At 34.6% G+C, this 72,089-nt stretch overlaps 4 protein-coding genes and 1 long non-coding RNA gene across 6 annotated transcripts; 2 read left to right on the top strand and 3 right to left on the bottom strand.

The window, feature by feature from the left end:
* Positions 1–5,831: 5,831 nt before the first annotated feature.
* LOC115973085 lies at positions 5,832–11,026 on the bottom strand. The gene is made up of 4 exons (XM_031093326.1): positions 10,322–11,026; positions 10,137–10,201; positions 7,883–7,975; positions 5,832–6,621 (listed from the first exon to the last, which is right to left on the bottom strand). The coding sequence occupies exons 3-4, from the start codon at positions 7,948–7,950 to the stop codon at positions 6,084–6,086; spliced, it is 606 nt and encodes a 201-aa protein (XP_030949186.1). The 5' UTR covers positions 7,951–7,975; positions 10,137–10,201; positions 10,322–11,026; the 3' UTR covers positions 5,832–6,083.
* A 243-nt stretch (positions 11,027–11,269) lies between these two features.
* LOC115973086 lies at positions 11,270–12,597 on the top strand. Its single transcript, XR_004087604.1, has 2 exons — positions 11,270–11,960; positions 12,148–12,597. It is a non-coding gene; the product is annotated as an uncharacterized LOC115973086 (long non-coding RNA).
* A 9,710-nt stretch (positions 12,598–22,307) lies between these two features.
* Positions 22,308–23,560, top strand: LOC115973088 (transcription factor bHLH131-like). The gene has a single exon (XM_031093328.1). It carries the CDS (start codon positions 22,509–22,511, stop codon positions 22,926–22,928), a length of 420 nt encoding a protein of 139 aa, XP_030949188.1. The 5' UTR covers positions 22,308–22,508; the 3' UTR covers positions 22,929–23,560.
* Positions 23,561–49,839: 26,279 nt separating this feature from the next.
* On the bottom strand, positions 49,840–54,407 carry LOC115973076 (IMPACT family member in pol 5'region-like). Of its 2 annotated transcripts, none has more exons than XM_031093316.1 (6): positions 54,055–54,407; positions 53,796–53,837; positions 52,439–52,554; positions 52,178–52,283; positions 51,925–51,978; positions 49,840–50,448 (listed from the first exon to the last, which is right to left on the bottom strand). In XM_031093316.1, the coding sequence occupies exons 1-6, from the start codon at positions 54,319–54,321 to the stop codon at positions 50,191–50,193; spliced, it is 843 nt and encodes a 280-aa protein (XP_030949176.1). In that variant the 5' UTR covers positions 54,322–54,407; the 3' UTR covers positions 49,840–50,190. The 2 variants fall into 2 exon arrangements, with proteins under 2 accessions (XP_030949176.1, XP_030949177.1); XM_031093317.1 differs by having other exon boundaries at positions 50,186–50,470; positions 54,055–54,400.
* Positions 54,408–54,718: 311 nt separating this feature from the next.
* LOC115973084 (ubiquitin carboxyl-terminal hydrolase 17-like) lies at positions 54,719–64,511 on the bottom strand. The gene is made up of 12 exons (XM_031093325.1): positions 63,960–64,511; positions 61,055–61,191; positions 60,177–60,964; positions 59,777–59,865; positions 58,096–58,181; positions 57,800–57,962; positions 57,566–57,680; positions 57,278–57,435; positions 56,330–56,414; positions 56,038–56,250; positions 55,503–55,564; positions 54,719–55,402 (listed from the first exon to the last, which is right to left on the bottom strand). The coding sequence occupies exons 1-12, from the start codon at positions 64,229–64,231 to the stop codon at positions 54,820–54,822; spliced, it is 2,751 nt and encodes a 916-aa protein (XP_030949185.1). The 5' UTR covers positions 64,232–64,511; the 3' UTR covers positions 54,719–54,819.
* Positions 64,512–72,089: the final 7,578 nt, after the last annotated feature.

The following is a 72,089-nucleotide window of genomic DNA, read 5'->3' as shown; positions in this document are numbered from 1 at the left end:
AATAAACAGCCATCTCTCTCTCTCTCTCTCTCTCTCTCTCTCTCTCTCTCTCTCTCTATATATATATATATATATATATAGCCAAAACTGAGAAAAAATCCAATAAAATTCCAAACTTTATTTTAATTAGAGTCTAATTTTGTGCTAAGTGTGACATACAATATACTTTATGTTAATCTGTGATATGGAATAATTGCATAAATCACTAAATTAATTAAACTTTCGAACAAAAAAATAAAGGTGGAGTTTCACTTATAATCTAAGATCAGCCTTCTATCTTAAATTAATACATGACACTGGTCGATTTTTTTTTTCTTTTATTTTTTAATTATCATCCTTGTAAGGCCATATTACTGGCCACAATAATAAATGACACAGGTTAGACGAGATATCTGCTAATGATAATAATAATAAATAAAAAACAAAAAAAACAAAAAGGAAAAATTATGGGTAGAGTTAGATGGCTCAAGCACCATCTATATATATATATATATATATACCAAATGGTATGGTATAAAAATTGAACCATAATGTAGCTCCTTGACCTTCCTTGGAGAATTGAAGCCATTCGTCTAACTAGTTTATAAGTGAAACTCTAACTAATCAAGTGACAGATGTTAACTATTAAAGATTTTCCTGTGACAACTCATTAATTTAACTAACTTGTAACCCCATGCATATGCATGGATATACTTAAAAAATACACATTAAGATGCATAGTATAATTCTTACATATATAATTTAAATATTATTGATAGTCATTCTTATATATATTTTTTTAACTCTTTAAAAAGTATTGTAAGAATGTTATTAGGTAAAAAATGTAAATTGTCAAATTTTTAAATATTTTTATGTTCATTAATTCTGATATGGTCCCACGTTTTATTCCAAAATTATGAAATAAAATCCTCTCTAAAAATAAATAATTTAGGACACATGATGTAAAATTGGACTTTAATGATAAAATCTAATAGGATTTTCTCTAAAGTTTACCTATTAATTTATATATAGATGACTTATAAATTTGAATTGTTTTTAGTTATACAAAAAAAGCTCATAAATATTAAATCATTTAAACTCTCTCTTCCTCTAATTTTATATAATGTTAAATATATGATTATGCTTTTTATAATTTATTTATATTGGACTCCTCGTTTTTTACACGAAACTAACTCATTTGGCACAAAAATTAAAAAATTTTTGATTAGATGGGACATATATATATATATATAGATGACTTATAAACTTGAATTGTTTTTAGTTCTATAAAAAAAAGCTCATAAATATAAAATCATTCAAAAATTATGTTTTTTATGGTTTACTTATATTGGACTCCTTGTTTTTTACACTAAATTAACTCATTTGACATAAAAATTAAAAAACTTAGATTAAATGTGACACATGTCACAAAATCAAACTCTAATTGAAATCCAATTTCTACATTAAATTAACTCAGTTGGCTCAAAAATTTAGAAACTTAGATTAGATGGGACATGTGGCACAAAATTAGACTCTAATTGAATTCCAATTTGAGATCTAATTAGATTTTCTCTTAACTTTACCTATTATTATATATATAGATTTCTCGGGATCCTTAAATATTTAATGTATTTTCACTATAAAAACCGAATGGGTACATGCTACCCTTCAAATTAAACATGCGTGCTACAATTTGCTCATACTTGAAAGGTCTAAACTTGACCATCCAAGGTTCTCTTAACAAAACCTTCTCTACATCGGTCTTTGATTCAAAGTGTACATTGCGCATGCAAGCATACTAATGAAATTATGACAATTCGAATGGAATTGTCATACTTTTTGGAAGAGGATAATGCAAATGAAAAGTGTACGACTGTGAAAAAAATGATTGTAAACAAATATGTAATGAGATTAATTATGGGTTACTTATGGATTGTAAATTAACTAGCATATCGTATAACTTATAATTAATTCATATATTGCATTGTTAGAATAAAGAATCAATTCTCTTATATGTTGATCCATAAAATTACACAAAATGATGTTGCCTATACATAGGCAGCATAAGTAATATGTGTGCAATAAATATAAAATATGGTGTAAGTATATTACAATGGGCCTAGCTAGAGTCCAGTGGACATGTATACTAACATGCACGACCATGCTAGTATATACTAGTAATTTATAAATTTCATACTTAGAACACAAACTTCTAAGTATAAAACTTAAGTACAATTCTTTATTACAGTACATTAAACTTTCCTATTAAATTCAAAACATAAATAAAGAATTTAATTGTCTTTGAAAAAGTGAAAAGTGTTGATATTTCACTATTAATACAATCAATTGTTTGAATTTAATTGAATAATCCAATATACAACACCTTGTTAGGTCCCAAATAATATTATCACAAATATTAGCAATTCAAAATAACAATCACACACAAAAACACAAACTTTATGTGGAAATCCCTTTCTCTTTGAAGGGAAAAACCACGGGACAAACTCCAAATAATTTCACCATTATCAAATCAATTACAATAATTCTTGTGTATGCCTCACGGCTAAAGAAAAAAAAAATCTCTCTTATTTTTCTTTGCTCTCACACACAAAAATTATCTTTCTCAAAGGTAGCAATCATTTTTCTCTATTCTTTTTCTTTTTCACCGTGTGGCACTTTTCTCTTTTCTCTATATCTCAATATATATATGAAACACACGTCCCAAGCTTTATATAAAAGCTCCTCCCATTGCCTGCCACTCTCCTAATTACATTAGGAATAGAAGTTTTATTCATGTAGACCACTTCGCCTATTTCCACTTGCAATAGAAGTCTATGTGGGCTGGACTATGGTGCATGTGCACCCAACACACCTAAGCAATTATATATATGTTTTGCCCCACTTAATAAGATTTTATTTTTTATAAATTCAATGGTTACAATTGGAGAAAAATTTGAATCCTAAAAGTTTTCATTGAAAACACTAAGTGATGTTAGACTATCAGCTGGTGAATTGCGTGCTCTTGGCATATATAAGATCTTATTTGAAACCTCTTCAAAATATAAATTACCATCATCTACTAAGTGTCACATAAAAAATTGGTCAAATATTCCCCTATAAGTTTCCATTGAAAACACCAAGTGATATCAGACTGTTAGTTAAACTACTCACTTTTGGCATATATAAGATCTTATTTGAAATCTCATCAAAATATAAATTATCATCATCTACTAAGCGTCACATGAAAAATTGGTCAAATATCCAAGTCAGTGTATTCATTTGATAATTTATAAAGAAAATGTGTCTTTTTTAAAAAAAAAATTATTATTATTATTAGTTAAAAAAGAGAGTCTCATGATAGACTCATATAAGCAGTAGGTTTGTTTTCCTATTACATCTTCTTTTTCTTCTTCTCTATATGTTTTTTGGAACAATTGCATCCTTTTAGGTTGACTGGTATTTTTGAACAAACAATTAGTCTAGTTTGGGAGGTGAACTAATCAAGGTTTCCTCATACTTCCTCCCTCCAACCATAATATTCCATCAAACATTCAAACTCATATATCGTTTATTTAGTCCTCAAAATCCTGCTTTAACGTTTTCCCACTAAAAATACCCATCACTGATGGCCATCAGCCATCTAGTTTTTTCAATCAACAACATCTTCTCAAAGTTTCTACTGTTAGACACGACACCGTTTTCAAACAACCACAGCAACACGGCATCGTTTCTCAGCAGACTTTAGACTTTTAACAATACGGTGTCGTCTTACTAAAGGTAGTTAAACTTCAAATTCAAAATTCTGTTAGTGCTATTAACTTTGTTACCACTGTTACTAGCCGTTGAAGTTCGTTCCAGGCCATCCCAATTTGTTATTTATTGAACTAACATTAGGTTAGATTCAAGGCTGTAAATACCATTGTATAATATATGAAAATATAGAAATCTCATTTTCCTATCTCTCACTCTCTTTCACTATATTTCTTCTTCCCTAAGTTTGAGAAATTTTCATCAAACCATGGCGTTTTCTAATTATTGTTTCCTCCTTTCTTTGGTCCTAGCATTATCACTAGCAACCACAAGCCTTGCAGCGCGCCACATTTTGGACACACCAGCATTGCCAATTCTGCCAAAACCCACATTGCCACAATTGCCAAGCACCCAGATACCATCTTTGCCAATTCCAAAATTCCCAGCCATCCCCACAATTCCCGAGGTGACACCCTCCCATTGATGAGAATTGAAACTATCTCATCTTCTCTCATAACCGAGTGTGTTTGTTGCTTATTATCAAAAAAGTGTGTTTGTTGAAAAATGGCCAACCACACTAAACTTTGAGCCTCTACCAAAAATGGGAATGTGATTTAAAACTCATGACTGTGAAGATGGGATCATTTTTTTTTTTTTTTTGTTTAAGTTTAGAGAGAGAAGAAGATGGAGACTAGCGCGTAGAAAGAACTGATGACATGCAAATTTTTTTTTTCTCACAATTAAAAGTGTAAAAAGGTGCAACTCATAAGTTGTAACAGATACAACTTGAACCCATCTCATTAGTTATTTTAAGTAATGCAATAATTAATTAATTATCATTGTAAAATAATTTTACTGATTATTTTTATAAGATTTATATACAATTTTTGAAATATGACAATCTTGCTAAAATTGAGTTTTCTTTGGCAACAATTAAAACACAAGTAAATCTAAAATATCAAAGATAACAGGCAAACGCCATTCCACTAGAGCCATCCAAGGTTCAAAAACCCCCCGAAGATGAAATATAATTAAAGTTGAATCCCCAAACATTACACATAAAATTAAACAAAATATTTCAACATGCATTGCACATCATGCGGATTAGTAGTTTGGATTTCAGGGGTATTTTAGTCATTTTCAGGTTTAGGGGGTATTTTGGTCATTTTCAGGTTTCAAGGTATTTTGGTCATTTTTTAGGTTTCGGGGATATTTTGGTCATTTTTTGGATTTCGGGGGTATTTTGGTCATTTTATGGGTTTCAGGGGTATTTTGGTAATTTTCTAGTTTTCGAGGGTATTTTGGTCATTTTTTGGGTTTCGAGGGTATTTTGGACATTTTTGGGTTTCAGGGGTATTTTGGTCATTTTTTGGGTTTTAGGGGTATTTTGGTCATTTTAAGGTTTTGGTAGTATTTTTGTCATTTTTTAGGTTTCAGGGGTATTTTTGTCATTTTTTGGTTTTGGGAATATTTTGGTAATTTTAAAGTTTTGGGGGTATTTTGGTCATTTTTTAAGTTTCAGAGGTATTTTGGTCATTTTTTGGGTTTTGGAGGGCATTTTGGTCATTTTTTAGGTTTCTGGGGTTATTTTGGTAATTTTTAGGTTTTGGGATATTTTGGTCATTTTTTAAGATTTTAGAGTACATCGGTCATTTTTCACTTTAGTAGCATTTTGATAATTTTGATAATTGGGTAATTGGATGGATTGAGGTCTACCCATAATAATTGGATTGAGTTAGATTTGAATTAGAAGCAATTAGTTAAATGGGTTTTAATAGGTAAATGAGTTTTATATATCCAACCCAATTATGCCAAACTCAAACCAACCCAAAGTCACCCATTTGACAACCCTAAATACATACATACACACATATATATATATTCATTAAGTGCTTTAATTTTAGGTTGAATTTTTGAGAGTTGCATTTCTAGAGAAGTTATGTAACTATTGAATATGAATATTAATTGCGTAAGGTAATCATAGATATATTGAATATGAATATTAATCGCGTAAGGTAATCATAGATAAATTAATCGAATTAGGTATGGATAAGATAAGTTATGTAATCATTCCCTACACCATCCCTTATATAACACACCTCTGAATACTAACTAAAATTTCATTAACTATAAACTTGCAAGTGTATGTAATCATTCACAAAAATTTTCATTTGAAAATTCCCATTCAATCAAAATTCAATGACATATAAAAAAAAAAAATTTAATTCCTAATCAAAATTTAATTACATATAAGAAAAACATCCTGATTAAAATTTAAAATAGCATATAAGAAAGACCTAGGGAGGCACAAAGGCCACACAATTTACATAAATTACTCCTGCTATGGTTGCCACCTAGTCATCAACATCAAATAACCAGGTGACAAAACCACGCATGGTCTTCTGCAAGCCACCATATTTCTTCTTCTGTTCACTTTTCTTCACATACTCGGAAACTAGTTTCTCAGTCGCTGCCAAAACTGCATCCATTTTCCTCTCCACTTCTGGATTAGGTGGCTCCTTGGAGATGAGCGTAGAAAGCTTCGAAACTTCCACGGTAAGCTTTGCTATTTCTTCTCCAAGAGAAGAGTGCTCATTAATCACACTGTTCGACAACCGTTCCACAAGCACATGCAGATCAGCCACCTTTGTTTCCAATCGTCGACTACTCAGGTAAGCATCAATCCCGACCACACCTCCCAAAACAAGCCCGATTGGCCTGAATCCGCTGGATAACTCGTGTTTCGCAGCATCAATAATGGCAGCCTTGCTTTGCAAAATAAGCCTTTCAGCCTTCAGCATCACTGCAAGGCTTCCACCTTCGAGTTTGTCCAAATATTTAATTAGACGATGAGATACATCATCGTCTAATTTCTTACAATAACAAGTAAACCTGCACAATAACAACACTATTTAGTTCACCAGGAATACTATATATATCTTTCAGCAAATATACAAATACTATATAACAATTATTAAATGAAAAAACAAAAAACAAAAAAGACAAACATACATTGTACAGATGCACAATATGCAAAATATGAAGTGCTTCAAGGACAACTAGATCAGTTTGATGGGGGCGGGGAGAAGAAAGGAATAGTTGGGATCGTGGTTGGAATGGTAGGAATTGATGGGATTGTTGTGGCAAATGGTGGGCAATGGAGTGGCTGGCAGAGGAGGAACAATCACCTTGGGAACTGTTGGCAGAGTTGGATTTGGTAAGGAGGGGATTTGGGTACTTGGCAATGGTGGCAATGTGGTCCTTAACAAAGTTGGCAATGGAGTGCTAAGCATTGGTGGCAAAGTGGCAGAGATGGAATTGTAGGCAGCATCAATGCTGGGGGTGGACAAAGACTGTTACAATTAAAGCCAACATGAAAACATGCTTGCAACTAGCCATTGTTTGATAGGATTAGAGAGACCTAGCTAGTCTTCTCAGAATATATATGGGGAACTTCAATTTCTGTTATGAGTTGAAAGCTTGAAATTCTAATTGGCATTCATAGAGTGGAATGTTGAAGGGTTCCAATTGTTTGATGAGATGTTGTTGGGGACGCATATGTGAGAAGCTTGGGTTAGTTCACCTTCTCAACAAGACTTGAAGCCTGTTCAAATTCCAACCAACCAACATAGCTTAACTAAAACAATCTGCTGTAGAAACCAATTTTGAGATGTAATATGACTTTAGCATTCCACATGCCAGCATAAGGCAATGATATAACTAAGAATTTGGTACATTTTAGAATCTAAGGATAGTACAAATTAGTATTACTTATTGACTATGACATTAACCCAACAAACTCATCATCATCTCCACTCTCCTTCAGTCCTTCATTTCCATTCCTCCCAATATTATTCCCCATAACCTTCTTTGTTTTCCCACCCTACAGTTTTCACATTCATCCTCCTCCCAGCTTTATTAAAAAAAAAAAAAAAAGTCTAGCAGAACAGATTAATGAGCATTATTCACCAAAAATAACACCCAAACAACAAGATTTGAACCTATTCACAAAACTAAAGCAACCTACACTGTAATTAGTAAAGGCATCCCTAAGTTATTATAGACAAAAACAAGGAACTTAACCCAGTTAACCATACCAAACCCATCACATATTTCATCAAGGACTAGTAATATTCAAAACCCACAACCTTACCTTTCTTTGAGTGACTGCTGCTTTGGAGGTTCTGAAGCTTGACCACAGTAGAATCGGGTTGATGCCATTGACAGCTTCTTGTACAACAGGAGCCTAGAGGACGCCATAGGAGAGAGTTTTCAGAGAACGAAATGACAGTAGAGAAAAAAAAAATTTGGGAGCAAAAAACAGAGTAGAGAAACTTAGGGTTTAGGCAGAGAGAAACTAAGGGTTTAGGCTGATAGAAATTTAGGGCTGGGCATGGGCACGGGCCTGGGCAATTATGATTTGGGCCTGGGCACTTATGATTTGAGAAATTAAGAACCCTATTGAGATTTAATTTTGTTTTTGTTAACAAAAAGTATATATATAAAAATAAAGCTACAAAGATTTAAAAAAAAAAAAACAAAAGAATCCAAATAGAATGCATTTGAAAAGCAGAATCCAAATAATCATTCAATACAAGACTAGTTAGTATGGCATGCACGAATTTGTGGGCTCAAACAGGTCCACAGACCAAAATATAAATTATTAAGCACTAATTTTATTTAATATAATGTTAGACATATTAATTTCAGAGAAAAAATGGATTAGAAAGGGAATTCATGACTAACAAATGAGGTTTAGAAATTAGAATACAAACCAAGAATAAGATTTAAATCAAACAAGTAAATAAAAGATTGCAACTAAAAGAAATACCCCTCCAGCGTCCCTAATTTTTCAAAAAAATAAAGACCATATCCAACACAAGTTCGACACTCTAGTGAAGTTCATGCTTCCTAGATACGAATTACAATGTTCTCTTAAAAGAATTTTATATATATCAACGTTGAGAATTTTATACAAATTGCAATGTACTCTTGCGGGTGTATATATACATTGTACGGTATAACTTACATTATTATAAAATAATTTTTGATAAGTACTTTAAAGAATTAATATTTAGGTAATGTATATATGTGATTTGAGTTTGCCTTGACACGTGTACCAACTCAAAGTTCCTAGCTCTACCTTGGCAACACGGATTTGAGTAATAATAATAATAATAATAATAATATTATTATTATTATTATTATTATATCAATGTAGTATCAGCTTTCAAAGCAAAGACAAATATAGAAATTATGTGCGTTTTAATCATTGATTAAATAAGTATTTTGATAGTGGAAGTCATTTTTGACGAGTTGTGATTTGTTTAAATTATGAATTTTTTTATTAAAAAAAGGTAATTTTTTATTATTAAATATTATTAACATAAATTATTTTAAAAAAATTAAATGGGTATATTAAAATCACCCAATTATGAATTTTGAGAATAAGTTCGACTTCCCTTACAACTTGGGTTATAATTTGTAATGCATAGTGATGGGCTTTTGAAGTTCTATATTACAGATGTGGCCTAGTCGTGTGCTGGGGTTGGTATTTCAATGCCACAGGAATTTAAGTTACAAGATCCATTTCCTTATCTTGTATATGGACGAATAATGTATATTTTTCTCCGTGTTTTCTTTTGAATTATATAACACCATAAAACCATAATATGCTCCTATTGTGTTACAAAGTTAATATAACTAAGGTAGCTTCAGAAATGCCAATTAATGAATAATTGAATGGACATTGAAACGCCAATTACAAAACGCAATTTATAGGACACGTTCTTAGATGATTGTTCAGTGCATTTTGGTGATGCTAAGGCATTGACTCAATTCGAATAAGCGCTTTGATATTTTTGGAAGTGCCGAGCGCACCAAAAACATAAATGAAAATCACGAAAACTATTTAATTCCTTCAAAAAAACTCTTTTTTTTCATTTCCATTTTTTTTGTATCCATTTTCTGAATTTGAGAATAAAAAACACTGATACACTAATAGGCACATGATTCTTACATATGAAAACCTACTTTTCTCAAGTTATTTAGAGATGTGAATTTAAAGCCAACGGTTGGTCCAGTGATTTTCAAGCTTATGGTATTTATGAGGTCCTAAGTTCATATGTCTCTTGATCAAAACCTTAATTCCACCTCAACGGGATTCATTCATACAATCACGTAATGTGTATGAAATAAAGGGATTACATACCCTCTGGACTTGGTCATACGCTGTAACCACGTTAGGGAAGTGAAAACAAAAAAATCTGAATGTGTGAATCAACAACGTTCATTTGCGAAATTAAAAAATAATAATAAAACCGTAATTCGTGTGAATATATAATTTCGAAAAAATTAAATAAATTTCAAAATGAAAATATGCATAATAGACTTTTAATAGTACTGACCTCAAAGCCCACACATCCTTCAAGCACGTGCAGCCTTTCTTTTAATGGAGTTTTATTGTGAAGGCCTGTAAAACAATAGACCAGAAAATATCCAGTAAGTCTCGAAATAACAAAAAGCAATACATGGCTATATCAAAATTTTCTAAAATTTGTATTGAAAAAAAAAAACAGTGGGACGCACAAACCTTTTGTGTAGGTAGGTCATCTTCAATTTAAAATTCAGCTTTTCTTGTTCATCTCCATTTGAATTTCCCACCGCTTCTAAGTAATCTCCAAGAAGTTTCTCGTTTTGAGAGGATAGAGATGCAGAGATGTGGTTGGTTTCAAATTTATATTAAAGGATCCATTGGATCCGATTTGTGTTACAAACGGGATATCCAAAACGTTCCAAGATTCAAGAAAAAATTTGAATTTGAACAAAATAAACACAAATCGCAAAGACATAGATAGCCAAAGCTTTAAAATTAAGAATACAGTAAAAATGTATAAAAAATAATACAGATCTAATAAAATATCCATTAATTAAAATATGATTTATATAGATCCAGCATATGAATCCATAAATCAAAAGAACAAGATCTAAGATTAGCAAAGAGAATTTGAACAAGGTGTAAATAGAGCCGAGGTTGAAGAAAAGCAGAGAAGTTCAGGTAATAATAGGCAATTCTAACCAAGCTTTAAAAAAAATAAAAAATAAAACACACACACACACACACATATAGCAAAAATCAAAAGTACAATGAAATTGAAAGAAAAAGTAGACAGCAAAATCTAAGAATACGCATCACTCAGTGCTGGATCTGCCCTTGATATCACTGGACAGCCACCAGCCGTACTGGTTTACATCCAGTTCCCAAATGTAACCAAAACACAAACCCTAAAAAGTCTAGAAAGTACAGCCAACAGATGCCTTATATAGCAGTCTTTTCAGTTTGACTATTCCACGCCACGTGCGAGAATACCACGCGTGTGAGGTCCTTATAAGTAAAATTTTAAGAGCTTATAAATTCGTCAGGGAAAAAGGTAATTTACGGCAGCCAATGAATAAACGACACGTCATCATTTTTACTGGAAAAAAAAAATTTTAATACACTTTAGCGCACACAATGAAAACACAATTAAATCAAGAATTCTCAAACACGATGCCTCTGAGTCTGACCAAAATAAGCCTCTGCTCATGGCCATGGCCATCAAGGGATAGATCTACGACGAGCTCAGAAGGTTTTTTTTTTTTGGAATTTCTGGCTACTTCGAATTTTTCTTTTTTTGGGGTTTTATTTTGTCTTTTGTTTTGGAGTAAATACACAAAATTGTTCAGATTTAGCATCTGAGTTCTTTTGTAACTAATGGTATTAGCCGATATGTGATGAATTTTTTATTGAGTTTTGGGATTCTGGGCATGTCAGAGAAAAACTATAAAAATTTTGGTAGTGTTTTGGGTACGTTAAATTTGTTGAATTTTCTTGGGTCACCTGGTGCTTTTCCATTTGTGTATATAAGAATTTTTGATCTATCATGTCTCTGCTGAAATGCTGTTAGTTTTGCCGGTGTTTCCATACTTTCTTAGTCCAGATGCAAGTGGGACTCTTCTTTTGTCCCACAAATCCCACTTATGATGAGATAGCAATGAGAAGAGGTAAGGGCAGCATTATTGACCGACTGCTTGTTCTGCGCTAGTTGGCTCAAAATGGATGACCAGGGTAATTGGTCCTCTTGACCCCTCCTGGCATCCTCCAAAAGGATGATATGGATGTTATTTGGCATGTCATTTTAGAAAATGAGGTTATACATCTTGAGGATGGAAATCAACAGCTGCTTTAATATGTAAGGTGTCTTACTTCAATTCCTGTTCTCTTGTATGAAGCAAAGGCTATTGATTCTTCTTTGGTGTAAAGACATTTGATGGCATGATTGTTGGTGAATATTCATGGGATACGGATCTATACTTTTCACATTATCCATTATGTTAAAGTCTAGTGACTTAATTTCCAATGTTTGCTATTGTGCACAGATCAATTCAGTTAGGATTGAAGACTTTACTAATGTGCGTGTTGCTGGCAAGGACGGGAATGTGAAGCTATCATCTTCTTGTCTTGTATGTATTTGTTAGCCATCGTGTTCTTATTTGTTTCTATTTTCTATCAAGATCAAGGCAAACACTTAGACCAAAGCAAGCAATTAGAGCAGAAGAAGCAAGGCTCAACACGTATAGCAGAGGTTCAAGAAGCAATATCTGAAGCTCTTGTAGCTTAGTAGCTGTGTTTGTTTCATTAACAATATACGACTTGTAGTTTAGTATTATTTTCTTTCATTAGTGTTCACACGTGAGTAGGTTAGTTTGTTGACATGTGAGAGAAGTTGTTAGTTAGTTATTCTGATTTGTTAGCTTAGCTCAGTGCTCTGTTTCTCGTTCCTAGCTGGACTTGATGATGTATATAAAGACACAAGCTAAATTAATTAATTCAATTCAGTTTTTCCCAATTCTTTCTTTTCTCATATGGTATCAGAGCTCCTAGAAAGCTTGAAATTCTAGGGTTTTACAGATTTGGGAATTTCTCTTTCATCGTCCACCATTGTTGCTCCTCTCCAAGCTTTCTCAAGCTTTTTTTTAAAATCTTCTCAAGCTTTTCTTTTGTCTTAATGGCTTACACAACAGCTAATACTTCTACCACTGAATCTTCATCTTCTTCGCAAGACTCATATAATCTCAATGATCCCCTGTTCTTACATCCAGGAGAAAATCCAGGGGCTGTTTTCACTTCTCAGCCTCTGGTTGGAGAAGAAAATTATTTTGCTTGGGCAAGATCAGTGAGAAAGTCTTTGATTGGTAAAAATAAGCTTGGTTTTATAGATGGTTCTATAACCATTTCTTCTCCACTCGTGAATTCACCAACGGCTGTTCAAGCATGGATTCGTGCTGATAATATAGTTGGTACTTGGATAATCAACTCAGTATCACCAAAACTTCAGGGTAGTATCATTTACAGAGATACTGCTTTTGAGATTTGGACTGAGCTTCGAGACACATTCAGTCAAGGAAATGGAACCAAGGTTTTTAACATCCAGAAGCAAATTGCTGAGATTCATCAGGGAGAACAATCACTCACTGATTATTTCACTCAGCTTAAGGTCTTGTGGGATCAGCTCCAGAATCTTAGTCCGTTTCCTCAATGCACCTGTGGCAAGTGCGTGTGCAATGTTAATCAGAGGTTGAAGGATCTTCAAATCAAAGAAGCCACAATGAAATTTCTCATGGGAGTCAATGATGTGTTTTCTCAAGTCAGAACACAAATTTTGCTCATGGATCCACTGCCTTCTGTTAATAAGGCTCATTCTTTGTTCATCCAAGAGGAAATGCAAAGATCAGTTACCAATTCTGTTAGAGTTGAGTCTACGGTTTTGGCTGCCAAGAGCTCAAGCACAAATCCAAAAGGAAAAGAAAGGCCATTATGCACTCATTGTGGAAAGTTGGGGCATACTGTGGAAAAATGTTATAAACTCCATGGTTTTCCACCTGGTTACAAATTTAAGAACAGGAATATGATGGCTCATCAAGTTTCAACTGTTGCAAATCAGTTCCAAGGCCATTACTTGGCTTCAAATACTGATCATAATCCTACTACAAATCAATTTAAAGGGCATTGCTTGGCTCCAAATACTGAGTATAATCATGTTGTCACTGCTCAAGCACCTGCATTTACTCCTGATCAGTATCACCGGCTTCTGTCCTTGATTAGAGTTCACCAAACTTCAACAGTTCAAGAGCCTCACAAGATTAATGTCGTTTCTTTGCCATCCAATGCAGTTGCAGGTACTGTTTCTTGTTCACCACATTCAGTCTTTTCTGCTAAGGTTGTGAATAGAAAGGCTTTTGGTGTTGAAACTTGGGTTATAGATACTGGTGCTACATATCACATAGTTTGTTCAATGCATTTATTGACTTCCTTTACTGCAATTTCACATTCTGTGGTTGAATTACCTAATGGGGAGGCTACACTTGTGACTCATGTTGGTACAATTAAGCTTTCCTCTCATATTACCCTAACAAATGTCCTTTGTGTGCCTTCTTTTTCCTTTAACTTGATATCTGTTAGTGCCTTGACTCATTCTCAACCCCTTTGTCTTGTATTTCTGTCCAATTATTGTTTTATACAGGCCCTTACCTGTTGGAACACGATTGGAATGGGCAAAATGCATGATGGACTCTATCTGTTACAAGGATCTAGCCTTTCTCAAGCTTCCAAGTCTCTTGATGATTTTCTTCTCAAGAATAAGTCTAGTTCTTTCATTGCTTTTTCTTCTTCTGTTTCTCATCCCAGCTTGTATTCTCTATGGCACTCTAGGTTAGGACATCCATCTGATATGAAAGTTCATGCTTTAGGTTATCTTTTTCCTTTCTTGCAAAATTGTTGTACCAAAGACTGCATTGTATGCCCTTTGGCAAAGCAAAAGAGACTACCCTTTCCTTTTGAAAATAAAAGAGCTATTCATTCATTTGATCTTGTTCACATGGATGTTTGGGGGCCATTTTCCATTCCTACTACTGCTGGGCATAAATATTTTCTTACAATTGTAGATGATGCATCAAGAGCTACTTGGGTTTTCCTCATGAAAGCTAAAACCGAAGTTAGGCCTTTGATTGTTTCATTTTACAACATGGTACATACTCAATTTCAAACCCCAATTAAGTCCATTAGAACTGATAATGCTTTAGAGTTTAACATGTTTGATTTTTACACCTCTAAAGGCATTATTCATCAACAAAGCTGTGTCTACACTCCACAACAGAATTCAGTTGTGGAGAGGAAACATCAGTACATTCTGGCAACAGCTAGGGCCTTGCAAATTCAGTCCAACATTCCTCTTGTTTTCTGGGGTGATTGCATCCTCACAGCTGTCTATTTGATCAATAGACTTCCTACCCCTTTTTTGCAAAATAAGTCTCCTTATGAGGTGCTTTTCAATCAAATTCCTTCTTATTCTCACCTCAAGACCTTTGGCTGCCTTTGCTTTACTACTAATGTCAATCCACATAAGCATAAGTTCACCCCTAGAGCTAGGAAGTCAGTTTTCTTAGGATACCCGTTCAATATCAAAGGTTACAAGCTGCTTGATCTTCAATCTCACTCTATTTTCATCTCTAGGGATGTCATCTTTCATGAAAAGGTGTTTCCTTTTACTTCACACACTTCTCTTCCTTCATCTGCTTTAATTCCTTTGCCTAGCATTCCTTCCATCCCTCATGCCTTTCTTGATCCTATATCATCTGTCAATGTTGATTCCTTTGTTCAGATTCATCATGATCTTGACACAGATGATCAAGCATTTCCTTATGTTTTTGATCATGTTGCTACTGATGTTCTTGATCATGCTGTTTCTGTTACTCCAGTTGTGCATACTGATGCTCCTAGAAGGTCTAGCAGGGTGCCTAAACCTCCATCTTACCTTAAGGCTTATCATTGTAACCAAGTTTCATCAACCATCATCTCCAATCAGTCCCAGTCAGGCACTTCCCATCCTCTTTCTTCTTATCTCTCTTATGCCACTTTATCTCCTACCTACAAGTCTTTTTGTTGCTCAATTTGTACCAACACAGAACCTAAGTATTTTTCACAAGCTGTAACTGATCCTAAGTGGCAAGATGCCATGGATGCTAAGATTGCTGCCTTGGAAGCCAATAATACTTGGACTGTCACTCCTTTGCCTCATGATAAACATCCTATAGGATGCAAATGGGTTTATAGGATTAAGTATAGGGCTGATGGGGCTATTGAAAGATACAAAGATAGGTTAGTTGCAAAGGGTTTTACTCAAAAGGAGGGCTTAGACTACCTTGAAACCTTCAGCCCTGTTGCCAAAATGGTTTCTGTGAAATGTGTACTTGCAGTGGCTGCTGTGAAAGGCTGGTTCCTTAGCCAACTTGATGTAAATAATGCTTTTCTTCATGGTGACTTGCATGAAGAAGTATACATGGCTCTTCCACCTGGTTTTCACAGCAAGGGGGAGCATGGAGAACAACTTGTGTGTAGATTAAATAAGTCACTCTATGGACTTAAACAGGCCTCAAGACAATGGTTTTCTAAGTTCTCAAGCACATTGATTCAACTTGGGTTTACTCAATCTAAGGCTGACTACTCACTCTTCACTAGGCAACAAGGAGATTCATTCATTGCCTTGTTAGTATATGTTGATGACATTCTCATGGCAAGCAATGATAAGGAGCAAGTTGATCAATTTAAGGTGATGTTGAATCAGAAATTCCAGCTGAAGGATTTGGGTGCATTGAGATATTTTCTTGGTTTGGAAGTAGCTAGGACAGAAAAAGGCATCTCCTTATGTCAAAGGAAGTATGCTCTTGAGATTTTGGAGGATGCAGGGCTTCTTGGGTGCAAACCTGTAAAGTTCCTATGGATCAAAGTTTAAAGCTCAGCAAACATGAAGGTTTATTACTTGATGATCCAGGGCAATATAGAAGATTGGTGGGAAGGTTGCTGTACCTAAGCATCACTAGACCTGACCTCACTTTTGCAGTCCACAAACTAAGCCAATTTATGGCTAAACCAAGAAAACCACACCTTGAGGCAGCACTTAAGGTTTTGCAGTACTTGAAGAATGAACCTGGTAAAGGCATTTTCTTCTCAGCAAATTCAAAGTTGCATGTGAAAGGTTTTACAGATTCTGACTGGGCTTCATGTCTAGATACCAGAAGATCTCTCTCTCTCTCTCTCTCTCTCTCTCTCTCTCTCTCTCTCTCTCTCTCTCTCTCAGCCTTTGCCGCTCGAGGCCATCGTTCTTCAAGTTTCCCCCTCTCCTCTCTTCTTTGTCACAGCTATTCTCTTGAACTTTCTAGAGATGGTTTCGATGCTCAATATCGAGGCTATTATGCTTCTCCTTCTTATGCTTTTTACCAAATGCTCAATACCTAGGCTATTATGCTTCTTCTTTTTGCTTTCTAACCAACTTAAAATAAAAGTATTTTAGCCAAATTTGTTGCCTCCAATCTCGATTAGTCGACTGCTATTGAGCTTGTAATTAAGCTTGTCAATCGGTCGAAGAGGTGTTAAGTTGGAGTCAAAGGAGCAAAAATTCCTTTTCCAACTAGCCTTGAGTTTTTTGTTTTGGACTTGATAAAACACATCATAAATTCAACAAAGACTCAATGTTTATTTGCCAACGGCCAATTTTTGGACCCTAACAAAATGTATGCATGACATCCATTGTTGAGTGGATTCATGACACAATTCCTCATAAAGCCTACCTTTATATTATTTTTAGGAATTTCCTTTTATATTTTTTTTTTTATGAACTGTGCTAACTCCCTTTATATTATTTTTAGGAATTTTCTTTTATATTAGTTATATAGTTATTTACCATCTTCAATTCAATTAATTTTAGACTTATATATAATTTTATTTTTTGAAAAACTTAATCTTACACAACATACATTCATTATATAACTTAAATAACTTAAAAGTAAAAAATTACTTCATTTAATAAAAATAAAAAATAAAAAAAGATAAAAGAATGCTTTAAAAAATATTTTCTTATTGAACCAAAATATAGCCAACAGACCAACTTAGACCGACATGAACCAAATTAAAAAATTGGACCAAATAAGATCAAAACCGTGCAACGCATGAGGCAACTAGCTATTATTAGTTTTTATTTGAGTTTAGAGGCCTATAGCAATTTCTCAGTGTGTCCAATCTTGCTGTAATTGTTTTCTTTTGCACAAAAGCATATTATAACACAAGGTTTGAATTACAAATTATTCATACAACATTCACGATGGATTCTGCGTTTTGGACTAGAGTTTACCAAACTTTTAACGAGATCCAGAATTTCAAACCTAGAAACTATTTCGTCTTCTATCATAGCCAACGTTAAACTTTGAGCCTCTACCAAAAACAAATTTTGATTGCCCTAGGACTTGGAGCACAAGACAGAGCTAGGAATTTGATTTAAAGCTACTGTTAAGATGCTATCATTTTTCTTTAGACTAAGTTTAGGAGAGAATGTGGAGAACGGAGCATAGAGAGAACTAACGACATGCAATTTATATTAGGATTATTGTTATCACAAATAGATTTAACTCATAACTCTTGTAGAGTTGTAACAGATACAACTTGAAAGCATCTCATTAGTTATTTTTAAGTATTGCAATAATTATTAAAGTAAAATAATTTTTATGGATTATTTTTATAAGATTTAAATAAAAATTTAAGTAAAGATTTCACAAATAGTGTTTCTTTGGCAACAATTAAAACAAAAGTAAACATAAAATATCCAAGATAAAAGGCAAAACTTAAACACAGTTCCATCATGCAGCAAAATATTAAGTTAGGTGCAATATATTAATTTGTCTAATTAAATTCAATGCTAAAATATTTTATTCATCCCTAAAACTTTGCATGAAGTTACTTTCACGTCACTATACTTTTAAAAAAATTAATTTTTTGTCTATAAACTATTGAAATAACATCGGTTCAAATCTTCTCATCTCCAACTATTAAATTGTTAAAAAAAAAAATCAAACTATTATATTTCATAATATTGAGTCTCCTTTATTTCTAATAGCATAGCATTTAATTTAACTAAAGTTGAGTCCCCAAATATTACACAATAAGTACTATACATGAACAACATAATTTAAACAAAATATTTCAACATGTACTGCATGTCATGCGAATTAGTAGTTAATAATTGGGTGAGAAGTAAGGAATATGACTCTTCTGATTCCACATCAATCTTTCTTCAATTCAGGCAATTCGCTCCATATACCTCCACCAGCACTAAGCCATAAGAAAATTGGGATCATTAAGAATTTCATATATTAAAAAAAAAAATATATATATATATATATATATATATGAGACACTGACTCCACTTTCTAGCCCATAGGTTTGCATCTTCACAAAAAAAATCCATAAGTTTTCTTGAACCAGCAAACCTTAATTAAAAGGTATTTGATTTTATCTTTAGGGAAAAAATTCTACCACCCAACAAGTACATTTAAGTTAGGTTTAAAAGGATCAAGTATGGAGATTCTTGTGAGCAATCTTAAAGTTCCTGTGATGTCTTTCAATATACAAGTGTAATGGATTTGTTTAAATTGTATGACTTACCTAAGGTCCTCAGCCAACTCCCCCAATGTCATAGACTTTACTGCCTCTCCTTTCATGTGATATACGCGACGAACAGCTGCCCTGCTAAAAAAAATGTTTTCATTAGAATGAAAATAATATTGAAACAACAATATTTATTCAAATCAATTCTGAATAAATACCAAAATGCCAAAAAGGAACACAGTGTCAATGCAAAATATCCAAAATAGAAGTCATACAATATCAACTACTCAATAGGCATAAAAAGATATAAATTCCATAAACGTGTATCCGTCTTGTGACATAAATAAGCTTAGCAAAGTATGCAACATTTTAGGATAATGTACTTTGGGTATTGATTAGAATTTCATTGGGCATTCAAAACCTTGATGTAGGGTGGGTCCAAAGGACCCTGCCTTGGTAAGATTCCACATCAACACACACGCAAGTGCGCACAAATTAAAACCATCACATAAATAAAAGAGACTAAAATACAAATTAACTCCCCTTAGTTTACAAGATTTGGATTCTTTCCATTTAAAGTGAAATGGAGAGTTTCCATTTAAAGCCCATGATTCAAAGTTAAATAAATCAAGGATCTAGAATTTGCCAGCTCATTAACTCTAGTTTAGTTTAACTTCAATTAAATTTTACCACAAATGAATTTTAAATGAGTTCATAAAATCTTGACCCTAAATTTATTCATATTTGAATAATCACCATTAAATGGATATTCTCCATTTCACTTTGAAATTGACAAGATCCAAATCCTAGTTTACATGTGGTGTCATTAGTCCTATATTTTTTATTTGATCTTTGTCTTGTTATAACCATGAATTTCATACTAATCCAATTGATATGAGAACCAATTTCATTTTAAAAAATGTGTTTTTAACTTTCATTCAAACTACCCTAGACCATCAATGCAGCAGATTTGACAACTTTCCTCATAAAATCACAAACTAGGTTAAATCGACCAAATTTTCATGTGGGAGTTTTTATATACCTACTAGACATGTCATGTAACATTTCTAAACAAGCCATTTCACAATTGTTATCACAATAATTTCCAGCAAAGTCTATTTCGTAACAGAAATGTAACAGAATCATCTACAATCCCTAATTTTGTTTAATTCCACTTAAACGCATGAAATCAAATTTTTAATTCTATACATGCAAGCTCCACCTTAGAAATTTAACATATCCATACTAATTTCACACAAAAAAAGACTGTACCCCTGTTCATATCTCAATTGAACAAAAGCTCAACTCAATTTTTAAATTACCAACACAACTCAAACAAATTTTCAAATCATAGTTACCATACTTATATAGATATATCCTAGTTGCATATACCACCACATAGTATGCATTTGGCAGTTGCTTAGTTTCTAAAAGCTTTTTGCCATCTGTCTCGGCTTCTTTGCAAATAATCTAACTTTTAGCTTTTAAAAGATAAACTAACTTTTAGCTTTTGTCACACATTTAACATAAAAAAAAAATACCAAAAACTATATATCTCTTGATAAAGAGCATAGAAATAAGCTACCGGGAAAAAAAATCCCAAACAGATATTTAGTCAATCAAACTTTACAGTTAAGCACTTAGCTTTTCAATTAACATATACACACACACATTTAATTACTCAGGCCAATTAAAACTTAACCTTTATTTCCACTTATTCTTACAATAGGATAACTTAGTTTAACTTAAGGTCCTAAATGTAAAATGGGGCAGGGCACCACATTATGGGTCAGGTTAGACCCACAGATTGGTCAGTTTTTTTATAAAGAAAAATTCAAAAAATACTGCCATCTACATGGTGTTTGCTAGCTTTACCGAACCTGTATTACAATTACATGTACAGCAGTAGTTGGTCAGTTTTACTTATTTCAAATTAAGTATAACTGACCAACTAGCTAAATTGATGCAGAATATTATGCAGAAGGGACCATCAGTAGATAAATTAGAACTGGGTTCAAATGTAGCAAGTACATACTCGGATGCTGTGTCTCGTCGTCCAGGAAACCTGAATAATCAAGATGCAACATGTATTAGCATTATCGAACCAACAAAATTTTAATAAATATATATCCAAAAACTCAATAGCACTTACCATTTATCCAACAATGTAATTACTGGACGCGAAAGACTATAACCAATTACTACATAAATCACTACAACAAGGAGGAATTAGGGTTAGGGTATAGGGAACGAAGAAAACAAGAGCAAAATCCAATTACATGAAATAAAAAAATTTTAAAAAGAAAAAAAAAAAAAAAGCACAAACGATTAACATAAATTCATACCTAGCCTTAGATTGGTGATGGGTGCAGCCGCCATTATAATGCAATTTAAAAAGATCGATCGTGACTCTGAAAAGAGAGGAGTGCACATATTTATATAGGGGATTTTTTTTTTTTTGCATGTATTTATATAGGGGATTAATTGTTTTTAAAACATTTAATACTATTATATAGAGGATTAAATGTTTTTATGCAGAATATTATGCACTCCTCTAATAGTACTATCTCAAGAAAACACTTCTAAAAAAGGCAAATCTCCTTCCTCAAAGTTCATTTGTAAAGGAAAATTTCTTTACATCTCTCTTCATGGTTTTACTGCGACAAGTGACATTTCCTTTTTGGGTTTATGTGTGCTCCATTTTTTTTTTTTTGGGTGATCTTATATTAGTTTGCTTCATTTCTTGATTATATACGTGTAGTTAGAACAAGACATGCAACAATTTCAGCATTACTATAAGTCAGGAACATGTACAATACAAAATAGGTTCCCTCAAGGAGTTACATCAACCAATACCGTCAGCCATAAATATTCATTCTCTAAACCAAAATCAAAAGCTGAGGCCAAACAAGTTGCTGCAAAGAAACACAGTGAGGCAGAGAGGAGACATAGGATGCGAATCTATGGTCAATACACCACTCTGCGTGATATCCTCCCAAATTTAGTCAAAATAGGTATAAAGATTCATACAAATAGTAACTTCATCAACTCTGTTTCTTCGATCTTCGTTATTAGCATCAAAACTTGTAAAAATTAAAGTGGTAAATTGTGATTAGAGTAAGTAGTTTTTAGGACACAATTACTGAAGTGGTAAATTGTGATTAGAGTAATATTATTTTCATATAGCTTCGTCATTGATTCATTAACACAATATTTATTAGCACTAATCTCATGTTATCACAAGAGTTGTAATTTTTTTTGTAATCCTTTTTTTCTTATTGTTGGGTAATTTTACAAACAATAGATGGACAAGGCGACCGTGCTTGCAGAGACGGTCTGGCAAGTAAGGGAGTTGAGGAAGACTGTTCCGGATTTGGAAGGTGTTTGTGGTGGTAGCAGTAAGGATTGTGTGTTCCCTGGAGGGGCTGACAAGTTGAGTTTGGAAAACGGTGACGGTGACAATGACCAGGGGCTGGTCAAGGTCACATTTAGCTGTGAGGATAGGCCAGGGTTGATATCAGCCGTGGCAAGGACACTGAGGTCTATGAAAGGGAGGGTGGTAAAGTTTGAGATGGTAACACTAGGTGGAAGGACTAAAAGTGTGTTGTGGGTTCAAGGGCTGAGTGGGGGCAATGAAGGGATTGGAATGCTAAGAAGAGCTTTGAAGGTGGTCATTGACAGGCTCAACTTGCCAGGGATTAGCAAGAGGTCACGGCTCGCTTGATGATTATAAGTTTTTTGGGTCTGAGGTAAATTGTGTGGAATCAGGGAGGGGGGATTGTATCAATTATAAGACTGAAAAAAAAATATATAAAAAAAATAAAATAAATAAGGTTAAGATTGTAGGTATAGGGGATTCAGACATGGTAGCTAGCTATAGGATTTCATTAGGAGGCATTATAATGTATATCTGGTTTGACATGGTTTAACTTACCATATACTTACCTTCGGTTATAGGAAAATACCTTTAGATTATACATGAACCATGAAGCCCACAGCTATAAAGATTCATTGTTTAAAAGGCTATGATAATAGATTACTAATGAAAAATATGCTAGTTTCTTATTTTCAATGATTGAATTTTTATCTCTTGTTTCAATCCTCCTTCCTTCTTTATTTCAAAGTAAAGTATTGTCATACAAAACACACCCATATTTTGTTCTGGTAAAAATTAAAATTAAATGTTCCATGCTTTGTTAATTTTAAGTTTGACAGAAATCACCTTGATAAAGAATTGAAAATTTATATTACTATTAGAGGAGTGCACGTATTTATATAGGGGGTTAAATGTTTTTATTACTATAATAATTAAATTGAGCAGAAAAAAAAAAAGTATAAATAAAATAAATAAATAAAAAAACCAAAGATTAGTATCAAAAGGCAAACAACATTAATGACTAAACAACAATAGTAAAAACAATAGAGAGAGGGCCAGACAGAGACAAACCTGCAAAGCAAGATAGAGAGAAAGGGACACAGCAAGTCGGCAAGAGAAAATATTGTAGATTAAGAAATAGACCTGTAAGTTGAGACAAAGCAAAAACATTTAAAAATCAGCCAAAAGAAAACTAAGAAATCAACAAAGCAAAAGCTAAACATTGACCCACCATGGCAAGAGAGATAAGCAGATAGAACGAGAGAGAGAGGAGAGAGAAGAGCCAGAAAAAACATTGAGAAATTTTACCTAACACCGGAAGAGAGAGCTACCACCGGAAAGATAGAACCACCGCTGAGAAAAGGTAGAGACAAGGTTCTAGGGTTTGTGTTTAGGAAGTGCTGGATATTTATAAAATATATGGTGGGTCGGGTCGGATTTGACGGGTTTAAATTTTTATGACCCGAACCCAACCCGACCCGCTATCATAATATTAACTATACAATAAAATAATATAAAAATTGACATTTTCTCTTTTCTCTCGAACCGGTCTCTCTTCCTATCTCTCTCAGAGCCACGCCACCCACCTGCCAGCAACCCAACGCACCACCCGCCACCGATACAGACCCAATTCTCAAACAAATGCCACCCATTGTCACCCCAAACCCCCCGATCAACCAAACAGACCAATAGCACCACCACGACGCCACAATCAACAAACACCACCAACCACAAACCCAAAACAACAAACCCATCCACCACTCCACCACTCACCACAAACCCATCGGAACAAATCAGAACAACCACATTACCACACCCAAATCGGAAGAAAAACACATACCCATACCTCAGACCTCAAACTCCGATCATCGTTGCTGTAGGAACACCACCTTCAGACCTCAAACTCCGATCGAAGATGCTTTAGCTGCTAGCAGAAGCATTACTCCGAAGCACGGGTCCGAAGAGCAACGCCTGACCCATCGACTGTAGCATCGGATCCTAACAAAAACACCTCATCGTCGTTGTAGATGCTGCTGCTTCGCCGAAGATGCCCATGATTCGACCCAAATGACCGATCTATACACCACCCGCCCGACCCAAATGACAGCCACAGCCACAAAGTGCAGAGAGAGGAAAGATTCAGAGAGGGAGAAAGAGAAGAGAGATTTGTCCTGGAGAAGAGAGACAGAGAGAAAAAAAAAAAATAAAAAAAAGGAATAAAATATATCATTCGAATATTGCAGACTAAGTGGCTGTTTGGATTTACGATTTCCATCATAACTCTGTTTCTATTACATAACTCAAAAATGATGGAACCCGTGACTAAGAAGTGTGTTTGGTTTTTGTTTCCATTATTGAATTCTCTGATTTTTTAGTGATAAGTTATGGGAACTGAAAACACATTTTAAATGTTTTCAATTTTCAATGGCATTTTTGTAATTAAACACACATGCATGGAACCCACTGTCAGTGCAAAGTCACACTAGACGCTGCTTTTGACAAACCCACCAACGGCTCCTTCTCAATCTTCACACCAAAAATCAACCCACACAAAAATATCCCACATCCAACCTCAGAGCTCCTCTCACACACACCCTCAGCCCAGCCATGCCTACCGAGCAACCCCACCTCAGTCAACCCACACCAGCCCAAGCTTAGACCAGCGAACGTGATGCCCAAAAAACCCAGATTTTTTTATAATCTTTCAAGTCCCAGAAAACCCAAATTTAGCACCAAATAGAAACATACAAAACCCACTAAAATTAAACTTAGAAATCTAAACGTATGAAGTTCAAGACCAACTCAAAATTTAACATCAAAATCTGTAATCAATATAAAAACATGATTTTTACTGGGTTTAGGGATACAGATCTGGAGAGAGAAAAAAAAAAACCACAAATCTCGTCTTTTCCCCCACCGTGCCAGCAGCTTCGAGCACACCATCGGAGCAAACGGAGACCAAGCTGAAGAAGAAAAAGTCGTAGAAGATGAAGATAAAGAAGAAGCAACAACTAAGCTAGACAGTGATGATTGTGCCGGCGGCTTCACTGGGTTTGTTGAGGGTTCTAGGAGAATATGTGGGCTGAAGGGGAAAAATAAAGTGAAATACCCCTTTAAGTCCTAATATGTTATGTTGGTAGGCTAACTGTGGCCTGACATTGTGCTTAGGCGTGGGTTCCATAAAAAAGTAGAAAAATTAAGTGATGAAAAGTTGAGTGAAGTGTGCCAAACAGGTGGGTATAGGAAATTGGGGTATTTTAAGTAATGAGTAATAAGTGACGAGTGATGAGTGACGAAAATTGAGTGAGTGAAAAAAAAAAAAAAAAAACCGAACTGCCCCTAAACATTTAGATTAAATTGAAGGTAAAAAAAATTTATAAATTACACACTTTAATTTTAATTTTTACTTTCATTTAATAAAGTCTTTTAAATCGTAAATTTGTTCAATTAAGGCCCTTCATCCAATTCTATTCCATTAAAAATTGTTTTTAAATATTTTAAATTAGTATTTAAGTTTAACTTTTACTCTCGTTCAATTGAGTCTTTTAAGTTTTAGATCTGATCAATTCGAGTCTTTCATCTAATTCTATTAAAAATTGTTTTTAAATATGTTAAATAAGTATTTAACTAATGAAAAAATAATTTTTGAAAAGATATTTTTTTATCAAAAAATAAATTCTCACATAAAAAAATGTATAAAATATTTTTATTAATTTAATAATTTTTTTTATATGAGAGGAATGTTTTTATAAAGGAAATTTTTTTATAGAAGTGTGAATATTGATGCTGCTAATAAATGTTCAGTTGTTTATTAGAAGATATTAATTTATACTCGAATCTCAATAACAATAATTATGGAATAAGCAAAAGCAACGTCCCTAGTGCTTGGAACACTAACCATTCTTTAACACTACCGTTTGATGATTAAACTTTTATAATGCTCCCCATAGTCTTCTCATTTTCTACAATTATAACGCACTAGTATGTAGTCTCATGCATATATATCGGTACAATTAAAAATAATCACAATTATATAGTTCAAAAAAATTATACATTTTTTTTAAGAAGAGGTTCAAATTGCCCATGGTATTAGCTTAAACTATTTTTAAAGTTTAAACTATTTATTTATAAAATATATAATGATTTCTTATATTATATATATGATTTATAATTTAATTGGATTTAAACTTTTTAATTTTTACACCCAACAATTCACTTGCAACAAAAATTAAAAAAAATATATAAATGGACACTGTGGAAAATTAGACTCCAATTGAAAAAGAATCTAATTCAATTTAAACTTTTCAATTTTTACACTCAATAATTCACTCGGCAGAAAAACTAAAAATTAAAAATTAAATAAGAAACATGGCTCACAATTGATCTCTAATTGAAATTAAATTTAGATTCTAATTTGATTTCGTTTGAACTTTTGGCTTTATTTTACAACTTACCTGCTTCTCAGTATATTTACATACAATCTAATAAAATAATATAAATTAACTAATAAAATAAATATAAAACTAATTCTCTCTCTCTCTCTCCTCTCTCGTGTCACTTTTCACTCTTCCTCTCTGTCTCTCTTTTTCAACACCCCCAAACCCAAACCCAGAACAAGACAACCAGCAACAACAATCACAGCAAAAATGCATCCACCACCACAACCAACAACAGCAACCAAAACAACCACCAACCACAACAACAACAATCACCACCAAAAACCCAAAACAACAAAACCAACACAGACCCACTGGATCCGCCACACACACACACACAAAAAAAAAAAAAAAAAAACACCAAAACCACAATCAAAACCATATAGCCACTGGCATCAGTCCCAAACCCGAAAGAAAAACCGCCACAAACCCATCGAGATTCACCACAAACCCAACCCAGCAACCATATAACATTGAAACTCACCATCACCGAGAGTCCGAGACACATCGAAACCCTATAATCAAACCACCAAACAACTCACCACTAAAAACCACATCACCAAGACCCATCACAGTGACCCACCATAGACCCACCCACCAATTCAACTCCACCACCGAAACCCACCACTGATCAGCTCCATCATCGAAACCCGCCACCAAAACCAACTCTGGAACCACCGAATCTCCACCCTTGAAACCCAGCCACCACCAAATCTCCACCCCTAAAACCCAGCCACCATCGAATTTATCCAACCAGAAATGTTTCAAACAAGAAAAGATAGATTAGAGAGAAACAAAGAGAATAGAGAGAAGACGGGGAATCGAAGAAGAGAGAGTAGAGGGGAAGAAGAATGAAGTCAGAGAAGATGAGAGTGAAATAGAGAGACGGTGAAGAGTAAAGACAGGGAAGAGGGAGAGTCAAATGAGAGAGAAAAGTAGGAGAGAATTAAATATTAGTTTTTAAGTTTAGTGAACAGTGAGGTCGCATGTATGTAACCTCACTGTTCACAGGATGTAAAATATTTTGGGTTTACGAACCCGGATGGAACATGGTTTTAAGGATTTAGGGGTAAAATAGCAACGGGAGGGTTTTTACATCCCAATGTTAGTGCTCTAATATATATATATATATATATATATATAGAGAGAGAGAGAGATGAATGTTGATATTTTTAACGGCAAATCAGCTGAGTTTTCAATTAGATTAACCAAATACTTATTATCCTCCATTTACATTCTACATTTTGAAAATTGTTCCTTGATGAAACCAAATTGTTTTGGATTGACAAGAAAATATAAATTTCAATGTGCTGATTTTTATCCTTTTCATAGGTTATCTCAACAACCTTTTTTTTTTCATAACCTGATGGAGAACAAAACAATCATTTTATCTGTTGCATTTAGCATCAAGAGACGAAAATGTTTAAGTTTTTTTGTTGCAAAAATTGGAACCATGTAATTGACAAAAACATGGCAAATACACAGCCACCATGTTACTTTTGCAAAGCCAGGTGCTAGCTTCAATGGGGCAAGCCAAATGCTGTATTAAACAGGGCATCGTTGTATCATCATGTGCACATGAGCTCTAATTAATGTTGATTGATTAGCGTTTATTTATCATGTAATTGGATTTTGCTTCTTCTTCTTTCCTTTTTTTTATATTTTGCTAACCCTAATTCCTCTTCTCATTATTCTTTGTAGCGATTTATCTAGCAATTGGTCTTAATATTGTGCTTACAAAGACTACATGGCTTAAAAAACTCTATATACTAATTTCGTATTCGTGTGATAGGGATGATACGTATAAAGCACCAACAATCATGACTTATTCATGTCAATTCTAGGACTTACTAGTCATGATTGAATGAAACTTTGTAGTGTCTTATCTGTTCCCACTATCTATGGGCTTTATGTATAAAAAATCCACAAACATCGGGGTTGAGCATGGGCTTTACTTGGATTTATAATAAATTGCAGGAACGGGCCCAAGGCAATCCCGGGCCCTCCGGCCCATTTATTTTTCTTTTTTTACTTATTATATTCTTTCTTTTTGTAGTTCAGCCCTCCAATTCCAAATCCTTAGCCCTTTTTTCTCCTATCAGCCTAGCTAGTCTAGCTCAACTAGCAACTAAATAACCTTTTTCTTTAGAGATAATTACAATATGCTGCTAATTCCGCAGTTCGAACCATTTCCCCCCTAGACCCCAAGCACTTTGTAGCAACTATCTAACTTAAAAACTTAACAAAAACAACAAAAGCATTCACAATAATGATTGTATTTTAGCAAAAAAAAAAAAAAGCTATTTTACCAGCAACGAACCAAAACCCGTGTGTTATTAGAGAAGTTATAACTAAATTTTTTGCAACTACAGTAAACTAGTATAAATACCAATTAACTATAGCAAGTTGTTAAAAATAAAATACAATATTTTATTAAATTTATCACTCTTCCTTCAATTAAAAAACTCAAATTTAGAACAATTGAAGTGATAAAATAGATAGAACAATTGATGTTGGGTGTATTGTAAAGTTAGGTGATAAAATAGGTAAAGGTGCTTTTTGAAGTGCTAAAAATTAAAATTTTTATTACCACTACTATAAATCATGATTTTTAGACCCGGACTGTTCAAAGGACCAGTCAAAGGAGAGGTTCAAGGTTTTTAAAGTCAGACCAAGGTTCGACTAAGGTCGAACGACAATCGGTAAAACCGCGATGATGTCATAATTGATTTAATAATTAAATAATATGAAATAGATATGAAAAATTATCAATATAGACTAAAATAGTATTTACAATTGATTAATTTTATATAGATTAAAGATAAAAATAAAATTTTCTTAATTAATTATAAAAATTATATAAATATTATCCTACTATTAGTTTAAGTATTTCGACAAATCCATACTAACAAAAATATTTCAAAAACTTTAATTTACTAATATAATTGAAAAAACTTATATTTTTAATTTAAATATATGAAAACTTCATATTCAAATGATATAGGAATACTCCAACTATGAAGTGTGAAACCACCACAAAAATGCAATTAAGAAAAGAAAAGAAAAAGGACACTAAGAGCATCCACAATGGTGGTGCGAAAAAGCTAAAAAGTTATTTTTAGCACCACCATATACAAAAAGGGTGCTACATTGATGGTGGTATAGGTAAAATTTTTACCTACACAGCTACAGTGCACAGCTATATATGGCTGTGCACTGTAGCTGAAAGCTAAAAAACAATTAATTTTTTATTCCCACCTCCTATTAAAATATATTTTTTTTTTCTCTCCCCGACAGTTCAGATTCCTTAACTCTCACCTCTGCCGAGAGTCATCATCCTCTCACCGCTGCCAGCCCACCCCCGAAGCTCAACTCTCACCGGCCCACTCTCCTACCCCACGCTACTGACCCACGCCCCATTGCCGATCTGTTGTGCCTAATTTGGGGTTACTAGGTTTGTTTTTGTATTATGGCCTGTGGGGAGGTTGGTATCGGCAGTGTGGCCTGTTGGTTGCTAGTTTTTTTTTTTTTTTTTTGGTTGAGCTTGCGACTATCATGATAGTGATTATGGGTGTGGGTTAGTGGGTTGTGTGCATTCTGATTAGGTTGTGGTGGGCTATTTTGTTGATCGGCTTGTTCTTTGGGTTTTTTTTTACTGGTTTTTTTTTTTTTTTTTTTTTTTTTGGATGCTGGTTTTTTTTTCCCCTAGTTTTTTGGTTGTGAGTTGGTGGCTGGGTTGGGTTTGACACAACAGTGAGTGATGGTGATGGTAGAGGTGCCGTGAGGGGCTGTGGGTTGAAAAGAGGGAAGAGAGGGAGAAGATAGAGAGATAAAGATGAAGAGTGAGAAAAAAATAATAAATCGGTGTTTTTATTGTTGTTTAGTTGTAGAAGATATATTATTTTATTGTAGTGGATATATTATTTTATTGTATTATTTATATTATTTTATTGTGTTGTTTATATTATTCTATTGTCTTGAAAGCTAAAATAAAACCATTGATGTTGAGTGTTTTGTAAAGTGATAAAGTAAAATAGATAAAATAGTTTTTAATGGTGCTAAATAGTGAAAATTATAGTTCTACCAATGTGGATGCTCTAATGCAATATTGACATGAAAAGAGGGCAGAGATCTTTATGTAATTCTAAAAAATCCCTATTCCAAAAAATAAAATCACTCCCAATGCGTCAGACTTGAGACTTTATTCTCACCTCATTAAAACATTTCAGAAATTGGAACTTGGACGTAACCTGCTCTCATTCTTCTTCTTCTCTCTTTCTCCTTCTCTATCTGTCCTTCCCACCCCAATCTCTCCAAAACAAATCTGAACCTCCCAAAACAATAAAGATTCAGGGACTATAAGCCATTGGAGCTACATTAGAGATTCATGGGGGCTTGGGCTTTAGCCAGAAACCAACAAGATATTGCTCTGGCCAAAAAGGGCTGTCTACCGGCCATTTTTTCAGAGAAGATTTTTGGGGCAGTCTTTAAGGTCTGACCGGTGAATCCATGCCCGGTTTAGAAACCGAGTGATTTAATCGCGAGACAAAAAGTTCACAGAAAGTTTTTTAATTTTCCGATTTTCTTAATTTAAAAAACTAGAGTGATGATCGGTTTTCGGTTAACCTGATCTAACCGTCCAGTCTAGTTTGGGTTTCAAAACCAAGCTATAAATGCTCCAACTTCCAAAAAAATAAAAATCCAATTAAAAAACAATATTATTTTGTGTTTTTTTTTTTTTTGTTGGTAGATTTTTGCATCTTAATATATTAAGAAACAATGATTTTGTATATTTATAATTTGATAATATTATATGGATGTCTATTTGGAGTAAATTTTTTTTTTTTTTTTTGCTAATACTCTAGCCCCCTCTAACTTGAAATCATGGTTTCGTTTCAAATAAATTGGCATGTGTATAAGGTAGTTGAAGTAAAGAATCAAGTTGAAGGTTTTGCAATCAAGGTAAAGGATGGAACGTTTGATGGTGGATTTGTAAATAGGGATGGAACATCCTCAGCCTACGTGGAGATCTTTTACAAGAGAACTTGAAGCGATGGGTGAGAAAGAATTGGGTTCATCACATAGACAACAATTTACTGCCTTTTTGGATTAAAAGAGGAAGAGTGGAGGAGAGTAGAGTAAAGTTGGCTAAAAATAGGCTAATTTTGGATCATATCTACTCTCCTTTACTCTCCCTCCTTCTCCTTCAATTCAAACAGACCATTAAAGTGGAAAATTCTAAAGTTCAGAACATGAAGGTTTACAAATTGGTTTCATACACACCTTTCAACCATAGCCATAGTCTAATCATGCTAGCATGTTTGATCTCCCAATAGCCACAATCTATCACTCTTCTCTCTCAATTCCCAAACAATTCTTATGTGATTTTACATAGACTTGAGTCTAGGAGGGTAAAGGATTTGAGTTGCAGAGTAGTATATTATTTCTTTATAAAAAAATTTTATTAAAAAAACTACATAAATTTACTTATCAAAAAATTATAATTTTATATGGACTTGTGTTTTTTCTTTTTTCTTTTTTTGTGGAAACCCAATAACACAAGTGGGACCTGGTAATTTTCTCTCCATGCCCACCAATTTTGGCCCCCCAATTTGGAGAAAATATAGGGAAGAAGACAGAGGTTGATGTTAATTACTATTCTATCCCCCCACTCATTCTCCCCCTAATTTTTTTCTTCTTTTTTCCCACTTGAAGTTCACCGTTTGGTTTAGTTATACCCAACTCCAGTTTTTTTCCCTAAAAAAATATTTATATAAAAAATTATTTAATAGGAGCATGATAGTAAGTTTTGTAGAAAAAATATTTTCTGTCCTAATAAAAAAGTTTTCCACCTTTCTATTTTTTCACCCCCAAACCAAAAATCATGAGAGAAAATTAAACATCTTCTATCCTTCTACTTTCCTGCCTCACCCAATTTTTAATTTTCTGTCCTCTGACTTTTTCATCCTTCCAACCAAATGGATCATAAACGTTACACCCATGATAGGCACTTAAACAAGCTACTCGCCCATGTGGCAATTCATTGAGATATATGTGTTGGTAAATTATTAATTATTACTGGTATTCATTTTAATTTACCTCTAAGAACATAGTTTAGTTACAAAATTGGTTGTAACCTAAGACTACAACTTTACTCAATATCCTTTTATTAAAGATGAATTTTGACAAAACCACCATTAGATTACATCTTCTTCTTATATCCTTCATGCTTGCAAAATTTTTAGAAAATTAAAAATCAATAGGTATGTTATCAATAAATTGTTTAAAATGCAAGTTTTTGTAATTTAAAATTATGCATAAAATATAAGCTTATAGATCATATAGTAAATAAAATCCAATTGACACAAAATTTGAAAATGTAAAGAATATGCAATTTAACAATGAGATTTTCAAAATATATAGTAATATTTTTTTTTATATTGTAAAATTGTAACCTTAAGCTACAATCAGTTTTGTAGCTAAACTTTGTACTATCTCTAATATGACTTATTTACTTGTCTATAGCAACTTGTCAATGTGTCTAAACTTGTTGTGTTTGTTTTCTTATGCACACAAGCACAATTGTAACACAAGGTTTGAATCACAAATTACTCCTACAACAATCACGATGGTTTTAGCGTTTGGGACTAACGAGATCCAAAATTTGAACCATTGAAACTATCTCATCTTCTCTCATAACCGAGGTGTGTTTGTTGCTTAATATCAAAAAAGTGTGTTTGTTGAAAAATGGCCGACCAAACACTAAACTTGGAGCCTCTACCAAAAATGGGAATGTGATTTAAAACTCATGACTGTGAAGATGGGATCATTTTTCTTTTGTTTTAGTTTAGAGAGAGAAGACGATGGAGACTAGCGCGTAGAGAGAATTGATGACATGCAATTTCTTTTTTTTCTCACATTTAAAAGTGTAAAAAGGTGCAACTCATAAGTTTTAACAGATACAACTTGAACGCATTTCATTAGTTATTTTAAGTAATGCAATAATTAATTATCATTGTAAAATAATTTTACTGATTATTTTTATAAGATTTATATACAATTTTTGAAATATGACAATCTTGCTAAAATTGAGTTTTATTTGGCAACAATTAAAACACAAGTAAATCTAAAATATCAAAGATAACAGGCAAATGCCATTCCACTAGAGCCATCCAAGGTTCAAAAATCCCCCCCAAAGATCAAATATAATTAAATTTGAATCCCCAAACATTACACATAAAATTAAACAAAATATTTCAACATGCCCTACACATCATGCAGATTAGTAGTTAGTACTTGGGTGAGAAGTGAGGAATATGACTATTTTGATTCCTCATCAATCTTTCTTCAATTCAGCCAACTCACTCCATATACCTCCAAAAGCGCTAACCCACAAGCAAAAAAAAATTTAAAAAAATCAAGCAAATATTTCATACTATTGATTATCCCCTCTTCCTAATAGCATCGCAAGTAATATAATTAAAGTCAAATCCCCAAATATTGCACATGATAAGTATTATACACAAAACATAATATAAAATTAAACAAAATATTTCAATGTGCACTACACATCATGCGGATTAGTAGTAAATAGTTGGGTGAGAAGTGAGGAATATTAATATTCTGATGCCACATCAATCTTTCTTCGATTCAGCCAATTCGCTCCATATACCTCCATAGGCACTAAGCAATAAGCAAATTGGGAAATCATTAAGAATTTTTATATATTAAAAAAAAAAGACTATGATTTCACTTTCTAGTCCACAAGTTTGCATCTTCACAAAAATCCAAATAATTTCATGAACCAGCAAACCTAATAAAAAGGTAACCGAATTTACGTTCAAAGAAAAATTTCTACAAACCAACAAGCACAACAAAGTTAGGTTTAAAAGGATCAAGTATAAAGTTACTATGATGTCTTTCAATACATGTGTGTAACAGATTTGTTTAAATCGTAAGACTTACCTAAGGTACCTAGCCAATTTCCCCAATGTCATAGATTTTGCTGCCTTTCCTTCCAGACGTATAAGTTGCCGAATAGTCGCACTATTAAAAAATGTATTCATTAGAATGGAAATAATATTGAAACAACAATATTTATTCAGATTGATTCTGAATAAATACCAAGATGTCAGAAAGGAAAACCGTGTCAATGCAAAATCTTATAATAAAAGTCATACAATATCAAAAACCCAATAGGCATAAACAAATGTCAGTTCCATAAACATGTATCCTTCTTGCAACATAAATAAGCTTAACAAAGTGTGCAACATTGTTAGGATAACATACTTGGGCATGATTGTATTGATTAGCAATTAATTGGATATTAAAAACCTAAATATAGGATGGGTCCAAAGGGCCCAACCTTGGTGAGGTTTCACGTCAACACACATGCAAATGCACAAATACAAAACCACCACATAAATAAAAGAGACTAAAATACAAATTAGCTCCCCTAAGTTTACAAGATTTTGATTCTCTCCATATAAAGTGAAATGGAGAGTGTCCATTAAAAGCCCATGATTCAAAGTTGAATAAATCAAGGGTCTCGATTTTGGCAAAATCTTGACCATAAATTGATTCAAATTTGAATCATCACAATTAAATAGACATTCTCCATTTCACTTTGAAATTGAAAGTATCCAATCCTAGTTTACATGTGGTGTCATTAGTCCTATATTCTTTATTTCACCTTTGTCTAGTTATACAATTCATAGTACTAAATCCAATTGATATGAGGACCAATTCCATTTTAAAAATATGTGTTTTAGCTTTCATTCAAACTACCCTAGACCTTCAAATTCAATTTACTGGAGGTTGATAATGCAAAAATGAATGTGGCAAGATGATGGTATCATTCTGATGTACCCTTTTATGCAGCTCAGTCACCCCATTATCAACCTATGATAGATTCCATTGCTGCTGTTGGGCCAGGATTTAAGGGGCCTTCTTTTTATGAGTTAAAGGGACCCCTTTTGAAAAATGCTGTGCATGAAGTTAATGATTTTTTGTTAGATATAAAAAATGATTGAAAAGTATATGACGGTTCAGTGATGTCTGATGGGTGGACAAATCAAAAACAACAACCAATAATGAATTTTTTGGTGTATTGGCCAAGGGGTGCCATGTTCTTAAAATATACTTCAGGCCTTACAAAGGATGCTGAAACGTTGTTCAATATATTTGATTCTGTTGTTCAAGAAATTGGTGTGGAATATATTGTGCAATTGATTACAGATAATGCTTCTGCCTATAAAAAAGCTGAAAAAAAAATTTACAGCAGAAGTATGGTACTTTATTTTGGTCTCCTTGTGCAGCTCATTGCATAGACTTGATGTTGGAGAATATTGCTAATCCTAAGTGGTTCCCTCTTGTTGATGAAGCAATTAAGAAGGCAAAAAAGATAACAAAGTTCATTTCCAACCATGGAGTTGTTTAGACTTGATGAAGCAAGATTTTACAAATGGAAGAGAGTTATGTCATCCTGCAATTACAAGGTTTGCCACTAACTTCTTAAGTCTACAGAGCATGCTAAGGTTCAAAAAAGAGCTTAGACAAATGTTCACTTGTGATAGTGAAAGTTAGCGAGCCATTAGCCAGAGTACTTCATCATGTTGATGGGGATGAAAAACCTGCTATGGGATACTTGTATGAAGCAATGGACAAAGCAAAAGAGGAAAAAAAAAAAAAAAAAGAAGGTTGAAGAACAAAGTTTATTTGTATGGACATTATATTAGAGTTATTGATGCTAGATGGGACAAACAACTTCATAGTCCTTTGCATGCAGCATGTTGCTTTCTTAACCCTACAATTTACTTTAGCCCTTCGTCTAAAAGGCAAAATGAAGCTCAAAAAGGGTTGCTAAGCACTCTAATGAGGTTGATTCCTGATCCTGACATTCAAGACAAAATAAGTTCACAACTTGATGAGTACAAAAAGTCAATGGGTGACTTTGGCACATCACTAGCAATCTGCCAATGAGAGAGACTAAATCCAGGTAAACATTAATAATTTAAAAGTATTTCCTTTAAATATGTCTATTTATCCTTTATAGTTGTTATTTCATTTTTACATGGGCAATGCTCATTTTACATTTTACTTGTTATTGTAGTTTCATGGTGGGAGCAATTTGGACTTGGAGCTCCAAATTTACAATCATTTGCCATTCGTGTGCTAAGTTAATGTTGTAGTGCAACTAGTTGTGAGAGAAGTTGCAGCACAGTTTGAATGATTCAGACATTTTTGACACTTGATGAACTTACCTGAGCTTTTCAATTTTTTAGTGTGTTGAGTGTTTGGGTCTGAGTGTTGGTAGCCATTATGGGTGGTGTTTGCAGCTTTTGTATTGAATCCGAAGTTTTTCAACTGGTGGTAGAGGAAGGGGGACGGTATTTTTCTTTAAGGATCTTTGAGTGTTGTAGGTACCTCATGAAGTCGGTCTTCATGGGTAAGACCGTGGCACATTGGCTGATGAAGAGTATAGAACAGTTTGCCGTCGGGACCAACCTAAAGAATTTTTATAAGGTCAAGGAAGGTGATTTAGTCTACACCCTCCAACGGAGCTCCAACTCTGTTGGCCTGTTCTTACTTTTGTCTGAATTTAAAGCTGGTGGGCCTAGGAGGTCCATTATTATACCAGAAGGCAGAGCAAAAAATGGATGGAGGGTTTTTGGGTTAGAGTTAAGGAAAATGTTGGAACCTGAGAACTATGTGTATGGTGGGTCTGTTTTTGCAGCTCAGCTTCATAAGGTTAACTTAGGGGTTCAACCATTCAAAACATATGCTGATACAGTGCATGGGAAGCAGTACCCAATTTTTTAATAGAGGAGGTTGAGCAGTACACCGGTGAGAATACCAAGTCCGACGTATCTAGGAGGTAGAGATGTGGATTCTCAGAGCATTAATGAGGAATCTAATTTTGGAGAGACAAATCCGGTAGGAAATAATAGGAGATCTCTGTTGAAATTCAAATCATATTGGAATGAACATGGTTATGGAAAAAAACGTGATTTGAGGAATTCTGACTGGACAGCAGTAGGCTTGATTGTAGAGGTGAATGAGGAAGTTAAAAGGAATGTGGTATGGAATTCTTATAAAGGTGGTTTGAGGAGTTCTATTTGGGTGAAAAGGAATCAGAGGGAGCATGTGGTGGGCCCTCCAAGAGGGTCACGAGTTCATACAAATCCTGTGGTGTTTAAAGGTGGTTTGAGGAATTCCAAGTGGGTCAGTCAGAGGGAGCACGTGGTGGGTCCCTCTAGTGGATCACAGGTTCACTTACTTCCTGTGGTGGGCTCTGATTTTGAGTGGGCTTCACAGGAAAAAAGTAATAAAATGCCAACTGTGGGCTTAAGTTTGAAATCCAAGCTGGCCCAACCTGATTTGGGATCTACTCAGCTGACCGAAGCAAATTTCTCAAGCCCAAGCTCTCGTGTAATGGGCGAGTCATCTGTGACAACGGCAAAAGCTTCCTCGGATGAACCCAAGACCCCAATGCTTACTGAAAAGGTGGCAGATCGTCAGGCAGAGTCTTCGATGGTTGTTTAGAGCAATTGTGTGTCTGGGACCAGCTTCGATAGCCTCACGGTGGGTCGAACAAAGGCTGTTTGTAGCTTCTTGGATGGGTTCATCTCCAACAGTCTCGTGGTGCCTCAGATGGTGGCTGGGAATGGTTCTATTTGCCTTGGGGTGGCTCTGATGGAGATTGGTTGTAGTTCCTCTGATGGGTTTAGCTCCGATGGACACACAGTGACTCGGATGGTGTTGGATAGTGCTGGGGTCAGCTCCAATGACTTTGTAATGTCTCAGGGTAAGGTCGATAGGGTAGCTACGCCAATTTCTATGGGTATTTTCTTGGCAGCAGCCCTTCATAGAATGATGGCTGCTAGGTTGGTGGATTATGGTGTATATGGTGTGGATAAAGCTGGAAGTGGGAGTAGAGTGCATGTCTCAGGGGGTGGATGACAAGTGCACCAGGCAGATAGTTGTTACTGAGACTGTTAAGCCCAATTTAGAGTTGATCGAATCAAAGTCAGTTTTTGGCATATCTGACTTAGGGGTCTCGATGGAGGAGGGAGGGGCTATCTTAGAAGTAGCTTGTTTGGGTAAGGAGGAGAGTTTGACAGATTGTAATCCGCTATCCACTATTGCTCCTCTGAGGCTAAACCTATCGATGGAAATGCACAAGGATACTGAGGTGTTGGGTCTAGGTAGTAGGCTGGATGTCTCAAGTTGGGTGAAGCATAGGATCTTAGGTTTTAGTAAAGTGGTTGGGCTTTCTATGAACCATCATGAGAGGTTGTGCATTGACCATCCTCAAAGGCTAGAAAGGGAGATGGAGGTAGTTATCGAACGACGGAAGAAAGCAACGGTTAACCAAAAGGCAGCCTCCTCAACGGGTAAAGGGAAAAGAGAATTGAGGAATTTAATTTCCTCGGTTAATTATGATGGGTGATAGGGTGTTGGTTGTGTAGTAGAAGAAGCAGTGGGGATTAAAAGTATTAATGAAGTTGAAGATGATTTCTTGGAATGTTAGAGGATTGAACGACTCCTAGAAACGTTTGGTAGTTAGAAATTTATTATGGGAGTGGAAGTGTGATGTTATTCAAGAAACAAAGCTTGTTGGCATGAATAGACAAATGGTTTGCAGTTTGTGGAGTTGTCCATATGTGGATTGGGCAGTCCTAGATGCTGATTAGACGGCTGGGGGAGTCTTGATTATGTGGGATAGAAGGGTTTTAGAAAAGTTAGAGGTTCTGGTCGGTTCATTCTCGGTGTCCGTTCAATGGAAAGGGGTGGAGGATGGTTTTATTTGGGCATGTTCATGGGTGTATGGCCCAAATGACAACAATATGAGGGGTTATTTGTGAGATGAGTTGGTTGGTATTCAGCAGTGCTCGAATGTTCCCTGGTGCTGTTTTGGGGATTTTAATGTTGTTCGCTTTCCTAGTGAACGGAGGGGTGGATCTCGGCTTACTTTAGCTATGGAAAAGTTTTCTGAATTTATCGAGGACCTAAACTTGATAGACTTGCCTTTGGAGGAAGGGAGTTATATATGGTCTAGTGGTACTAACCAGCCATCCATGTCTAGGATTGATAGAGCTCTAGTGTCACATGATTGGAAGCAACACTTTCTAGATGTGATCCAACGGATTCTACCACGACCTATTTCGAATCATTTCCCAATTCTTTTGGAGGCAGGGGGTATGGCGTGGGTGTATTATTTGTCGTTGTTGTGGGGAGACAGCGGATTACTTGTTGATACATTGTGGAAAGGCTTATCGACTGTGGTGCTTTGTCTATAGAACCTGTGAGATTTGATGGGTCCCCTTTGGTACGATGTCAGATCTTTTTGGCTGGTGGAATTGGTTGGGAAAACATTCATCTCACATTTGGAATTTAGTTCCATTGTGTTTGACGTGGTGTATTTGGAGGGAACGCAATCGGCGGACATTTGAGGATTTAGATAGATCCGAAGACCAATTGCTCGCTCTCTTTTCTGGTTCCCTTTTTGATTGGGCTAGGGCTTGGGGGCTCACATCTAGTGATTCTCTTCCTTTATTCCTAAGCTCTCTTCTTCTTTGTTCTTAGTGTTTTTCTTCTTTTATGTTCGTGCTTTTCATTCTTTTCTTGTATGTTTGATATGCTAGTGCTTCTTTGCATTTAGCAGTTTATTGAATATACATGTTTCTTACCTATTTTAAAAAAAAAAAAAAGTTGCAGCACATTTGAATAAGTTCACACAAAGAAGAGAAATAGATTGGAACATAAACATGTAAATGATTTGGTCTTTGTCCATTATAATTTGAGGCTTTGAGAAAGGTAAATTTATTATTGTTACTCATATGCAAATGAAATGTACTTTCAAATAATTGTAAAATGTTACTAATGTTTGATATTCCCATTGGTAGGAACATTCAAAGGAATAAGTATGCATTGGATCCTATAAGCTTGGATAACATTGACTTGATGGGAGATTGGGTGGCTGAAGAACCTGCACTTCTTAATCCAGATGAAATAGTGAATGTGGAAGAGGATGCTGAACTTGAAACTATTGATGTTGATGACGTTGATGATGATGACGACAACAACAATGAACATGGCTTGACAAATCTTCCAATGGGTCCTGGTAGTTTTTGTGGGAGTTCTTTTGATGATGAATTTGATCCTTTTCTCATGGATGATGATGAGGAGGAGGAGTAATATTATGTTATAAACTTTGTTGGCTTATTAGTTATTATGGACTTATGTAATGAGAAATGACTTGTTATAAATCTTATTACTGTTTGATGTTATATTGAGGTTTAAGACTTAAGAGTTAAGACTAAATGTTTTGTATTATTTGATATTTAGCTATTGACCTGTAAATCTTCTTATTGTGTTGTGTTGCTGTTCATTATCATGAACATCTTGTACTTCTCATTTATTTTTTTCCTTCTTTAATATAAGATTTCTGATTACCTATCAAAAAAATATTGATGTTTAAGACCTAAGAGTTAAGACTAAATGATTTGTATTATTTGACATTAAGTTATTTATTTATTTGAATTGACAATTTTATGCTCTACAAGAATATATATAAATTATTTTTTAGGAACCCCAAAACACCCTGAAACGGTACGCCGAAATTGGCTGGTACCGAAATATTTCATTCTACTGGACAAACCAAAACGGGGTCTGAAACAATATTCTCTTAACATTGCTAGAGAGTTTGCTCCCATCTTATAAAGATTCAAAGCAACCAAATCACTCTGGTCAATATACTGGCGAGAGAGAGACAATGAAAAAGGGTGAGAGAAAAGGAGAGTGGCAGCAGGTAGCGAGGAGAATGAGAAATGATATGAGAGTATGTTTTAGTATTTCAGATCCCTTGAGGGCAATAGGGTAAAACTAATAATTAAAATATCTAATTTAAAACATATTGAATATATTCAGGTTGGGTGAGGTTAGACAGGTTGGTGAATATGCTGACCCTAACCAGACACAACCCAAATGTAAAATAATAATAAATAAAAAAATCCAATCCGACCCTACCCTACCCACCGGTCCACAAAAATCAATACAACCCATTGGGTTGGGTCTGTTTTGGTGGGTCGGTGTGTTGACTGCACATCCCTAGAATCCATGTCTAAGTCCCTAGCCTCCCATCAATAGGGAGCATCCCGACGGGTATTCTATTAGATCAATTTAACCCTCAATCATCTAAATTGAGGTCAATATGGTCCCTCCATCCACATCACTTATTTAATGTAGCTAATAATTATCCCATGAGGCATCACAAGATCTAAAACTAGTACAGATTAAAATAAAACTTGATAAACATCTGTAAGAGAGAGAGAGACAAATTATCTCAACAACAAAATGCATAAAATTATCTCGAATTCATGTCTACCCACATAAGTAGAGCCCGTGTTCAAATGTATATTTGAAGCATAGTACCGATAAGATCAAGTAGCTAAAGGGTTTTGAAATTGTCAGCAATGATATTATGCACAAATATTGGGTTTAAACAGACATACTCGGGATATGTTTCTTCAGAAGATCCTCCCCAAGAAAACAACCTGAACGACCACCAAAGATGTAACACGGATTAGCATCATCGCCAACAAAATTTCAATATATATATATATATATTCAAAAACCCAGTAACACTTGCCTTTCTCCTTGAAGCCACGCAGACACTGGACCCGCAAGACTAACTCCAATTATAGTATAAATTACTACAACACCGGATGAGATGAGATGAGAAAGAGGAATTAGGGTTAGGCGACTTGAAACAAAAAAGAAAAAAACAAATCCAATTACATGAAATAAAATAAAAACCTAATCGATGAACATAAATTCTTACGTAGCCTCAGATTGGTAATAGGTGGATCCATTGGCATTATGCAATTTGGAGAGATCAATCGCGCAATGCAGAAAGAGCGTATATAAACTGGAGGGGAGGCGGACCCCGTAGAAAGAGATAGAAAAAGAAAAGGGAAAGCAATGCACAAATTGAGAGAGAGACGTGGGCTTTTTTTTTACCTTTGGATGGTTGGTGTGCCAGATGTCATTCATCTGTCTAAAAAGGGGAGGAAAATTAAACACACCGACTCATTCATCTGTATTAAGACTCTGTGTTGTGTATTTTTCGGAAGTAACGTATTTATATGACCTGACACCAACTCGACATCGACTTGAACCCGAAAATAACCCTAAATTAACACCAGAAACCTGACCCAAATATTCTCAGATCCGCCCAAAACCTATCAGGTCGGGTCGGTCAGTCAGGTTTTCAGGTGGGCCGGATCCTTTGCTCAGTCTTAGATATATCTATCGAGGTCTCAATAGCTGCTCGACAGAAATATCTATGGAGATCTACAAAATCAGAATTTCCAAATCTGATTTTTGACCCATGCTTATGTATTTGTATAGGGTTTCTTTTCTCACAATCCTAAACATCTATAAGGCTTATTATAGAGGCTGTCACATAAGAGAATATAAGGAGAACACATGCAAAAAGTGATTGAGTGCCTTATTCTCTTTGAAAGAAGCTACTGCTTCTTTGCGCCTTAGAGTTTTGTAACAAAGTGCTTCTTGATCTTTATTGTTGATGAAGTGAATAACTTTGCAGCCAACAACATCTTCAAGTTGCTAAAGTTAGTCACGTACTAGGAGCCGTGCATCATTGATTAGTTACGTACTAGGATTTGTGCAAAAGGATGGTATTTATATATTGAAGAGTTTAGAGGTTTTGAAGTGGTAGAAGGTTTCTATTGTAAGTTTATCTACGAGGATTGTAGAGTCTAGGGATAAAGATTTTGTACTAGATCTGAAACTTCTCTTTACAATTGCTTTTTGGGAAGGTTTTTCCTCAGGTTTTTTACTGTGAAATTAGTTTGTTTCATTGGTTTTCCTGAGTCATCATATATTGTCTTATTTACTATTCCGTTATGCATGATATTGATGTTAGTTTGTTTTAACAAGATTTATTCATAATAAATCTAATTAACAACTTGAGTTTAAAACTTATTAATTTTATCAACCGGAGTCTAAATTTCTTAACAATTTAAAAAAAAAAAAAAGATCTTTCTTTAAAGTTACATAAATTAACAATAACAAAGTGTTAATCCCAAAAAGATTACTTAACTCATTCATTTACACTTATAGTATATGTTTTATATATTTATAGAATTAGAAATAGAACGCACTTTTTGACAATTTTTTTTCAATGGTTTTCAAATTGATTTATAAACAAAATTTAGATGACACATACATATATATATATATATATATATATATTTTGTTGATGGCACGATTCCAATTAAAGCAGTTGAATATTCTCACAATATTTTTTATGGTAAATAAAAAAAGTAATTTTTAGTAGTAGGTTCACCACCTATTAAAAAAAAAATTTAATATAAGTTTTATAAATTTTAATATAATTAACCCAACAACAAGAAGTTCAAAGAAGACAAGAAAAGAGGATTGCAAGTCATTTCCACACCACTGGTGCTGTTTTGTCTCTTGTGTCCATGTCCTATCCATTCAGAAATCACAAACCTTTTCCAAAACCACACATATTATATTTCAAAAAAAAAAAAAAAACCACACATATTATTCTCCCACCATGTCCATCACATTAAAAAAACAAACAAAATGTTCCTACCAATACACAGTACTATATAATAACATTTATTATTATATAATACTGTACCTCATCACAGTCCCAAATTTAAAAATTAAAAAAAAAAATCCCAAAAAAAAAAAAATTAGAATAAACAAAAACAAAAGTTGGAATTTGGAAAATGTTAGCGAATGAGTCGGATGTTGGTGGGCGTGGCTCCTCCTCCTCAAACTACGATCTTCCCGGGGAGGTCTTGCAAATTCTGCCCTCCGATCCTTTCGAACAGCTCGATGTGGCCCGCAAAATCACATCCATCGCCCTCTCGACACGTGTCTCCGCCCTCGAATCTGGGGCTTTTTTTTACAGGAATTAGTCTCCTAACCCATCCCAATTTGTCATTGGGTTGTGTTAACGGCACCGCAAAATATCCGTTAACAACAATTTTTTTGGTAGCTTTTGGCAGTAACAACAGTTTTTTTGGGCAGTTTTTGATAGTTTTTTATCTTTTTTGACAGTTTTTTAGATAGTTTTTTTTCTTTTTTCTAAGTGAGACCCATATAGAAAAATCTTAATAAGCACCATACGGTACTTGTTAACATTTTCTTTTGTTATTTATTGAACTAACAATATGTTTGATTCAAAGCTATAAATACCATTGTAGAATGAAAATATAGAAATCTCATTTTCCTATCTCTCACTCTCTTTCTATATTGCTTCCCTAAGTTTGAGAAATTTTCATCAAACCATGGCGTTTTCTAATTATTGTTTCCTCCTGTCTTTGGTCCTAGCATGATCACTAGCAACCACAAGCCTTGCAGCGCGCCACATTTTGGACACACCAGCATTGCCAACTCTGCAAACTCAACCAACTCTGCCAAAGCCCACATTGCCAATGACACTACCTGATCAAACCACATTGCCACAATTGCCAAGCACCCAGATACCATCTTTTGCCAATTCCAAAATTCCCAGCCATCCCCACAATTCCCGAGTTGACACCCTCCGATGACAACTCCAACCTTCTTCTCCCACTTCCCTTCAATGAGAACCACTAGTCCTTGACATGCCCCACTTTTCCATTCATCTTGGGATGGTTCTTTGTATTACTAGCTTGAAGCATTTTTTCAATGCATGCATTTAATTTTTTATTCGAGTGATTTTACCTGCATGAGTAGGTTCATGTGTATTTGCTTGTATCAGAGATTATGATGTTTTATTTTCCATTATTCCAGACTCATTATCTTTTGAGTGTCATTCTTATGATTTGCCTAAATGATTATGTATACAATTTCTTTGTTAGTGTGGAGCTTCTCTTAGCATATACTATCTTATCAAACCGCTTCTTCTGGCTCAAAAGGAAACTCAAGATAAGGAATGGTTGCATAAACCACTTAAATTAAACTAAAACGAATAATTAGGGTGTAAAACCTCCCATTTTAACGCAATATTGGTCCATGTGATGATGACGAGGAAGATATTAATGGGGATGGATAAATGACTAGTTGATAACATCATAGCAAACATGAAAATGTGTTGTGAACTGTAGAAGCATTCAATTTTTATCAATTTGAATGCAAAGAGCAATTTCCCGTAGAAGTAATATTTGATCATTGGTGCAACACTGTAACCACAATCCACAAGAAATGTCTATCTCAAAAAAATATAAATAAATAAAAATTTTATACCATAAGTCATAATGAAATAGGTTTGTTTCCATGTATGTTTTACTAAAGAGTGGTGTTTATTTCACACCTAATATTGCACACAAAATATATAACAAAAAAAAGGAACTTATGTTCATGTACTTTGTGTGCAATAATGTGTGCGCACTAGCAACTAGTTATTACCTTTTTCTAAATAAAGCTTGTTCACAATTCCTCCAACCACATCCCATTAAACACGTATTGGCTACTCAGATCCTCATGATTGTTCAACACTTTACCCACTGTAAATACTCCTATGGAATGGTTTCTTCAATAAGAAAAACATCTACCCAATAGGCCCAACTCTTCAAGCGAACCAGATCCGAAAAACTTCTATCAATCCCTGGGATTTTCTAATCATTGTTTCCTCCCACCTCTGTGTTAGTTCCTTATTGTGTATGGTAAGGGATCACCCATGAACGAGGAATCTTAGTATTTATAGAATCCTCGTGTCTCTAGGGAAGAAATGTGTCTATTTACCAAGAGTTGCATCTTATCTAAAGAACACACTATTTCTGTAAATAACTAACTCTAACGCTTAATTAATTATGCTATTGGTTGGTGAAGCAACACTATCCACCAAGTGGGTGTTATTATATAGGTGAAGATGCATCATATTATGGTGTGATCACCTATTACTATTATATACTAAGGGAAAGGCTTCTATCCAGTGATCAGTTCCACTGGACACGCTAAGATACGGACATGTTACTATTATATACTAAGGGAAAGACTTCTATCCAGTGATCAGTTCCACTGGACACGCTAAGATACGGACACATAACTGGACACGCTAAGATACGGACATGTGTCCGCATCTCAACGTGTCCAGTGGAACTAGCCACTAAACACAAGCACAACTCATATACTAACACTTTAATGATAGCATTGTCACTCTCAAGCACCAATATAAGTCTAGCAGCTCGTCACCTTTTGGGCACACCAGCTGCTCCACCCGCAACAATGCCACTGCCTACAATTTTCTCTGCCCAAGGCAACATTGCCTCCGTTACCGACAATACCAACACTACATAAAGCCACGTTGCCTACCACGCCAACTCTGCCAAATCCCACATTGCCACCATTGCCTAGCACCCAATTTTCATATCTGCCAAAAGCCACATTGCTATTATTATCTGCCGATCCGTTACCAACACTGCCAACCAACCAAATGTCCCCTAGTTCACATTGCCACCATTACCAAGTGCACAAGTTTCATCTTTGCCTACCATCCCAACGGTTTCCTAGGCAACATTACCTCCGCTCCCATCTACTCCAATGCCCACCCCAACCACTATCCCAACACTTTTTTCCCTCTTTACACCCCCTTCAAATTGAGCCACTAATGCTGGACCCGTAACATTTATATTCATCTTTCGCCTAGCCTTTTTTTTTAATGGTTCAATGCCTTGGAGTCTTCGTAAATAATAGAACCTGCATGGTTCTTATTTGAGTTTGTTTACAGGCTAGACACTAGCAAGTCCATATATATTTGTTAGTCTTACAGGGCTTCATTTTTCATGCATCATGATTCATGCATTCTTTACTTGTACCAAATTGTAAAAGGCTCTTCTATTGTTTTTTAGTTAGTCGTATCAGCTTGCAAAAGGCTGTTCTATTGTCGATCTTAGTGATGGAAAAACGATCCTATGGTTTGTAATTTGTTACAGTTATGGTCCTATCTAAATTTAATATTTTATGGATGCGTCCCCAAAGGGGCCTCTCTCTCTCTCTCTCTCTCTCTCTCTCTCTCTGTGTGTGATGATGAAGAATAAATGTTAGTGAATGGGAGAAGAATGAGATGGGTTCTCTAATGGGTCACGGAACCCATCTCATTCTTCTCCCATTCACTAACATTTATTCATCATCATCAGAGAGAGAGAGAGAGTCCGGTCAGGTTAGAGGGGAAAAAAAGAAAAGAAAATATGAGGTACTAATTATTAAAGGTGTTTTTTGGGGTCAAAAGTGATGATGTAATGACACGTGGAAATGGTGTGAAAATAGGTGTGAGATGGGTTGTGGTCATAGATTTATTGTTTTAGCATTGCCATTCTCAAGCACTAATACGAGCCTAAACAGCTTGAAAAACTTTTGGACACGACCACAGCACTGATACGTCAGACAATACTATCTCTGCCCAAGGCCACTTCGCCTCCCCGGCTACAGTTTCTTCCTTTGCCAGGGATGCTGACTCAATATTCTCTACCAAAGCCCCAAGATGCCACTATTGCCAAGCTCTCATCCCAAATACCCTCTTAGCAAACACAGGTAAAAACTACATTGCCACAATTGCCTGCCATCCCGTTCCCAACACACCCAACTCATCCAAAGTCACTTTTACCAAGCAACCAACTCCTGCCCCGGCCAACAGTGCCTAAATACACATTGACTCAGTTGCTAACCTACCACATATCCACCAAGAATATTGTACCTCAATGGCATTACCCAATTCTCCCAAGGATAATAGTATGTGTTCAAATCCCCCCTACCCGACCTGATGTAAGCAAAAAAAAGAAAAATCAACCACATACCTATGATCCCAATTCAATTAGAATCAACTCCACCAAAGTCCACATGGCTGCCACTTCCAAGCAACCAACACCCACTTTCTGCTAGTCCATCTTTGCCAAACATGCCTCAAATCCCCTCCATTCCATCAAAAACAATTTTGCCAATGGTGCTTCAATCTCCTCCATAAGACTAAAAAAAAATTGGCAGAGGTTGATCTGAACCACCGATTATTCATGCCTCATCACACCCCCATCAAACTGAAAACTAGCCCTTTTGATGCTACGGTTCTGCCTTTCCTCCAACAATAAATAAATGACCCTTGAATGTGGCAGCCATACAGAGTCCTTTGATCCTGGCTTGTTGCTACTATCTAGAATGTCTCAAGTTAGCCTAAGTATACTTGGTAGAGATTGTAAAGAGTCGTATTTCTCTTTCCCCCTACCTAAAATAAATAACCGAATCACTTGTGATATTGTCATCTAGTCCTCAAAATATTAGATAAGTTGGTTATTTTACTCGAAATGTTGACTTTTTAACTTCCCAAACTTAAAATTATGAAGGCCACAAAATACAAAATTAAACAAAACAAATGAGCAAAGACCCCCACCCCTTCTCCCTGAGGGTTCTCCCCTCCCCACAACACCCCCCCCCCCCCCCCCAAAAAAAAAATCGAAGATATCAAAAATAATGGTAATTACCTATGGTAGCCACAGAAGATGATCATGGGGGTGGGGGAGACATTATTTAGTACAAACTATAAAACCAACTCTAAATTCAACCAAACTCAGGATCATGCTTCTATCCTTCCTACAATGCAATGAGCCAACATGCTACACTTTGCTTTTTTTATGGAAATTATTCATTAATTAAATCAAACATTAAGCTACTAATAGATAATATTAAAACAAACATTCAAAATATAGCGTTCCTCACATTGAAAATGACATAGGAAAAAAAATAAAGAAGTACAAATTGGTCAACCAATCTCAGGTTACAGAGAATACTAATTCAAATCATAAATCAACTTAAAAGTGAGGTTTCTCTGCTCTCTTTTTACTTTATAATTCCTTTCACAGATGTAGGAAGGCACCAATGTGCTGAACAGCATAAAGATCAGCACAGTGCACAGAGTAAACAAATTTACAACAACGTCAGTAAAATTAGAAACAGGGTATCTGTATGAAATGAAGATCATATATACAGTTCTTAAATTTTCAGATCGCCACCACCTCTCAAGAATAATTCAAAATTTATCTTAAACATCTACCTGTAATTAATTCTTCTATGAATTTCCCTCAAACAATAAATTAACCAATGGCAGGCTTATCTGCAAATCTGCTGACATATTTTGCACATCATTGGAGCAAGGCAGGAGAAAAAGGGTTGAACATACCAGCTCCTGAAAGTGCTGCCTTGATGACAGGTTCAATAATGTTCACAATGTCCGCACCCACATATAAGACATGGCCAAGTCTCTCAGTGTTTATAAAACACCAAATCTCGGCTACAATTGGCTTTGACAGCCTCCTCCAACTTCTCAGCCCGGTCAAAATCAACTTTGAAAGTGACCATGCTGATGCCATCTTTACCAGTATCATAATCCTGTTTGATGTCTTCAATTTGAAAAGATTGTAACTGTAAATACCAAGCACAAGATATGAGTACGCAAACATTAAGTTTAACTTTTCAAAGATGCAAGGTCTCTACTCTCCATTTATGCCATATATTGCCATACCAAAAAAAAAAGGTTTCACCAAGGAAAAGCATCTGATAACTTATCAACAACCAAAAAAAAAGCATCTGATACTTACCACAAAAAATAAATAAATAAATAATAATAAAGGACTTCATTTACCATAGCATTTTACATCTGTTCCTTTTAACAGATTTAAGTACATAAATGTACTTATGCCTTAACTCAAAAGAATTTTATCAACATCAATTCACCAATTTACGTGGTTCGGCAAACTGCCTACCTCCACAACGACGACGGAGAAATTTCACTATAAAAATAGGGAGATACAATAGTGCACAAGAACACTCTCAAAAAACCCAAATCCCAATTACACCCTAGCACTCTCTCATAGAAACAATAAGAATAGAAGCTGACTGCCTCTTTTTTTCTCTATTTTCTCTTATGCGGCTGCACTTACTAGGTTAATAGAATTCTTGATCTCTCTATTCCGTAGAACACAAACCTAATATATATATATTTATATATGTCATAGGTCGGCAACACTAGGACTTACATTCCTAGTTGTATTCGGTCATACTTGACTGACTTACAAGCAATGGGCCTCGTGGGCTTCAGTGGCAATTCAAGCCACAAATTGAACCCACGTCAACAGTCCTCCTTGTTAGACAAGCTTGAAAGAAAAATGTGATCATAATGGTGGCTCATATTAGAGAAGGTAATCTAGCAAAACTTCCGTTCTAAGAGTTCATAATCACATGGTTTGTAACAGTGAATGTTATGTCCAGAATTCAAACAACACAAGACAAGGATCGGTTCAGGTTAAAATAAAGTTCTTAAGTTGAATTCAAATAAAATCATGCAGGAGATTAGCGGATTAGCATTGCATTCATTTCAAATTGTATTTAAATTTAAACAGGAGTTGCATTGTATTTAAATTCAAATAGGATTTGGATCCTATGTTTTGGGAGGTGGTTGTGATAAGGCTATCTCCTCATTAGTATTTATGTACGTAGAGGAATATGAATGAAGCAAGCAGAAGATAACCCAAAAAGTATATTCTCCCTCTAAAGTTCATGAAGTTAGTCACCTCAAATCGACTAAGTTATCTTTCAATTATCCCGGTCATAATAGATGGTAAAATAAGAAAAGAGATAGAAGAAGGAGGGCAGTCAAAAGAACTTGGAGTAACAGAGATATTATCAAAATGTTCTGCTAACATTTTTTCAAGGTATAACTATTTCATTGACAAAGACTTATCATGAAGATCAATAGCAACCAAAAATGTCCTTAAAAGAAGCAAAGAGAAACCTTTTCTTTCCAGATCAGTTTTGTCATATACATAATTCAAACCATGCGACGGCATAGAAAACTAAGTAATATGATCTCAGATCACCTGATGGTATAGAATGCCCAAAAGATCAAATGGAACCTCCACACCCATTGGAACCTGCAATCATATTCATTCCAATTATTTATCTGAAGAAATTTCCTTTCCCAATGATAAATAGCCTCAAAATTAACTAACAAATTTCCATGACATATATGTAATTATCTTCACATACTTTTTTAATTAAGTGGAACAGCATGCAGCGGCAATCATAACTCATAAGTAAAGACGCAAAAAAACCCCAAAAGAAATCCAATACCTTAGATTTCACAACACAAGTTGGGGCATTTCTTAGGCACTCTGATGTAACTCCTCCATAGGCCCTGACCAATCCTCCAGTGCCTAGTTTGATGCCTCCAAAATACCTGGTATTTAATTGAAGGAGCAAAAACAAGATGTGCAACAAAATATAACCAACCTAAGCTTTTGTATATAACACAACTAATTTGAAGCTGAGAATCCACACATGAGAACTCAACATAACAATATGTACTCGGGAAAAAGTCATGGAAATGCTTACCTGATCACAACCACCATAACTCTATCTATTTCGGAAGAAAGAATAGCAGAATGTATTGGCTTGCCAGCTGTACCTGACGGTTCACCATCATCATTAGACCGATATTGATCTCCAACCTGAGGTGCAGAAGAGAACAACATGGAACTAAATTGAGAAAACCATGTCAAAGACGACCTTCTTTAATGGACTCCCATCATCTTCTGCATGGAAGTCTATGCTGTTTAGATTCCAGAAAAATCAAAGGTCTGAATAGGAAATTGTTAGGGAGTCTACTACCCAACTCTCTTTCCCTTGGAAAACCGTTTGGTAAATTTCCAACAAAGGTTAGTTTCTTCCTTTGGACAGCTGCCTTGGGGAGGATTTTAACTACTGATAATTTGAGGCGTAGAGTTGTTGTGGTTGACTGGTGTTGCATGTGCAGGAGAGATGGGGAGACTATTGATCATTCACTTATGCATTACCCTATAGCTAGAGAGTTGTGGAACATGGTGTTTTCATTATTCAGGGTTCAGTGGGTGATGCCAAGTGGGTTTAAAGAACTTCTAGATACCTGGTAAGTTCAACAGGCATAGATCTGTGGTAATCTGGGCTATGACTACGATCCCTCATTGTCTTATGCAGGGTATTTGGCGAGAAAGGAATGCTTATTCTTTTGAAGGAAGTGAGAGATCAACCCGTGACTTGAAGCTATCTTTTTTCCACACCTTATTTGAGTGGACAAATGCTTCAGGTGTTTTCACTTTTGTTTCTCTGGTTGATTTGATTGATTATTGTAATTTTCATGCATTGTAGTTTTTATTGCTGCTGTCTTTAGCATACTGCCTGTGTGCTTTGGTTCCTTGTATTATCTTTCTTTTATTCAATGAAGTATTATTTATTTATCAAAAAAAAAAAATGTGACCATAGAAACTTATCAAATAAAGCTTAAACTTATTCCTCCCAATTTTTTCCGACTTTGAACGATGCTTCCACACTCATTCTGAGGACATAAAAACTATAAGTCTAATGTTGAGGGCTGAAACCCTCATCAAGGTCCCCACAAGTTTGCACTAGAAAGAACACGAACAAGTTTATAAACCCACAGGGTGAGGAGGGATCACTCATGTGAAAGTGAAAAATAAAAGATTTCACTATCAAACTGCCTTCCTCCTACAAAATACTATAAGGTAACAAGACAAGGTAAACTGTTAAGGATCCATAGCCAACCACCAAAAATTTGAGACAAAGGCTTAGTTTTTTTTTTTTTTTTTGAAGCGAAGACGTGTTTGTCGTTGTTGTTATTGTTCTGAGAAGCTTAACCCAATTAGGCTTATTATTATTAGCAAAGTAAATTGCATATGATAAAATAATGTAGTACCTTGTACGCCCAGCAGTTGTGAGTAGCACGAGGATCTCGGACCTAAAAATCAATCAAAATATTCAAGCTTATTCTATGAAGCATTCAAAAAGATGAGTAATAAAGAGCATCATCATAAATGAATCAAAGGTGGTAGTATTAGAAAAGAAGCAACATAGGAATCGCGGCATACCATTACCATACCAGTAAAGTAATGTTATTGTTATTATTATAACTGGGCAATTGGTCAAAATGGGTTGGAAGGAAAGGAAAGGAGAACCTGGGAAAGGAAAGAGAAGGCGGATTGCTCGTCGGAGATAGGGCCAGCGATGGCGATGAATTTGCTCTTCTTTATTTCCTTCTCGAAGCTTACTCTCTCTTTGATGGTCGTGAACGCACCTGCACCCTTGCTACTACTGCTCGCAGTCACCATCGCTCTCTTTGCTCCGACCAGAGCCACCAGTGAGGCGGAGATACGGTGGTTTAACTTCTGGTACTGGTAATAATAACTGGGTGCTGTTATTGATGAAATTGATAGTAGTGGCATTTGTTTCTGTTTTCTCACTTCTTTTCTTTGTATTTGTATTTGTATTTGTATTTGGGTTTGATTATTATTTATTATCGGCTACAAAAATGACTTACTTGACGACCCACCAGTTTCACAAATTTTTATTTTTTTTATTCTTTTTCCCTCTATCTTTTCCGTATTGTTTCTTTTTTCCCATATATAATTACATACCTCTCATTCTTAATCCTATTTTTCAAAAAAAAAATTTCACAGTAGATATTTGTTAATATGATAAGTTATGATTCAAGAAAAATATTTTTAAGTAAATTATCCCACCTCTCTTGTAAGAGGAGACCTGACAAATTAAAAATTCAAGCCAAAAAAAAAGGTAAATATATATATACAGAGAGAGAAAGAAAAAGTAAAGATCAAAGACTTGGAGAACAGGGAATGGGGAGCTAAGAATTAATGATTGATATTTTTTTTTTCCTTAATAACATAAATGACAACGCTTACTTTCATCTCACAACTCAAACCTCAATAAAACGTTTGAGCTGATCTATCACCACTTGCTCTTCTCAATGGTACACCAGAATTTACAACAGAAGGGTTAGCAAAGGCAAATTGCCCAAAGTCAGTGTCCCTACTAGTACTACTACAACCTAACTGGCTGCAAGACTTTCTACGGTGTCTAGTTGTGTCAGTATACAAAATTGCAGAGTTTCCATCCCCATTCAAGCCGTTCCGTCGGGATGCTTGCCTCCAATCGTAATTGTCCACTTCTGGATCTGCATCGAAGTCTTCATAGGAGGAAGATGGAACCGAGTCTGATGAGAGCCCATAGTTGTTATACCAACTGGGTCCCACTTCACCAAATATGTAATCAGACAAGTCTCCTGTGCTGGCAGAGTCTTTGATGCTTGCTGTGCTGCAAGAGCTTGCGTCTGAGCAGCTGAAAAGGGAGGAACTCTCGCTCGATGAATCAATAGCAGAAATTCTTTGCATCGAATGGATTCTCCAATCGTCTGGTTGGAATGATTGATTGTTGTGTCTCGCAGGCTTCTGATGTGTTACCGACTGTGTCTTTAAACTTCTGCCTTTACACACTCGTGGATAGCGCCTAGTAATAAAATAATAGTGTAACATTTTGAAAATGATGTCTATTCTGAAAGAAAAATAAAAAATAAAAATATTCAAGTTGTGCTCCACAGACATGTTACCTAGCGTAGAGAAGCATGTACGCCCCCTCTAACAAGACCCTCTCCAATTCCACAGGTTCCACCTACATAAAAAAATGGTGCCCAATCGGTCTAAAATTAAGAAACTCAAGCCAGTCATTCTAAACATCATCTAGCATTAGATATTATAATCAAGAATACATGCATTAACTAAAGCACCCATAAAAACACAATTACCCACAGACACAACTGTCTATGAAGTTCTCATCCAAAAGAATGATCCACAAGATGGAAAAATGTAAGCATATTCGTACGTTATGGAATGAACATCAGCAACAAAGATTTCAATACAGAACATAATGATAGATTGCCTCTTTCATCTGAGATGCAAACAGATTTTGGCAGTTAAAATCCAGAAAGCTCTGAAAACCCCTCGGTTCAATAGAACTTAAGGTCCCTCATTTCGCCGAACCCAAAAGAAGAGAGAGATTCAAAGAAGAAGCATATATAAAAGAAAAAGTCAGGAACCCAACTTGATAATATATGTATTGATACTAAAAATAGACAGAGAACTTACTGTGCTATCATCTATCCTGAACCACTCCCCATTGAAATTCTTTACATAACACACATAGTGACCCGAATATGCAGCATCCATGATATCCAAATGAACCACTACTGCATAAAGACTGTACAAAGGAGAATTATCATTTATTCCACTTATATACGGGGCCATGTTGAGGACCTCAGGAAACTGAATTGATTTGTTTAACTTCTCAAAGTTACCAGACTGCAAGGGATTGAAGAAAAAACATTAGAACTAAAAATAGCATGAAGTACCAAAAAGAAATTAATAATCACAAACTTACTCGAAATCGCTTCAACACAATCGTTAAAATATTTGGCGCCTCCAATATTGTCAACTTCTTTTTGGCCCTCTCATAAGATTTACATCTAGATTAAACCAGTAAAAAGAAGTCAAATGATCAAACTTATAAATAAAATTAATGCACATAATCAGAGGATTCAACCAGAAAATAGAGAAAAGAAAAAATATTTTAAAACTAAGTTACAAAGATGGTTCAAATTATTGACATAAATCTAAGCTTCACTCTTCACAACTCATAATCAATTGCTAAAAAGTGTGACATAGATTAAATTACAGAAACCATAACGAACAAGTTTGGCTCAGTTTGTTCTAGTTATTGGTCTCAAGTTCAAAACTTAATATGATGTTCTAACAGTGTAATTACCCCACCCCACCCACACCCCAAAAAGAAAAAGAAAGAGAGAGAGAGGATAACAATCACATGAGGTCTGAACCAACAACCTAACCCTCCACCTTGCTCTTACAAAGTGAGGAGGTGTTATCTCAGCTAGAGCTCATTGGCATCCTATAAAAACATTTTATAAGTCTCCATAAAAGCTTCTAAACTACCTGGAAAACAAAAACTCAAACAAAGGTGTTGGCCATAGAAAATAAAATAATGTGCCTGACCATCTAGCAAAAAAAAACCAACTTCCTCACTCCAACATCTTCAACCTCCAACCAAAGAAGAAACCAAAAGAAAAGGGAGAAAATAAACCACAGTTGCAGACCACAATATTGGTGTTGGGAATGGCGATAAAAGGTCTAACAAGGCAAATAAGGCAATACAGGAGTTCTCTTGTTACAGGAAAAATAAGTACTCTAATCAGTGTGTGAAAGCATAATCAGTACAAAGATAAACTGAGCAGAAGACACTACAGGACTTTTCTTGTTAAAATAAAAGTGAGCATTATGAGCATTTGATCCAAATGCGCGCACATGAACCAACCTGCCGCAATAGTACTTGTTCTCTCGGTCCAAGATTTCAGTAGCTGTAAATTGAGCAAGAGCCTCTTCAAGAGTTCCAATGTCCCCATCTATCTCAACAGTAAGATCCATCATCCGCTCATATTGCTCAGATTTGGCAAAGCACTTCATGCACTTTATCTGAGAATCCCAGTCATGGCAGTTCAAAACAGGAATTATTACCAACACCAGAATGACTTGTACTATAGTAAGAAGACAATCAATTATTTAAGTGCATGAGCCTATGTGAAATATCAAAATAAGGAAGAACCTTAGATCGAAGGTAACCCCCAAAAGTCAGGCCAACTAAAGTTGTTTCTTGTGCCACTGGACCCTCAGCCCCAGCTCCCTTAAGGCAGACAGATTGCATTGTATCAACAGCATACCTGTCATCTTAGTAACTGATCATGTGGTACGCATTTGAGGAGCAGAAAAAAGGAAAAAAAGATAGACTCTCACATTAAAATTTATAAATACAACTGGTCAAGTTTTTAACTTGGCTAACCTCAAAAATTCATGGGCATCTTCTTCCCTCCCATGTCCAAGATGACTTCCAATTTTATGTATTTTGGATAGTATCCCAATGGGAGACAACGGGGAATAGCCTTCTTTTGCCTTCTGAATTAGACATTCAAACTCACAAATAAAACACCATCCCTTCTTTCGGCCTGGGAAAGAGACAAACATTGTATAATGAGAGAGACATTATGCACATTATCCTAATAGTTTTTTTTGATAACTACAAAGTCCTAATAATTGAACAAGTCATAAGCCCACAGTAGATCATGAAGAGAAACTTGCATGATTTAGAATGAAGCCCTTGAAGAAGATAAGTAGTAAGAGGCCGAGTATATGCCAAGCATTGGAGCACAGCATTAGCATAACAGCTGCAAAAAAGAAAAGTTTATAGTTAGAAAAAGTATTAATGAATAAAAATAAAATGCTTTCAGAAGTAACAGCACAGATATTCAGAGAGAGAAAGAAGCAAAGGATGTTTCTGTGTTCTTATTATACATTGCATGGAATAGAAAACGACAGCATAAAACTCCACACTGAGAAGAGGCAGAAAGAACAGCACTAGCAGCGGAAGCAGAAGTGAGAGAATATGGATATGGGTAATTAGATGACAACTCTTCTTTACCCCTTTTTTTAGCTAGTATCTTTACGTATATATAACTGCTGTTCAATTGTAGCCATAACATACTTACCTTTTTTTTATAAGTAATAAAAAATATATTATAAAAAGAAGAAAGGTGTCACCTAAGTATAGAGGGAGCATACAGCCAAAACATACTTACTATCTATAGCTTTGGGCAAAATTATGATAATTACAATTTAGGCTTTGAGGCTTATGCCCAGCTAGGAAGCATGGGTGCAGATTCGGGTTTGGGTGCAGGGGCGGTGCGGCGACTCAGCAATTTTTGAAAAAGTAAGGTGCGGGTGCAGCAGGATACATTTTTTAATATATTATTAAATATATTTTTATTTACAAATTATTAAATATAATTTCATATAATGGTAAACATATACCAATTTAAGTGCAATAATAACTACAAATAATTCAGTAATTTCAATTTAAGTTATTTAACCTATAAATAATTTGACAAATATTTAATAAGATAATAACTAAATAAGAAATCAACTCAAGTTTATTTTTATTTTTATTTTTTTAACATGTGTTTCAGGTAGTTTCTTAGCCAGTTTCGGCGGATTTCGGCCAGTTTCAGCCCAAATCGGCCCAAATCAGCGCGAATCAACCCAAATCAATCTGAGAACCAAAAAAAAAAAAAAAAAAGTGGCAGATCAGCACATCGACGCAAGTCAGGTGCAGGTGCAGTGGCCCTAAAGCCACACCTGTGCTTCCCAGATGCCCAGCCTCCTAGAGATACATAAAAGTCACCCCTGCCTCTTACCCATTTTAACTCTGAGCTATATAAAAAATTTCCCCAAGGAAAGTAATATACCTTACTAAGCAAATTGATGAGAATTTTAAAAAAGGAGAAAAAGAAAAGAGAGAACATGAGGACATCAAAAGACAAAACAGTACTGTTGTAGGTGAGAGTATCCAAGTATTATCATTGCCTTATAGGCAATCTCTCCAGTTTAAACTCTACTATCTATATCTAAAAGGTAGTAGAATGTAGACCTTTGTTAAAATGATACTAACAATACAATAAAATTAAAAATAAAATGGTTAATTATATAAAGATTTCAAAACGAAACCTAAAGGCAATAATAAGGAAGTAGATTATAAGCTTAGTTCATCATATATTACAGACACATGAGTCATTCTCGCAGTATTCTTTTCATGTAATTTATTTTTACCAATGAAATTTTAAATTAAGGAGACATGAAGTGATTGGGGAAATAGGATGGAATTTTAAAAAATAACAATAATAATAATAACACATTATACAAGAAAGATATTATTCTTCTACATAAATTTAGCAGCCTTATAATCCAAAGCTGTAAAGTTTATTACCTGTTCCCACAATTTGTAAGGCCGAATGGACGTAGTTCCACCTTATCATCACAGTAAAGTTTCGTGAAAAGTTCGTATGGAAAGACTATCTGTCAAAACAAAACCAATTTTTGGAAAATAATCAATACAAGTAATAACACAGAAAATATTGAGGCAGCTATCAAAGGACAGATAGTCATGAGTCCCACCATGGGGTGATCAAAATGATTATCCATGTTTACTTTTAATCACATGACCTATTTAATAATCATATGATTTCCTGAATGATTCAATGAGTCATGTAATTAAAATACATGGGGAGTCATTTGACTTTCCATATACTGGATTAAGGGAAATTTCCCAAACTGTTTGCAAAAACCAATTATCCTATCAAGAATAAATAAATCATTTTTGTAACCACCTTGCAATTGTTCTTTCCACCAATCTCGTTGCCATGATCTAAAAGATTAGGCTTTGACTCTTTGGAGGCTTTAAACTGCTGTACAACTTTTCGCACAGATGTTTTCAAGCCATTACGAACATTCTGTGGCAAGCTTGGGATGCTACCAACTTTTGCAGGTAAGGCATGATAAGCTTCAATTTTTGCAGACTTGGGATGGGAAATTGACTGTCCTCCAATGGCTGAAGATGGACGATCATTAGGAGCATTAGAAGACAAAGACTTCACTTCTTTACGCTTAAATAATTCAGAATCATCTTTCCCATCATCAGCTACAGAATCCGACCCCGATGGTGAGCACCTAAATTTAGAAGCATCTGCAGCTAATTTTCCAGCCGAAGTGGATCCTGTGGTGGGCTTACTATTGCCAAAATTTTTTGGCTTAACATCATTAGTTATAACTGGAGCAGGCTTAGAAAAATGTGATTTGAAGTCAGCGCTTTCATCAATATGACCAGATATCTTCTTACTTGATTTACTTGCACAAGAAATACTATCTACATAATTTACCACATTAGTAGACCGTGTGGATAGCACCTTAGTTAGTTCCATCTCATTAGAACTAACAGTTGTACCAACCATATCAGTGGCAACATCATCAGAAAGAGGTTTCTCTAATTCATCATTAGTGCCAGACCTAATGACCTGACTGGAATCTATAGATCGTTTACTTCCAGCACGAGATGGAGAGGAGCCAGCAGACAATGAAGCACTAGGAGACGCGAAACCAGAATGTGGTCCTTTGGTATCTGCAGAAGACCATAGAATATTAACATCATCCATCATTAGTGAAGCGTCAGAAAAAATTTCAGTTTCTTCTTCTATACCAAAATTATTACCATTAATTTCAGACTGTTTTTCCAATATTGATTTCCCATCAAAGTCACCTTCCTCTTCAAACGGTATGGTGGCAATTGGAGGACAACATTCATCTTTGTGACCTTGTCTCCAGTGCAAAATCTGGCACTTGCCAGAACTACAACCAAAAAAATAGGCAAATTTGAAAGTGAATAACTATCCTAGCAGTACCCAAGGGGGCAAAATAATAATAATAATAATAATCATAACAGACACAAACTTACAGCCAGTAGACAACCAAAATCAAATAGTGAAACATACAGTAAGAGATCACAAAAGCCTGACATAGAGCTATTTTTTAAAATTCCACAGTTACACCATACAATTGAAAAGTTTAAGAGCCAGTGATGTGTAGCTAACAAATCTTAGAAGAATAGAGATCCATCTGAGCAGTTTGAATGATCCATGCTAACCATCACAACATTGTTAAGTTTAAATTAAAGAAGAAAAACTTCTGCAAGAACATACTTCCACTACATATCATTTTATGTGTGTGTGTGTGTGTGCGCGCATGCATGTGTCTGACAAGTCAAAAAAAGATAATAGTTTCCCTCGGGCTGACAATTATACCCCACCTACCAGACAACCAAGACCCCCCTCCCCAACACCCAAAAAAAAAAAAAAAAAGACAAAAGACAAAAAACATAAACATTAAACCAAGTAAATAGATAAAACTCATTTTCCTTAATAATAATATCCCCTAAAAGAATATAGAAACAACTTTACAACCACAGACGCTGGTTCACAAACACAATTCCTTGGAAAACACTAATGTAATCAAGCATAATCAAACAACCAGATTACCAAAGAATTTAATTATAATCAATATTCATCTAACAGCTCAAATGGAAATGACAGAAGAAATTCACCAAAACAAAATCCAATATCATCATCAAAGAATGCATGATGATATTACTTTTAGTTAAGCAATATCATCACATTTCTCTTTGTAAACTTTTTCGCTCAACTGTCAAAAGCCCATGCATCACAGAAAAGCAACAAGAAAGTATATAAATTTGATTGTGGGTAAATAAATCACAAAGCAAATCAAATTAATCAATTAATACAATAGCATCTGCTCTCTGAAGAAAGAAAGCATGTAATTACGACTCTATACTGTTTTAGTTTGGTACGGTGATAAAATTAGATTGACCAACCAAAATATAAGGAGGCATTGCCGACTATCTTGGCCCAGGAATATCAATAGTTTATTCTGCCCAATTTAATCTGCTAAAGTTTCCAGTTTCCATAGCAACAATGTATATTACACAGTATGTTTGGATGGATGGGGAGGAAAGGATAGAGGGAAAGGAGATGAAGGGGTTTAATTTACCTTGGATGTTTTTTAAAGGGAGGGGGAAAGAGTTGGGGGCATTCTTACCCCTCCAAACCACTCATTTTTAATTCCCCCAAGTTGAGGGAGTTTGGAAGGGGAGGGATTCCACTTGTATTAAATTTTTATTTTGTCCATTTATAACTATTTCATTAAATTGAACAAAAAAGAGAGGTATGATTGTCAATTTATATGATGTCTTTTCATTTCTTCAAACAAAGGGGGATAAAAAAGAGAGGTATGACTGTCAATTTATATGATGTCTTTTCATTTCTTCAAACAAAGGCGGATATCTATCCCCCCCCCCCCCAACTTAATTTTTAAAACATCCAAACAAGAGGAAAGGACAACCCTACTCTCCCCTCTCTTCTCCTTCTCCCTCATACCCTCTACTCTCCTTCCAAATGCACAAAAAGATGCTAAGACCACGTGGAAATATGATCTAAGGAGTAAGAATAGTTACCAAACAATGTTAATCTAAGATAGAGAAATGCATCAACAAAAGACATCCCTCCGTCTTCACTAATCTTAGGTTTGGGTTGATAGCAAAGTTCTGAGGATCTCCAATAGTCAAGAAAATACATCCTCAGAAAGCCCAAGTGAGTTATTTGACCTAATATTACAGCACAAGGAAAGTACCTAAATTCTTGCTGGTTTTCAATCTCACACTCCTAAATGAAATAGACCTTTCGGATAGTAAATGCTACATCCTCAACATACGCATCCACCAGAATATTATCAAAAACACTAGTGCACTTGATTCTACTTGTATCTGATTCGTGTCTACCAGAATATTATGTAAAACACTACTGCAACTTTTTTTTTTGATAGGTATAAGACACTAGTGCACTTGATTGTACTTGTATGTGATTTGTGACAATGCGTGGACTTAACATATAGCTAGAACATTGGGTACAGCTTTATACCCAAAATGAGTTTGACTGTACTTAATGATTTACCCTTACTACAATTCTGTCCTCTTTTGAAAAGTACTAAAAAAAATTAATAACAAACACCTCATCACACAGACTGCGAGTCCGATTGAAGAAGAGGATAGTTTAACGGCACCATCAATCACAAAACTTGATTCCATCATGACCACAGTAATTAGATAAGTGGCTGGAGCTCATAAGCATAAGCCTCAAGCTCACCCCAAATGAAACACATTTCTAACCCACAATAACAAACAAGGTTGGACGAGGAATTTCTAAACCCATGTAAAGAATGCTCGATGTGCACCGGTAATTCAATGTCTTCACGAATATTATCCCTCTAGACTGCTAACAAATTAACTTCTTAGACAGTATGCATTGTATTTGTCCCATCCCTAAATGGTAATATCACCCACACCCATCTCAAAATGAAGAGATTCTTTGTCAAATAATGCAACAAACAGGATTCCATTACTAAAATCATAGCATTTCCTAAAGTTCTAATCTTTCATTGCCTTTCAATCACTTCAACAATCAAAGTAAGGAATGTGAAAAGAGTACAATACAAGCAACCAAACACAAATTACCAAAATTAACAACAAAAATTCCAAAAGTACGAACCAGTATCTAGCGAGCTTGCACTGAGAGCAGCGCATAGTGGTGGGACTATAGCACACAGCACACTGGTATTGCCCTACGACTGAAACGGGTCCGTACTGAACAGTAGCTTGGACCTCGGCCATGGCGGCCTCTTCGGAGGCCATAGCCACAAGCCTCATGATCTCCTCCTTCTTCGCTTCCGCATCCTTCCACTTGTGGCGAATCAGCACACCGACAAAGAAGATTAGGGTTAAGAGCACGATCTCAAACCCTAAGATTCCGGAGACCAGCATTGGCCTTATCCGGCGCCGAGAATCAATCCAGAACAGAGAAACCCTAGGATTGTGATTTTGCTATACATAGATTTCGCGACGGCGGCGGTGGCGGTGGTGGTTTTGGACCCGTAAAGGATGAAACGGTCGGTGTTGGTGGTGGTGGTAGAGGGCAAAAATGGAATTTCAGGTGGGCTTGGTGATGGTAGTCATGACGATTAGCATAATTATTAAAAATGGAGAGAGAAAGAGAGAGAGGGAATGAATGGAGTGAGTAAGTGAATGAATGAATGATGTGCGATTTTTTGTCGTCTGATTTTACTACTAGCGAAAAGGTCCCAATTGCTAGTACTATTTTGTCGCGTGTGTGTTACTGTGTGGTTTTTCTTTTTTTTCTTTTTTTTTCTTTCTTGCACGTGACCGAAAAAAGTTCTAGCAGTAAACTAGACTACGTCACTTGTTTACCATTTCATTAAAGGAACTACACTTGTTTAAAATTTTTTAGTCAATCTATGATAAAAATATATATTTATTAAACTAACTAAATAATTTTAAACAGGTAAAGGTTTTTTAGTAGATTTGTGGACAAATAGTGAACAAGCAAGGACGAACTTAAGATTTTAAGCTAGAGGAGCTGGAGTATAAAGAAAAAAAATTTCAAATAGGCATCCATATAGTATTTAAAAATTATAAATACTTAAAATCATTGTTTCGAAATACGTTAAGAAGCAATTATTTACCAACAAAAATAAAAACAAAAATAAAATAATGTTTTTTTTAATACTAGACTAGTTAGGATTTTTTTTTTTTTTTAAGTTAGAGCATTTACAATGGTAGTGCTAAAAATTTTAGTTTTTAGCACTCAGAAATGTATTTTATCTATTTTACTACCTCACTTTACAATACACCCAATATTAAATGTTTATTTTTAATCGCTTCATTTCAAATAATATAAACAACTTATTAAAATAATAAAAGAAGAGAGAGAATTTGAGTTTTTTAATTGAAAGAAGAGATATAATCTTAATAAAATATTATATTTTTTGGTTCTTTGGTGGTAAAATAGTTTTTTTTTTTTTTTGCTAAAATACAATCATCTGAATATTTTTATTGTTTTTGTTAAATTCTTAAGTTGAATAGTTGATATTTAGGTGAGACTAGCTAAACTAATAGAGAAAAAAGGGCTATGATTTTGAAAGGAGCCTAACTATAAAAATAACATATATAATAACTAAAACAAAAAAATATTTTGGACCTGGGGGCTCGAGTTGGGGCCCACCTGGGTCCGTGCCGTGAATAAGTGACATAATCTACTATCGTATAAATTTCTTTACGTGCTGGTATGTCTTTAATCTTTTAGTTTAGTTGTTTCTTGAAATTAGTTTTGGTCAAAGAATGTTTCTTAGAATTTTTATTGATATTTCTTCTTTTGGGTGAGTGCAAATTTTGACAACGAAGTGTGAAAAGTTTTATAGTCTTTTGAATTAAGGCACGAGAGAATATTATTTGAAACATTTTGCCACGCAAAGCTTTAAAAAACGGAACCAATTATTGTATTACATAATTGCTGCCAAAAAGTTTAAAAATCAAAATATGTAGTTGATGATGCAAAGAATTAACGGTCACATGACTCACATGTCTAAATGAGTTTTGAAAAAACCTGCAGTAGTAAAAAGATTACACATAAATTCAGAGTGACACTATTGTGTTGCCGACAAAAACTTATTTGGTACTTACTTAAATTAACCCTTCAAATTATATATGTTGTATACACTGTTTTTGGGATTTTTTTTCATACCTTGGCACAAGCAACATTTGTTGCTTATATAGGCCATTGGCTATTACTCCATGATTTTAACCATATCCTATTATGTGGGTCATATAGTGAGTTTTGGTGAAAATTGAAGGTACACATCCGGGCGTGCATTCACCATTAACGTGACATTGCATGTTTCGAACACATGCCCCTAATTCTCACTCTTCTAAATGGAGTTGGATTGTCTAGAACTTGCTTTATCAGTTTATCTTCATCTTTATCTTTCTCATTCATCCTTACTTTGGATGGGGAATCGGTTTTGTTTGAAAGATTTATTGGACAATGTAGATCCCATTAGTTATAATTTTTTTCAATTCTATGAAAGGATTTAAAGCTTTGATGTTTCTTTAAAAATGGATATTATGGAATTTTTTTTTTTTTTTTAAATTGCGTTATTGATGTCATTTTTAGTGACTATATTCCTCTATGAGATTAAATTCAATAAGGACGGGGTGTAAACCCCTTGGTTTACACCAGCCAATAAAGACATGCCACATCAGACTTTTACTTAAATTCATTGTAAAATTAATACATCCTAATACACCTAATAACATCTCAACAAACAAATAAACAAAACCTATTTCATGTTTCCCTAAAACCTCAATCCCTCTTCACCTCCTGCATCTCCAGCCAATCCTCGCCGGACCAACATTTGCCGCCGCACTACCTCACTGGACTTCCGTCTACCGCTGCATTACCTCGCCGAACCTAGGTGATTTGTTCTTGTTCTCAAAATTTTTTGGGTTTTGCTAAAAAAATCTCAATCCCTCTTCAAGGACGATTTTTTTTTTTTTTGGGTTTTACAGAAGCCCATAACCATTAATATGAACAATTACGAGCTCTGAACATAAGCTGAAGTGGTCACATATAATAGCAACTAACTCAGAAAGTGCAACAAGTCAAGAACTAAATATCACTTGTTATTAAAAGGAAATAAAAAATAAAAAATGCTCTCTATAATGCTGGAAAGTGCAACAATTGCCTCGACAATTTCAATCACTATATATAGTATCCCATTAGCATATCTGGAACACCATGTAACTAGCATCATCATACAATTTCTGTTTTAAAAATAAATCTGCGAAAACCACTAGAAGCAGAATCATTGGCTCAGATTCTAGGGTGCAAGGTATCCAATCTGCCTTTGAAACAATTGGGACCGCTTTTGGGTTCTAAATTTAAATATAAAAATATTTGGAAACTCATACTTGAGAAGATGGTCTTTTTAGTTTAGAGTCCCAAAAAAAAAAAAAAATCGTCCCTGGAGAGGGATTGAGATTTTAGCAAAACCCAAAAAATTTTGAGAACAAGAACAAATCACCTAGGTCTGGTGAGGTAGTGTGGTGGCGGACGGAAGTCCGGTGATGTAGTGCAGCGACAAACATTGGTCCGGCAAGGATTGACTAGAGATGCAGGAGTTGAAGAGGGATTGAGATTTTAGGGAAACGTGAAATAGGTTTTGTTTATTTGTTTGTTGAGATGTTATTAGGTGTATTAGGATATATTGATTTTACAATGAGTTTAAGTAAAGGTCTGATGTGGCATGTCATTATTGGCTGGTGTAAACTAAGGGGTTTACACCCTATCCTTATTGAATTTAATCTCATTCCTCTATATACTAACGGGTTTCAAGGAACCATTTTTCTATAATTACACACCTTTTTGAAAAAAATTTGTAAGGACTCAAAAAATAAAGGTCCAAGCCCACTTAGATCAGTGGTATCTTGTCTTTCAAATCAATCCCAAACAATAGAATTTTTTGAAGAGAGTGAGAAACTAATCCAAGTGCAACTTTAAACTACGTCCAAGTTTAAGGCCGAATGATCCAAAGTAACAGATAGACATAATTTAAACAGCAATTGGGTATAATGACCTCCTCGGGCAAGTCCGAGGATCAATCTCTTATATATAACTATAGTTCAAGTTTTACACCAGGCTATTCATTGTTCTCTTTTATGTTCTATTGGTCCTAAAAAATGTTCATCCCCCCTTTTTATGGGGGATTCCCTTTCCTCCTATATCACTCTCTCATGCATCCCAACCTTCTATCTGTATGTATCAAGGCATTTCTCAGGATACTTGTCCCATTAAGACTCTGCTAAAGGTGGTAGAAAGAGCCGTTAGTTGTAAAGTTACTGTTCAGTGGCCATTTCCACATTAATACAGTTAATAAGGTTGGTGTAGGGCATTGAATGCAGAGGTAGGAGGTATATCCTTCAGGAAACTTCCTCCCACCATCTTTTTCCCACTGTTATCTCTTCCCCTTCTTTTGGGCCTTCACAAGATACCAATTGTACTAATTCTCTTACTCTCCTTGAATGGGCGAAGTCCAAGGAGCTCGTTTACCCTTCTGGGCCTAGATTAGGTAAATTAATCCTCGATTTAGTACTCCTTGGTCCTCAGATCCCACACAATTTTCATGCAAGTTCTATTGCTTGTTTTATTAATCTTAAAACATAATCTTCACATATACGTACACAATTGGATCTTAGAAATGATGCAAAATTTTAAAATTTGTTTATAAAGCAAAATAAACTAACAATACCAAAAATATGTTATCTTATACAAATTTTTTTTAACTAACAATGATGTCCAGAGATCTTCAAGCACTTGATTAATCCTCCAAATATATGTAATCATCCTATTCAAACACAAAGTATGAAAATTTTTGATATTACAATAGGATTGTACCACCTTTTTAATCGAAGTCCTGTGTTACAATTTTCATGGGAGTTCTAAAAATTTGAAATCACATTATTAAATTATCAATAATCCATTATATTATTTTCTTTGATTTTAACTTTTAAAATGTCATGTTATTTAACTTATGAGAAAAAGAAATATGTGTGGTCGTTGATTCAATTCAATTTGTTACGTCGCATCTCTTTGTAGTCATTGAATAATCAATACAATTATTTTATTTTTTTAAGATTTGACTTCCTCATTTTTATTCGATTTTATAGACTCAAATTGCTTCTTTTTTTTTTTTAATAATTTGATAATTACAATAGAAATGGGAGATTTAAATCATAAACATTTTCTGAAAATACTAGGAGGTTTCATATGAGATACAAAACTTTTTAAATAACTAATAAAGTTAAGGGTAAATTATGTATTTGGTCCCTATCCTATACACCATATTTTAATTTGGTCCATAACCTTTTAATTGTGTCAATTTGGTTCTTAACATTTCAGTACCGAGTCAATTTAGTCCTTACTGTTAATTTTTAGATGAAAATTGATAACGCGTCTAATAGCCAAAATAAAAAATTAGCTTTCATTGATGTGACAATACAATAAAATTTTATTTTGGCCTTTTAACATGTTATCAATTTTCATCAAAGATATAACAACAGGGACTAAATTGACACAACATTGAAAGGTTAGAGACCAAATTGACACAATTAAAAGATTAAGGACCAAATTGAAATATGTTGTAAAGGATAGGGACCAAATATATAGTTTACCCTAAAGTTAAAGTAAAAAATAAAATAATAAAATAAATTAGTGCTTCTTAGTCGTGATTACAATTGATATGAATATCATTAAGGACAAAAGCAAATAAAATGCTAAATAAAGGGGAAAGCAATAATTACAATAATTACAAGGCTGAGTGGGATTTTTTGTATTATTAGATACTTCATTCTTCACACAATTTACAATATTGGTTTTAAATGACCTGGTTATTTTATTTGCCTAAGAAGTCGGAATTTCTCACTCAATCTTTGGGAAAATTATTGTGTACTCCCAAAATATCATAAATGTGTACTTTCTCCTCTCACATGAATAGAGGGTCCCACTAATTAAATTCATGCTGAGACTTACCATTCATGTAAGAGAGGAACAACGTATTTATGGTATTCCAAAAGTACTTAATAATTTTCTCAATTTTTGAAGAAGATTATGAGCTTGTCATAAATACTTTTCACTCAAGTGGTAAGTCTCACTTTTCCTTTGGTCATTTAATTAAAGACATTATATCTTTGGCTAGCTCTCTTCAAAACTACTATCTCTTATTTTTATAGAAAAGGTAATGCCGTATAGCACATGCATTAGCCAGGCAAGCAATATTTTATTTTTTCGTTGTTAGTCTAGATGGATAAAGTTACTTATGACATGTATAATCTTTACTTTTCTGATTTTTTTTTTTTTTTTGCAAGAAATATAATACTCAAGCTAATTGGATTCTCAAAAATTAAAAAAAGACTTAGTAGTTTAGTGACGTAAAATAAATATAATAAAATCCCAACATCACACGACACATGTACGTGGGTGGGAGCATAAAGAATCAGAATACACATAACCCACGTAATATAACCTTTTAAATATTGAAATGTTTATTTTTTCCATTAAAAAGTAAAATATGTGTTATCTTATAAAAGTATTCTCATTGGGCTATACATAACCCATTAAAATGCAAAATAGCTAATACAATTCATAAAAAATAAAAACATCCACATCCAGTGAGCTAATATATATATATATATATATATATATATTCCTCTTTTATTTTCTCTCTCTTCTTTTGTTTCACTTTCTCTCTTCTCTCTCTTACTTTAACATTAAAATAATATTATTATAATGTAATGTACTATAAAACAAAGAAGGAGAGATAAAATGTATTATTAAAGTAATTATATAAGTCTGTTTAAAAAATTTTATATAATACTTTCGTGTTTGTGTGTTCTAATAAGTATTATTGTTTTCTAAAAAAAAAGTATTTATATAAATAGATAAAGTAGTTTTTTAGTGAGGTAATTTTTTTTTTTTTTTTGGGTATAAATGGATGTGAATGATCTAAGCATTTACCTAATATGGGATAGAGGGTTACTTGTTAATATTTCATGGCTCAAACTACCTACCTTTCTCTATCTCAAAAAAGAAAATCATGGCTCTAAAATTTCATATCATTGGACAAAATTAATTGTAGTCAATTAAAACATAAAATGTTGTGGATGAACATATTTCCCATCCATGAGCTCGTACATGGTGTACCCGGCATATATGCCGAGTACAAGATATGATTTTCGCCCATCTAGAGAGCTAGATAAGAATTTGGCTACTTCAATGTTGAATGCTATACGATATAGAATGTGCCATTGAAACACGTGCGTTGATGAAATGGTAATCTTTAAAAACACACACACAACTTAAAATTTCATCTTATTTTGGGATTACTCAAACACTTACAATACTGATCCACCCAGCAAACTCAAAAGGGTCAAAAACAAAAAAACTAAAGAAACAAACAATCTCTAATGATACGTTTATATATAGGACAAGGTTTGGATCTAGTAATCCCATTAAAATGTGGACACGTGACAAATAGTCGAAACTAAAGAAGTAAACAATCTCAGGTTAATGTTAGGTTTATATATAGGACAAGGTTTAGGTCTAGTGATCCCGTTAAAATGTGGACACGTGACAAATATTTGACATGTCTCCACATCTCAATGCATTTGGTCTCAAGCCGTTTCCTACTTTCTTTATATATAACCCCAGGGTGGAACTATTGTAAATCTTTTTAAATATATATGATCGGTTCCTCAAAATCTTCATATTTTTTATATGACTTCTTCTATTTTGTTATTATTTTGATCCTATCATTCTTTAAATTCTAGTTTCACCTCTAATATGACATGATATGATTCATTCAACCCCTAACTGTCTCTACTAATGATGTAATGAAATGTGGCTTGAGGTAACCGATTTAGCTTTTTCTTTAATATAAGTAAGAAAAGTAAGACGAACAATATGAATATTCTTCTCCCTTATTGTTGTTATTTGAAATAGAGAAGAAATGAATAATCTCCTCCCCTTACTAATAATATTGGCTAGTTAATTCATCATGTACTCTAAGAATTAAGCCGTGTGTTAAATGAACTACATATGCTAAAATCTTAACTAACTCATCCTAATCTCAACTAACTAACTAAAGGGATTACAAAAATTATTACAAAACTTCTATCTATACCCAAATGTGGAGTTCCTAACATGTTTCCTTATATATAAGTACGTAACCCGGGGTGGAACTATTCTAAAAATTTTCAAAATGTATATTTC

Source organism: Quercus lobata, unplaced genomic scaffold (genome assembly GCF_001633185.2).
Source record: "Quercus lobata isolate SW786 unplaced genomic scaffold, ValleyOak3.0 Primary Assembly Scq3eQI_1865, whole genome shotgun sequence".
Lineage (NCBI taxonomy): Eukaryota > Viridiplantae > Streptophyta > Magnoliopsida > Fagales > Fagaceae > Quercus > Quercus lobata.
This window is presented reverse-complemented; position numbering and strand designations above follow the sequence as displayed.

What these genes read in the sequence shown, in the direction of transcription:
- LOC115973085 (XM_031093326.1), bottom strand. Translation starts at nt 7,950, where the DNA reads ATGGCATCAACCCGATTCTACTGTGGTCAAGCTTCAGAACCTCCAAAG. An exon ending in CAGCAGTCACTCAAAGAAAG is followed by an intron (nt 6,622 to 7,882) that starts GTAAGGTTGTGG and finishes GTTATTGTGCAG; the next exon opens with GTTTACTTGTTATTGTAAGA.
- LOC115973088 (XM_031093328.1), top strand. Translation starts at nt 22,509, where the DNA reads ATGGACAAGGCGACCGTGCTTGCAGAGACGGTCTGGCAAGTAAGGGAG.
- LOC115973076 (XM_031093316.1), bottom strand. Translation starts at nt 54,321, where the DNA reads ATGCCACTACTATCAATTTCATCAATAACAGCACCCAGTTATTATTAC. An exon ending in CCTTCTCTTTCCTTTCCCAG is followed by an intron (nt 53,838 to 54,054) that starts GTTCTCCTTTCC and finishes ATTGATTTTTAG; the next exon opens with GTCCGAGATCCTCGTGCTAC. An exon ending in CTTGTGTTGTGAAATCTAAG is followed by an intron (nt 51,979 to 52,177) that starts GTATTGGATTTC and finishes ATATGATTGCAG; the next exon opens with GTTCCAATGGGTGTGGAGGT.
- LOC115973084 (XM_031093325.1), bottom strand. Translation starts at nt 64,231, where the DNA reads ATGCTGGTCTCCGGAATCTTAGGGTTTGAGATCGTGCTCTTAACCCTA. An exon ending in AAAACAGTCTGAAATTAATG is followed by an intron (nt 60,965 to 61,054) that starts GTAATAATTTTG and finishes GGTCTTCTGCAG; the next exon opens with ATACCAAAGGACCACATTCT. An exon ending in GGGGTTACCTTCGATCTAAG is followed by an intron (nt 57,436 to 57,565) that starts GTTCTTCCTTAT and finishes TGGGATTCTCAG; the next exon opens with ATAAAGTGCATGAAGTGCTT.